The 72,089-nt window shown below is 45.3% G+C and overlaps 2 protein-coding genes across 2 annotated transcripts; both read left to right on the top strand.

Moving 5' to 3' along the window:
* The first annotated feature begins 9,440 nt into the window (after positions 1–9,440).
* On the top strand, positions 9,441–26,973 carry LOC149329084 (15-hydroxyprostaglandin dehydrogenase [NAD(+)]-like). The gene is made up of 7 exons (XM_089562110.1): positions 9,441–9,750; positions 11,991–12,114; positions 14,629–14,735; positions 18,965–19,061; positions 21,530–21,606; positions 25,871–26,022; positions 26,742–26,973. The coding sequence occupies exons 1-7, from the start codon at positions 9,655–9,657 to the stop codon at positions 26,851–26,853; spliced, it is 765 nt and encodes a 254-aa protein (XP_089418236.1). The 5' UTR covers positions 9,441–9,654; the 3' UTR covers positions 26,854–26,973.
* Positions 26,974–32,216: 5,243 nt separating this feature from the next.
* On the top strand, positions 32,217–62,111 carry LOC149329083 (15-hydroxyprostaglandin dehydrogenase [NAD(+)]-like). Its single transcript, XM_089560095.1, has 7 exons — positions 32,217–32,557; positions 37,898–38,021; positions 53,014–53,120; positions 54,954–55,050; positions 56,303–56,379; positions 59,285–59,436; positions 61,893–62,111. The coding sequence occupies exons 1-7, from the start codon at positions 32,462–32,464 to the stop codon at positions 62,014–62,016; spliced, it is 777 nt and encodes a 258-aa protein (XP_089416221.1). The 5' UTR covers positions 32,217–32,461; the 3' UTR covers positions 62,017–62,111.
* Positions 62,112–72,089: the final 9,978 nt, after the last annotated feature.

Below are 72,089 nucleotides of genomic sequence, written 5' to 3'. Positions count from 1 at the left end.
GACCTTCAAACCAGGCGGAGCGGAGGCTTGGCTCTGACGTGATGCCACGTGACTCGCCACGCCTCGCAACTATAGAATCACGTGACTCGCTACGCCTCGCCCCAGCTGCATATGCGGAGCCAACTGCTCTCTCGCAACTGCGGGAAGTCACGTGACGCTCCGTTCGCCACATAAAAGCGTGTGGCGTGTGCTTACCTTCATACTAATCCATGGATGAGCAAAGTGCGGGAACTAGCGCTTCGACGATGTATCATCGCAGTCAAGCGGATTGTGATGATCTTTTACGACATGGAAAGGCGTCAGATTGGATAACCATGCTTAACAAAGCTTTCGCTTGTCTTACTGGCTTCAATCGGGTTGAACTCAGCTAACTTTTTGGGGGGGATTAATCCGTTCGTGCTCGTTAATCGTTGTGGTGACTGGCTCATTATAACTGCAGGGCCCGCATGCATGCACGAAGAATCAATTAGGAAAAAACTTAACTTTTCTTCCTTTCTAGCACGCGGAGCTGCAGTAACTTTGGTTCCTTCGTTTATTAGAGCCCAGTGTAGTCGTTTTCAAGGCACCGGAAGGGGCCTGAATAAATTGCAGACATAGCTGAACCTCCGGTTCAGGTCTTGTTTATTTGCACCCGGCATCTACGACAATCCGCATGAGCTATTCATTAAAGGGCGGCTGAGAACAACCTGAAGTTGGCCTGTGTCGATCGATTACCGCGTTCTGACAACAAAGGCGCTACATTCACTGAAGCATCTATAACCTACAAAAAGGTAAAAAAAATAAAATTTATTACATGTGTGGTCCTCACCGGCAGTTTCCGCTTGCTAACTGCGCTGCGTTTAAAGAGCTTTTGTGCAGATTCGTGAGGATGGGTTACAAGTAATTCTCTTCTAAATGGTGATGACGGAATAACTGCAAGTACTGACGTGATGAGGTCAAATCCAGTGGAAGGATAATTTTTTAATCCGGTTTTCTCATCAAAAGTAGATCTTTTACTGCTGTACAAACATCAACACAGACGGAAAGAGCACAGATTTGATTTTTATTCAGAGTAAACGCTCGATGTAGGTGACCTCCGTGTCACCTTGAAACGAAGAAGGTTTGGTGCTTTTTTTTTTACTGAGAAAAAAATGCTACCACACCTTCCTCCACTACTATACCGGCCACTATCGGGCCACATCACGGTTATAGCTGTGGCGCATCTGAGTAAGATCATAAGTGTCAATCAGAAGTACGAGGCGATTTTCGTTTACAGCATTCCACTGTGAATCCGTCTACCTCAAATCACCTGCACACCACTTTAGTTTAAATAAACAACTCATTTAGTTAAAAGATGTGAAGCGGCAATACAGTAGGAGCTGAGTTTATCGCAGCAAGCAAATTTAACCTTGTGAACGTAAGAGTTTGTCGTAATTTAATTTCAAGTCTAGAGGGTGCATCAGGTAGTGAGTGTGTCATACGCGAAAGTACGGCACTTCCCGCAGTAAAAAAAATTGCAGAAAAATAATGTTTTCATTTCTCAGAAAAATGCCTGAATTGTTTAAAGAAATTTCAGTTTACTGGCACATCCATATTACATGGGGTGCTAACAGCACCACTTAATACAAGACGGAATACTTTTTAGCGCAACGCATCAAGGGGAGAAGGCAGGCGCTAAGAAGTATTCCGCCTTGCAAACATCAACCAACTAGCCCTCAAACAATCACTGCTGAAAAGCACTTAATCCAAGACCGTAAAACGCTGAGGAAGCGCTTACCGGGAGAACGTTTAGGATTTAGAGCGCCGCGACTCCTGTGGCTCACAGAGCATTGTTTCTGCTGTTTTTAAGCCAGTCTTGCGAGAAAAGGGAACAGGTGCCAAGCGCGAGCAACTCTGGACAAAGAAGTGCACTCCTGAGCCCCACAACGCGGAACAACGATTCCCGCCCAGAAAGAGACAGCGTTACGACAATGCCCTCTCCACCTGGAACGATGCCGTGCCGACAAATACCCCAGCGGTGCTCTGCACCACACCAACAAGCTCAAGCGAAGAAGGCAAGGCGCAGTCCGCGCAAACAAACAAAAGCGCTCGCTGAATTCCCGAGGAGCGCAATCACCCGGGCGAACAATGACTTTCTATTCTGGAATCCCTGGCCCCCATTACTAGCCCCACCCCTTAGCCTCGTGTCTCTGCAGAGTACGGCAGCTCGTCGTGATAAAGCGGCCGGCCAATTTAGCTCGCCTCAAAGCACGCTGCTTCACCCGCTGCCTGGATGCCTCCGTGCAAGCGTCCTGTTCTTATTCCGGGATACACTCCTGCAGCGGCACGACACCGCTTGCCCCAGGCGGTAGCCTGAGTTTGTTCCTGCAAACGGCCGCTGACAGGCAGTCGTAGTAGTTCCCTGCGTGAATGCAAATGCGAGGAGATGCTTGGCAGCGACCACGCGTTTATATTTTTATATCGCTCTTTTCTTTCGGGGTCCAGCAGCTCCGGTTATCTAAGTACCTGCGTGCCGCTGTGAATGATTGGGGAAGGATGAGATAGAAAACGAAAGTAGTCAGGTTGTTACGCAACCACGGAGCTTCCTGTATGGCTGCTATGCAGCACACGCCTCGCTCGACAAATATAGAGCCGTCTCTTACACGCATCTCGGATTACACGAGTGCACTGGGGCGATCAATCTGTTCACAGCGTTGAATGGGCTGCCGTAGGTGTCAGCGACTCTGCCCGCTTGAGCGCGCACCCTTAACGCGGTTTCGTAATCAATATAAGGTTGCCAGTTCCAGGCAGACAACAATGAAATGGGTGCCTAGCTATAGGTTCTTATCTTTAAGTCATACAAACTTAAGTGTAGCAAATGCATTCAGTTACATACAGATGCAGTTTCTGATAACGAATGCAATATACACAGGTGTAATTAAAAAGATAAGCATGAGTTCACGCAGGGCGTATTATGAACAGCAGTTATGTTCATCAGCGCATTTTACATGCCCTGACGGAGATAGCGAAACCATGGCTGTAAGTGGTTTTCTTAAGCGACTCTTGCTACGGTTCCCCTTGCAGCAGCTATTTATTGCCAAAGGTGAGATTCACGAGCAATGAACTAGCAGCCCTCTTCTTAAGCCTTGCGCAGCAGGCAATGAGCTTTTACTATAGTGTTTCTTTTGAACTCTTCGACAGTTATCGATCATGAGCAATACAAGTCCACGTTCTACTCCAGTAAATCACTGCAAACTCCAGTAGTCATAGAATGTCTCACGGGGGTTCTAATCCTTCCGAATTGCTCTGGTTGAAATGTTCATTTTCGCGCCATGTCTTTCTATAGTGCCCCCCGACATTGAACAAAAGGGACTTTGACCTAAGAAACACGCATAGACGAATACCTGAATAGTGCCAGCTCTCTTTTCCTAAAAATTGCTTGAAAGTAGAATTATTGCCACCATATTGAACGCATCATTGCCGTGACCAAACGTTTAAATGTGTTTGTAAAAAGTATTTTGCAATGAGGGCAAAGAGCATGAAATAGCATATTTGGGTGAAATTAGCCTTCAAGTTTTATATTGCCAAGGAAAATAAGTCTGTCGACGGCCCGAATCTCCCCAGCTTTAGATTCTCATGATATGGACTGAAATTCGTATTTTGAGAGACGATAAGGAGCCGTGACTGTAAGGCTGGTTATGGGTTTAACGCATCAATAGATCCGTAATCAGAAATTTGAGAGCTTTATTGAAAGGCAAGAAAAGTCTTGCAGTTTTATGTGCTTCGTCTCGTAGATGTCGTTGCACAGATGTCGTTGCACAGATGTCGTTGCATAGATGTCGTTTTGTCGCTCAATATCGCCAGCATTGTTGATGTTCGCACCTCACCTAACCGTGTGCTCGTATTTCTTCCATGCTATTTCTCAAACCGTCTTATTTATTCACTATTAGAAATAACTGATTGATGATTAATAATTGATTAATTAATATTTCCTATATATGAATTTGTTTCTTTTTTTATTATTTTTATCATACAGGTTCCTACAGCCCCGTGTTGGTGATTAGTGTAGGAGGAATATGTAAAACGTGAAGGGCAGTACACATTCGGAGTAGTTTACAAAATAGATCTATAATTCAAACGGGAAACAAACAAAGCAAGACTTCAATGATGTCGACATAATGGACAGTATACAATGCACAAAATACAAACACAGCATACCAAATACAAAACACAAACAAGTCATTTTATTGGCCTTAACACGCGCAATTCTCTGTCAGGCCCAAGCACCGTACCTTGAAGCGGCGATTGTGGACGCTGAAGTCCTAACAGTTTTAGATGTGACATGTTTTAGAGTGCCAGATACGTTAGCCTAGTTCTCTCTCTTTAACGTAGTCCTCACCGTCGGCGGAGTCTCGTGCCTAGCTGCGTCACTTCTTCGCCCGCAATCACGTAACAATACCTTGCACGCAGTCTACGCCTAGCACAACCAGACGCAGCCAAACGCATTGAAACGCTTCCCGAGAAAGCATTAAAATTCCTGAAGCCCTGTCTCGCTGGATTCGATCGCCCCGAGCGATTCGTCCTTGCAGTGGTGGCTTCGACGTCGACGTTATGCCGCGAAAACAATTCGTCCTCGACGTCGAAACAAGAGACTTGACTTTCGAAACACAATCCAACGCAGTCGGCAAAATCACGAAACACGTGCATCGATTTCGATTTCCGCTAGGAAGTGCAGTTTAAAAGCGATTACGGACGCAGGTATGCACGCTTTTCCCTGGCCACAGAGAAGGCACGCACAGCCCGGGACGCAAGAAGCGAAAACGGAACACAGCCAATAAACGTAGTGGTCAAATGCAATTATACGCATTCCCGTCATTTAATACTCAACCATGAACCCACCATCACCATCAGAGAAACAATCGACAAACTCGCAATACATTGCGTCATGGTTCCTTCGATCATTTCGCGATCCGGCTCGGGCCGATATCTCGCCGCCCCATTGGGGTGGGGACCCATCATCTTTGCGCATTCGCTTTATTGTCTTCGTGACATCGTTTGGTAGACCGCGAGTCTGATGACCGCCAGTCGTGTGTTTGTTTATTCACTGCACACTCGTCCTGCGCCCGGAATCGTTATTGCGGGAGGGAAGGCCAGAAACATATCATACACTATTGAGGGCACAAACAAAAACATATAAATCGGTAAAAAATTATCTACATATCTTTCCCACGGTACTCTGGGACCAGAAGTCCCACCGTGTACCCCTCCCATGACGATCAGAGGCTGAACGGGGGGCCTCGATAAGTGGGCGAGACCACCACCTCGGGCGGTTGGCGGTTATATGCGACAGTTTATTTCTGCGCGTAACGTCCCAGTGCGGGTGAGTGTGGTTAACGGAAGTTCCGTGTTCCTAGCTACTCGTAACGGTTAACGAGTTACATCCGTGCAGTGACAGCATTGCGGGTAGTTAACACATTTACAGCGGTTTACTTGGGTCAGATAAGGTGGACTGAGCTCGCAGGAAAGCATTATGCGTGCGTTACGAGATACGTGACACACGGCGGGCTGCATGCGTGAACGCTTTAATAGTTGAATGTTTTCACTTTCATTCTTGCGTAATTTCCGGCTTGCAAAGGGTCACTTAAGGGGAGGGGTAATGTGACGCAAACCAATAGAACCCGGTCTTGTTTGGTATTGTAACAGCAACCCGCAACAGAACAGGAAAACGCGTATTTCTCCTGCGGCGCCCGCTGAAGACTGAACAAAAATGTATTTCACATGTCCCAATGCTTCCAGTATATCCCTTTCCCTTTTAATGCTAACTCGTCGAGCAATAATAAAGCATGTGAGGAAATATAGCGTAAAAGCATAGTCAGTCTTCGCCTAAGGTAATAAGAAGCCATTACCTCTGGCGAAACGTGTCCTACACATAAAAGTTTTAATCAGGTTACTGTTAATAAATAATCTGGACTAGCGGCAGTCCTGCTGGACAGACTCGATCTAACTTCGCACTGTCTCTGCTTTGCATCTCGCTGTGTGCTGCTGCTTTCTAGGGCAAGGCTCCGACGATCTGCAACAAGCATAAATTAGCGCGCATCTACCTACGGATCCTTATCGCGCACGTTTTGCGACTGCCATCGCTAAGCATCACGGACCACCGCAGCTACACAAGGAGACCACGCTTACTAGATACTGCAGTGGGCGTTGTCTTCACACTTAGCGGCCGCAGCGGTTAGAGTGGACTCGTCCTTGAATTCCACTGTATATCTGGTCAGTGTACTGAGATAACTGCCTTTAGATTATTCCGCTCTAAATGATGTTGTATCGGCGCAGTCATCAGCCAGCTTTCCTTTTTCATGGGCTTCTTGCGCTTTTCGTTCGGATATCACCGATATCATAAAGTATATCGTCGTTAGTTATAGGCATGCAGCTCTCGTCGCCTTGCAAGTCGGCTGTTCGATATTAAGCCCCTCAGTTAGTATGCAGCAAGTGACAGTTCCTTTTCAGATTTGCGGTTGGGCTGAAGAAGCCTTCAAGAGCGAGCGAAGGAATGTCAGGGAGGTTAAATATGGGCAGTGAGTAAGCCGCGCCCGGCTGACAGCAGCAGTTTCACCGGAGATGGGCTTGCTACCGACAAGTGCTGGCTTGCTAAGAGGAAAAATTGTTTCGGTTCTAATCTGCTTTCGATTGTTTAGAAAATGCGGTAAAATATGGAAAAATTCGAGGATTTGGTGAAGCAAACAAGTTATCGCTGAATGAGTTTCTGTATTAATAGTCTAGGAACCTGGCTTCATCTTCCTTTCTATCCTGTTTGAAAGTGAATATCCACCTCATAGCACATGAATGGCATTGGCGTGCTCGTCTAAGGCATTTTACTACAGCAGTAAACCAAGTTCCAGGAATAGGTTTTCCTGAGCTACAAAATAACTTCCTTTCCTTCTGCAGCAAGTCTGACACTTTTGATACTTTTCCCAATTGCTGTGTAAATTTTGTCCATTTGTTACCGGAACACGGGATGCCATAATAAGGAGAAGTAAAACTTCTTCGTTTGAGAACTTTCTTTTAAGTTGGTCTTTATGGAGAGGTAGTGTATTTAAGTGTATTCTAAGATTCAAAGCTGATAGTTAACAGCCCTTAGACAAAAACACAGCTTGGGAACTTCTTACTGTGTCTTCCAGGTGTCGGGGCTTGCTATAATTTCGTATGAAGCTTTTACCAACACACCACATGTAATTAAAGCTATATACTACTTAACTAACATTCATTGCTGCTGCTCTTTATGGTATCAATGTGCTATAAACAACATAATAAAAATGCTTAAAAATGGCAGGGAACACTAAACCTCTGCCGTAAGGATATGACGCAAGAGATTTAACAGGTTGAAGCTCATATATGTGCAATTATTCATTCCCTACTTTACATTCGCAGCTCCCTGGGAGTTCTCATACAACTTCTTGCGCAGAGGTGCTGCGGTTAGGCGATGCGCCGCTGCCCTGCAATAGCAGGTGCTGTCACCTGTGTGGCTTGTGCAACCCAGTTCACTCTTCCAGAGCAGCCTCTCGCGACCAAGCGTTAATTCAGCTGCCACGTGAAACAGTGGCAAGTTTGCTCACAATCCGGTTGGCAGGTTGTGATGACGTCATAAGGTCACGTGACATAGGAGGCGCCCCTAGGCTGCTTCTCCGGGGTTTTTTCGAGCACAATGCCGAAGCCGACATTGATGATGCCAGATTTTCTATAGAGCGCGAGACTTAACGCTGTCGCGTTTAAGCAAAAAACGAAAGACACATTTCCAGTAGTTACTAAGCAGCATGTGTAGATTTCCATTACACAAGTTATACGCGTTCATGAGTGTTTTCAACACTTATCATCCTACTGCACGTATAATTTCCCAAATGCAATGCCATCGTATCCAGCAAAGAGAAACTTGTTCGAATGAATCACCGGAATATGGTTTCTTTTCCAAACTTTATGCAACCATTCATTGGCTTAGGTTTTTGTTTTCACTTATCTGAGTAATTTATTGAGACTGAAATCAACATGATGTAAAAAAGCAATATGTTAAATGCAGTCAAAATTATTTCGTTGTTTTATTAAGAGTTAATTAAGAATGAGCCATTCATCCGTATCTTCTGTACCATTTTATTTCTAAATCATTGTTGCATTTCTTTCCTCATCTAGTGTGAATTCAGCATCACTGCAGCCTTTCTGTGCCAGTAACTAAATGTGATTCTTGTTAATCGCTACCTTTCCTTGAATGGTTTCCGAGCCTGAGTCGACATTATCGACTGCAACCCGTGTACAAGCGCCCCAGCCATTTTTATTCTACTTGCCTGTCCTTTATTAATTTTAATTTAAGACGCTGTATTTATTTGACAGGCCTAAACAGTTTGTGCACTGAAGCGGAGGCAGGGGCCATGTTACCACCAGCCGACCTCTCCGCCTTTTCCTCTCATTAAAGTTTCTCTCGCTACAATCAAAATACTTGCGTGGAACGGCAAAGAGTTTCATCCATAATGATTATGCTCATAAGGCATTGTGCATTACCATTCAAACTGACTGCATGTACTGCTGATGAAGAAGCGGGACTGTTCGCATGGAAGAAAATTAACAAATGAATAACGACGAGCTTCTCTCAGGTATCTATGAACCTGTGTTTTTAGTAAGCGCAAACAAAATCAATACCTAAAGCTTCCCGTCTTCCTCTCATCTTTTTTGTTTATGTGCATTTGAAACTGACACTATTGCAGTTACGACCGCAAACGTCCCATATATTACTGAGACTTCATAAATTACTCCTCCCATATATTACTCATCACAAAGCTGTCTTTTCTGAGCGCTGAAACGCGTTGAAATCGTGTTTTCTATGAAGGCTGTTTCCAACGTCCTTGTTTTGGAACAACCTCACAGTGCAGCCTGAGTGCAGTTGCGGTACTGCACTCAGGCTAGGCGTTTATCTACAAGTGACATTTCGCAGGCGAGCTGCGCAGGCTTAAAAGCTTGCTCGAAGCAAAGCAAAAGAAAAGTATCCGCAGGCGGGCTTTGCGAAATTTAGCCCGAGCCGTAAAAACGACACGTGCACGGTGGTTTACGTCTTTTGCGGAGAAACGCAGGGCATTCCCTGACGGCCGTGAAAACACTGTGAGCTTGGAGCAGCCAAGAATAGGAGCAAACATTCTGCCACTGGGGACATTGCTTACAAAAGGCGCGCCCATTGCTGGCTCCTGCTGTCGGTTCAACAAACAGACGAGCAGATGTTTAGACGGACGCATCGTGCCGAAGGATATGGTTGGACTGTACGAACACACGTGCGCAGGTTTATTTTCCTGCTCAAAGCTACCAGAGTGAAAGAGAGGCACGTGGAAATGAACAGGCTCGAAGAAAGCCATCACTGGACTTGTTGCCAAAGTTCTATGTTTTGTTTTGCCAGATGCCCCCGGGGCACCAGGAGAACTGCGAAAGCATGGTAGGCATGCATAACATGGAGGGATGAGGAGGGCTAGCAAGGCCAGCTGGTCAGAGTAAACCTCCTTCAAGATGACTTTCTGGGGCCCGCTCTAGGTCTTCAGTTCGATGACCAGGGCGGTGTTTGGCGTATAAGAAGCAGGCACTCTTGCACCGCGGCGTTCAGAATCTTTGAGACTGACGACGACGGAGTAAGCTCCTGGGAACGAGTGGCGTCTCTAGATCCTGACCATGAAGGACCTCAAGGGGAAGGTAGCTCTTGTGACAGGTGCTGCGACAGGTTTCGGAAAGGCGGTAGTCGATCTTCTCCTTGGGAAAGGATGCAAGGTGATGCGATTTGTTTTTATTGCAAAGTTAATTCTACCCAATTTTTAATGCCTGAACGTCGTACGCAGCAATATGCACTCTATTTTGAGACTCTAGGAAGTCGATTCTGCACCATACTTTGGACCTCTGCGGTGTGTGTCGCTTGCGTATTAGAAATGTTCAATGTTTTTGTACCCCGTCTGCATGTCATTCTTTCCTTCTTTGCTACCCAAATTGAGCCCTGTTTATCGCCCATAGCGACTTGAAGTCTATTTGCTCTCCCGTACTGGTACGTACAGTCTTTGTCGAAAGCACACAGCGCAAGGGGTCTGCTTCTGAGCCCTGCAGTGCGGATCCTGTTGGATACTCAGGGACGCTTATCTCCCGAAGGCGGGTGGAACTTCAGGCCTCGACCCTCCTAAGCTGAGGACTGTCAAATTTGCCGACGAGCCCCGGGCCACACGGCTTAGAAGCAGATTCATTGGGCTGTATGTTTTTCACAAACTGTACTTACATCTTAAGGAACTGTGCATAAAAAAGGGCGATCTAAACAGTTTTGCAATATGTTTTCGTTATCTAAACAAGCGTTTTCTGCTCGGCTGGCCATCGAGTCTAAAAAAATTATCTAAAGACTTGCACTGAGGTTCATACTTTTTTATTTGAATACGCGTTCTACCAGGCATGTATTTCAATACGTGCAGAGCAGAATGCGTCGCTGTCGCATTTTGAGAGCAAGATTCATGACAAACTTGAGGAATGATTGCCCACTTTCTGGAAAGCATGAAGACTTCAACAATATCGTTTCATTCGCGCTTGAAAATAATGTTTCTACACAAGTCTGGTAAGAAGATAGCGAAAATACGGTTGATCTACTATCGCAGCAGCGACCACTTCGTAAGATTTTTTTTAACAGGAGCGAACAACAGCAGGACCCTTTGTGGTCCTTTTAAGACGGCAGAGTCTAGAGTCGTAAATAATTATGTAAAATCCTCGCTTTCTTTATGTCGCCCCTTGGGTGCGGCTGTAGCGCAGCGCTCTGATATATTAAAGAGACGCTGAGAATTCTTTTGTAGTGCTTCTAAGCATGACAGAACAAGAACACAAAAAGCTGACGGCTGCAGTTTATTTTTTTTTTCGTTTTTAGGGTAGATGCCATTGTTTAGACAACTCTTTTTGCTCGCGCCTGAAGTGTATATACATTGTCACTGATTTCACCAAAGATTCGGCTTCGGCCTGTTAGCGGGAGTGGGAACGCAAGTTGCTTATGGCAGCTGCTGTTCATCCTGTAGACGGCTGCTTTAAAAATCAGCGCAAGCTGCGCAAGCGTAGATAGCTATCGCCAGCTTTTTTTGCCATAGGCCTCGGTTGCTGCTGAAAAAGAATTCAGCGCAAGATCTATATGTGTTTGCCTTAGTACGTGCTCCTGATTCTCGAACGTCAACAGTTTATGAACATGGAAATGTTGGTGGGAAAAGGACAGTTTTAGGTGGAATCACTTTAGACGGCTGCAGAGATCTCTTCGAAGACAAAACGTTCTGTCAACTGTAATTTTTCTTGTTTTTGTAACAAGCACATCAAATGTTCCCGGGGAAGCATGTGCGCGGCCAAAGTGGGGTCGAATGTCACTGCTAGCAAAAGGACTGCCTTAATTGACTCGCACAAAATCAAGGGCAGATGCGGGTTTCCTCGCCAGCGTCTTTAACTACAAAAGTATCCAGTGCCGGTACTGCTTGTGCACTGTTGAAAAGCCCGTCTCCCCGCCTGGTAATGGGCACGGTAGCCTAGAAAATTTTGTGCTGGTTTCTATAAAAAAGTGCATTTTCGCCATAACATGGGTAATTGGGTGAGATGGCAATCTGTTCTTTTCAAAACCTGCAGCAGGCACTGATCTTAAGTAAACAAAAAACACAGGACATCGTTGTGCTTCTGCAATAAGAGCCGCAGATTTAAAAAAACATCTGCATACACGCCAAACCCTATACGGGCATGCGCACTTTTCACTGCCGCACAATTCACGCTCGTATACTTCATCTCTGAATGAGCAGTAAGCTGTAATGTGCAATTTTCAACAGACCGCACAATGTGCCTCTGCTGCTCTGTCATTGTAACATTCTTTATTGGTATGTGGTCTGTTTATATGCCGCAACGGTTTTTTTGCAAGATGACCCTATTAGTGCCGTTCTGCAACATGCGAACAACGTTTATGCCTTCCGATATGTACTAATTGTTAAAAACCTGTGGAATAAACTCCTCCTATATAGGTTGCGCTTTTGGACATGGACGGCATCGTGGGCAAGCAGACGACCGCCGAGTTTCAGGCCAAGTACGGAAAAGAAAGCTGTATCTTCCTGAGGTGTGACGTCACGGATGACCAGGAGCTTGACGGTGAGATTCGTTTTCTTCAAAAACAAATTTAAAGAACCGACGCTAGTAGAATGTGTCTCTAATAGTGAGGAAAATGCGAAGACCTGCAGCAGCAATGCTAACAACAATGTTTTCACACTTTGCATACACTCTGAGTCGAAAACTTGTTTAGACCGATAGAAAACAACCCCTATTAAAGCTACTACTGCTGTCTGTAAACTGATGAATTACCAGGTTACAACAGCCCCCCTTCTTCTTACCTACTCTTATATCTCTGGTATTAAAGTACTGGAACTCTGTATCCTTCATACGGCTCATTCCATCTTCATTCATGAGACAGCAACTGACATGTTCAATCACGCTGTCTAGCGTAAGCCTCTTATAGGGCGGTATCACCTTCACCTCGGCGCTCAGAACACCGTACGCTTCTATGGCATGGCGGCAAGGCTGCGTTCGTAAGGAACAAAACAGCGCATAGTCATTTCGCTGATTTTGTGCTGAGAATCGACCCTAACTGAGTTTGCTTAGAAGCGCAGAAATATATTTTTAGCGCCCGTCATAAGGCCGATCCCGAGCCTGTAAGTTAGATTGCTGTACACAGGCTTATAAATTGGTAAATTGTTTTTTTGAGGAAAGGAAATGGCGCAGTATCTGTCTCACATATCTCGGCGGACACCTGAACCGCGCCCTAAGGGAAGGGAGGAAGCTAGGAGTGAAAGAGAGAAAGAGGTGCCATGGTGGAGGTCCCCGGAATATTTTCGACCACCTGGGGATCTTTAACGAGCACTGACATCGCACAGCACACGGGCGCCTCTTGCGTTCCGCCTCCATCGAAACGCGGCCGCCGCGGTCGGGTTCGAATCCGGGTACTCCGGCTCGGTAAACGGGCGCCTTACCACTGAGCCACCGCGGCGGGTGACACAGGCTTATAAGAAACTTATTTCTCACTACAGGAAACGCCCTGCGGCTTCCCCACAACTAAACAAGACAAGACGCTGAAGTTTACTGTGATGTCTCTTTATGAATAAACACCCACTACGCGATTAATGTTAGAGTTCAAGTTTAATTATTATTGTTCTTTATCATATCCATGGCAAGGAAATAAGAAATTTTATCTGAGCCAATTGCGAAGCTGCCTTTAATTGAACCAGACCACTCTGCCTTTTATAAAGCTGGACTGCAGGGAGGAATCCTAGAAAGCGCAGTCCAGTACTAAACCCATAATTCTGAACTCCTTTTCAGTTCTAACCTGCAGCACACCTAGTGCCGTCGAAGAAGATATTCAGACTATAGCAGACTTTAAGAAAGAGATTGGTTACTGTGACAAGAAATCACTCATATATTGCCGTGGGCAAAGTCTACATACGACAGGACTAGTAGACATTCCACTGATTGGCAAAATTAAGCAAGCACGGTTGAAGGCTACTTATCGCTTTCTAGTGGCAATGCATATTATTTAGCTCATGTTTAAATGCTATATTTTTGTTCACTCCCACTCGTAACATCGCGTTTATGGCCCGGTTATATTTACTTGTGATTTTACACCACCTCTTTACATTCCGTTTATTCCTCCCCTTTAGGAGCGTTTCAAACCGTTCCATGCTATTCCCTAGTATACCAGGAGCAACCCGATTTAAATCCATTGTTCATTGTTTTGCGTCAATAAACTCAGAGCTAACTAACCAACCCAGTATTTCATGCATCTTGTTTACGTAATCATTTGCACAGTTGAAGATTTCAGGTGTACCCGCGGTCCCGCTACAGCCTCTAAGCTTGCCTTCTTTACTGCTTCAAATATTCACTCTACGTATTCAGCAGGTATTGAAAGCCCGAAAAAAAGGGGCCACGCAAAGACGCACCAATTCAAATATCGAGCTGAAGGCTCCGAAAGTTCATCCTCCGGAAGGTTGTTTTTGAGCCCCAAACATCCTCACTTGTAGGATTTCTTTGCATACAGAAAAAGTTTTTCCTCATGTCACCTCCGCTACTTCTCCTTGAATCATACCACAAACTATCCTTCCTTTTTCAAGCAACATAAATGTGTCAGTTGCATCATTACATGGCCAATACAAATCTAATTTCTTTTGCTGTCGTCCTGCATTATTATATCTCGGTATCTTAACTTCATATTTTGTCAATGGTCACATCTTGAAAGGAGTCTCTGGATTCATTGAGGCTACTTGGAGTTTTCTATTATAGAGTGATATCTCGCTGTGCAATTGTGTTACACTTCATCGAAATGCTGCTGCCAAGGCCAGGTATGAAATTGGTACCTCATTGTCAGCACAACAACGATGTGGACACAGAACCGACCCAGCTGGTCCGCGCAGGTCCTCTTTGCGAAATCTACGGTTCGGAACTTTTCGCACCTGTCCCAGGCTTTTGGAGGTTTGATACAGAGATGTGCATTCTATATATAGCCAAAAAAGGCACAGATCAAAATGAGCAGCTGTTACGACTTTGTGCCTGTATAAATGCCCGCAGACAGTTGCGCAATTACAACGCCCCTCACATCTTTTATATGGTTTCATACAGATTGCTTCTGCAGAACCCGAGCACATTTCTGTGCTCTCGACATCGTCATCAACAATGCTGGCATAGCGGGAGAACCAAAGTGGAAGAAGATCTTCGCAATCAACACTGTGAGTGTTTTTGTGAACACCTTATTGTTGGCAAAAAAAAAGAAAACGCGAGAAATTATGAGCAAAGGAAAATAGAGAAGAGCGATATGAAAGACAGAGATATGGGCCTGAAGCTTCCCAATTGCCTACAGTGCATTAGACCAAGAAGAGATGAAAATGCGAACAGAGATAGAAGGGAGGAAAAAAGTTGGAGGCTTATCAAGGTTAAGCCCAGTGGATGCGAAGCAGCCTTCGTTTTGCATTCTTATTATTAACGTCCTTAGCGTTTGGAGGCATCTTGACCGCATACACGCCCGGCGCAAAGACGCTGGCGCGGTTGCGGGCGCAGAGACTGATGCGACGGCGGGCGCGCGCCGCTTCATCCCTGGCGTGACGTCACATATCACGTGATGCAGCGATGATGGCGCCGCCGCCGCGTCGCGCGCGACGGCGCGAACCGAAGCGTAGAGGCCTCCGCCGGGCGACGTCCGACGACGCGATATGAGGCCCCATCTGCAGCCGGTGTGACGTCATCACGTGACGTCGCATCATGTGATCTCACTTCAAGGTCAATGGTGGCCACCGCCGGGCGTCGCGTGAAGGCCCGAAACCTACGTTAATAAGCTTCGCATAATAAGGGCTAGTATGATTATGAAGGGAATATGACAGCTCATTCTCTTCTTTCCTTTTCAGTAATTTGAAATTTGAATGAAATTTGGAAACTTCCGCCTCGCCACACTGCGTTAGAAATTCGGGTGTGTTTTTTCTATACGAATAACAGCGCCGCATAAGTTTAAGAATGGCACCACTTTTTACTCGTCGAGATTGAGTTTCAGGGCACAAGAAAGTGTAGAGTTGTGGATATAAGTAAACTGAACATGCTATTTTCTTCTAAATACAGTCACGCTTTCCCTTCCCTTTAAACACTTTCCTCGAGAGAAAGTTCTCTAGCGTCCAAAACACACCTTCCCTATCGAAAATGAAGATACACCGCATCTTAAAAAGAAAGAATCCTATCATCTACAACAAACGTGTCCACAACAAACGTTTACGAACACAGTTCCCACTTCGAGTTATTGATCAATTCGCTCTCGCACTACCATAAGCTTGCCGCCCCGGTTAGCTCAGTTGGTAGAGCGACTGTTCCGAACCCCGGACCAGGACGAATTTTTTTCTTTAACTACGAAGTTTCTGAGAAAGCTGTATAGCTTTCCTTTGTAGCCGTATGGCTGCGCTCGGGTGGATGTCAATGAGTAATTACTCCCTTATAACAAACGCGTACCCACAATAGCTGGCAATTTATAATGCGCAACGCGTGAAAAATGTTAGAAGGCAACAGTGTGCCGTTTAGTTTTATCCGCACCTGTACATGTGAAGAAACCATAGCGCATGCATTTGCCATCACACAGCACTACCAGTAATATAACAGTGCCTCATGCGAATTCAGAAGGTGACCGTGTTTTCTTCCAAAATGCCGGCTTCTTTTGATTTCCACACATATCTTGCCCCTCTCAGCATTTTTTCCCTACATGCAGTCGTTGGGTATTCTCAGCTGTGGTGTAGTGTGCAGGGCTGAGGTTGCCATGAAACCTGTATGGGTAATGCGCGAACAATGGCGAATACACAGGACTGCAACAAAAGCCAGCTTTCCGAAACTGGTTAGGGTTGAGAGCATGTAACAAAAATAAGAGAGGCCAGGACAATGAGGCTGAAATGTCCGTGGGCATTGGCAACACAAAAATTCACGAAAGTTTACAACCACAACAAAGGGGAGTTATAGCAAACTTTTACAACAAAAAAAATAAACCTAATTTTGTACCTTTATTTACTAAGTCATAACTAGCTGTGAAGAAAAACACATACACATGAAGACGCATGGGGCATACCTTGATCTCTATTTTACTCAGCCAAACAAAATACGACGCAAGGAAAAATTACGCATTGAAATTTTCGAAGCGAGCTTCCTTTCTACTTTTTCTGTTCCTGTTCGTTAGAAATGTGCCGTCGGCAAATTATCACTAGCATCAGGTATAAGGAATGAGAACGATCAGATAATACATAGCATATACAAATTTGGGTGGCGGGTTGGAGGGACCACAACGTCCACCGCGCCGCTATCTCTCTCGAAGATTTCGATATTTAAAAGAACACATTCACCTCCCCTCAGTTTTTTACCGAATTAAGTTTGAAAAATGCAAGCTACATCGAACCGCACCCCTCACGGATCCGCCTTCCCAGACTTACCCATAAATCCGCTCTTATCGTACGAGTGCGCGGCAGAGCTATACGCCGTCAGAGGGAGTGCACTGACTCTCAATGCCTGCGAATTCTTTCCCAGGGTGCACATATGTTTCGATCCCGTACGGCGTAGCGTATCAGGAACGGACTTCCGGTATTGTGCTGTGGCGTGCACCACTAGCCGTACAGCGCGCGAAGAGAAGGCGGGGTCAGTGCGACGCAAAATCAAGCGACGCGGCTGCACCCGTTGGGAGTGTTTATCCCGACCGTGTTTATCGCCACGTGCCCTGAACCGACTGCTGTTTCTGTCGTGGGGGGAGGAGCGGGGAGGGAGTGCCGACGGCTTCGAGAAGAGCATCGCCGCACCCGACGCATCATCGCGCGCCTCAGACAGAGCCGTAACGCTCCGCGCCTCTCCCTCATTCGGTATCGCTGTGAGAAGCGTTCGGAGAAGCCCGCAGTGGGCCGGGAATAGCAAGCCGGATTGGGCTTGTGCGTCAGCCGCGTAGGGTGAAGTAGTAACGTTGCGTCTGCGCCTGGGATAATCGCTGGTGCCTAGTGTACACGAGCACATATGGAGGATTTCAACCTTCTGTTTATAGGCATGGCGGTTGCTATGGGAAGCGTAGACTCTGAAGCAGTAGCAGGTACGGTGAAGGTGTTAATTTTAGGAGTGGGCCGATTAGGTGTGCTGTGAGAAAGAACAACTATGACCCGGAAACAATTAAACTTCGGGCCAGGACGAATTTTTCTTCAACTACGAGGTTTCTGTGGGACCTGCATAGCTTTTGTCTGTCGATATATGGCTCCGCTTTCTGGATGTTAATGGATAATTACTCCCTCATTACATTTGTACTCCACCTTAGGGGACTTCCCTTAACATTGCACTAATAATTAAAAAAAAGACGTGAAGAAGAGAAGGAGTCGGAGGGGGAAGAATAAATGAAATAAAATATGAACAGGGTATGTGCTCTGCCTGCTTATGTTCAATTGATTAAGTCCTGACGGTTTTTGAACGAATCACTTCGTCTAAATTTCTCACTCCATTTCTGAACGACAGATAAAGTAAGTGGCATAGCCGTTGTGCGACAATTCTCTCTCATTTGTTTGTACTGTATGCCTGTAATTCTTTATCTAGAGCTTACGGTCATCGTCGGTGCGCCTGCAGGTAAATGACGATTAGGAAGTGACAAGTGAAGACCCGCTTATAATTAGGAAGATACTCGTTTCGTTTCGTTTTCGTTTTATTACTTTAAAGACCCCAGTCGGGGTATAACATAAGGGATTGGTTACATATCATGGGTGAGATTGCAGTTCTTGAATGTGAGGAGGAACACTCGTATTAGCTCGTAACACCCATATTAGCTCATCTTTTCCGCTTCATATGAAACTGTTCAAATGCATCAGTGCACCTCTTACAAACCACTCTAGCGGCCCTAACCTCACACTGTCTGACCACTGGTTGGTTCACCGAAAAAATTCGCGTGGCCCATTTGGACGGTGGAAATGTAATACGGGATGCAGGTCCTCTAAAGAATATGTTCAGTGTGGTAATGGAGTTGAAGTGAGCATGAACACTTTGTGTGTTGAAATTTTATGGCAAGTTGGGAGGAACGAGGTCGAAATGGTTTATAAGCTTTACAAGAATTTCAGACTGTCGGCAGGCTTCCCGATGGTTTACCTTGTGTGAAAGCGAAGGAGCCACATAGTTTTTTGCGAAAATACATAAAATATTAAGCGCCACAAATGATTCTAGCGGGGCTATCAAGCGGCCAGGATGATCTTGGCTTGTTTTAGTCAGCATAGCAAGCAATGTCTTTTATGCACAGGACAGGATTACTTATACCGTATGCCTGAAAGCTTGAAATATTATTACCGTTCAGTTAAAGTATCAAAGTAAAAGATTTGGCGCATGATCAATCCAACAGTTTTGCAATATCTGCTGATGTTCCCAGGTCCATTGAAAGTTATGCGTGTCAAAATGAAGCCATTGCGCATTCTGCCCCTCGCAGGAAGCTGTCTTCTGTGGTATACTGCTCGGCTTGAAGTACATGGGAAAAGACAACGGCCAGAAAGGTGGACACATCATCAACGTTGCCTCCAACGCAGGTAAGCGTGTATAGATGCCTTAAAACAGTGACTCTAATTGCAGCCGTGTTCGCAAGTACAAGAATGGAAGTTTTTGCCGTTGAGGGCCATATACGTAGCGATTAACTCTACTCTGCATCGAAAATTTGCTCAGCGTCATTATGTGCAGAACTGCAGCAAAAATTGAAAAAAAATATGGCAGGTGACCTGGGGACTTCACCTGGCGAGTCTGCAGGCACTCCGGTGAATGAAGTTGATGATTCGACAAGTATGCTACAAGTCAATCAGGAGCCTTCCCAAAAGCAAAATTCTGCACAAGTTCGGCATAGCTGCCAGCTTTAGCCGCACCAACCCCTACAATTTTTTTCCGAAATGCTTCCGTCCTGCAAATTTCATTGGGGTATTTGCAGGGAAATGGAAATACCTTCAATCTAGCTCTATTAGAGCGTTCGGCAATCAGGCGCTAATATGACAGAATTTGTTACGATTAATTCTCGTTCCAAAGCTTTGTACTCATTAACGAACCCAAGACATTCTACTTTCGAAGACTTTTTCTGAAACTATTTTTTTGTATTTTTTCTGCTTTCTCATTTCTTCTCTTTTTTTAAGAGCTATTTAATTTTGAGTCACTTATTTTCCACAACAAGTAAGGAGACGGCAGGCAGAATGCTCCGTCTGCCAACAATGAGGCCCAGATGCCGCCAATATTACAATTTTTTTGTTGTACTTTTTTCTATTTCTTTGTGATTTTCATTCTTCCTACATTGCTACCTCTTTCACGTGGTCGCTTTTCTGTTTTTTTTTATACTCGGCGTGCAAAGGCAAAGATTAAGCTTCTTTGCAGAAACTTCCACCACGACCGCAAGGTTGCTGACAACATAACAGACGAGGATGCCATTGGATAGTTCCGAGAATAGTGATTTCAAATTTCAAGGGCCTGCTGTGACCTTACACACTACACGGACAACCTTCTTGTTCCATTCCCGCTTGAACGGGCCTCTGGTTACGCTTCGTAAACATATTAACTACTTATACGTGCACCATACAAGGACGTCGAATGTAAATTCGTTCTGTAAGTTCACCGAACGTACACCCGCTCCACTGCTCGGCTTTTTGACGTTTCCTGCTACCTGAAGTGGCAGGCTGTAGCTCGAGGTATGCAGCACGAAAGGCGGGAGTGCCAGTTGCGAGGACACTCAAGGAATTTGCTTGTTCGCCACGCCCCATGTTGTTCTGGTTTCAGTTCGCAGCGGCATTCGTCAGTTCGCATACGCCTTCATGAGACCGATTTGCGCCCCTGGTTTTTCGACTTAATATGGACTCCACCTCACGAAACTTGATGTATCAGGTTCATGAGCAGCGCCACCTAACAGGACATTTATAAAACAGCAGTACTTTTCGATATTTAAAATTAGATTGTTGCAGTGCAATAACTACGAGTATCGAAAAGCGAAACACTGTGTATGCTTTACGAATACAGTTCAAAATATTCTAACCTAGTGATGACGGCAGTCCGCCCGTTAGGAAAAGAGCTAAGAGAGCTTCATAAAGAAATTGTTTATTGAGCAAACCTGCGCCCGCAAACAACTGAATGACTCAGTGGCGTCGGTAGCGACACGCACGGTCACCGGTCGTCGAATAGAAACTCCGCCGCTCTCGGCAGCGCTCAATTTAAAGCTAATTAATAAACTTGGAGCTAGAACGCCATAAGCAGCTACAAAAACAGAACTATGTAGAAGCAAACGAGTGGGGCTGCGATCACTCCAAATTAACATGGTTGCATCTCGCGTCGGAAACGAAGTAATATAGGCGCGTGCCGGCGGCTTTCGGCGTGAACAAACAAAAGAAAAAGTTTCGCGGCAATAATTACCTTTCAGGAAAACATCGGTCCGATGCTTTACAACGTAAACAGAGGTTTACTAATTTAAACACTCAAGAGAAAAATAAGCACTTAGAATGTAAACAGAAAGCGTCTATTATAGCTTTCGTAATAAAGCTTGAGGCGAACAACATGCGCAAACTCTGGACACAAACGGAGCCACTGAGATCCTGTGACTCTATCAGGGACGACCTCATAGTAAATTCTCCGATTTATTTATATACTTTTTTATTTTTTCGAGTACCTACATACCTCTATGTTTGGCGTTACAGTAGGGGGGACATGGTGCAAAAAAAGAAAAATCTTGACAGCACTAAAGTTGTCAACTGAATAAAACACGTATCAAATAAATTGTCCTAAATATGAATTACAATAAGGTGAGTGGTAAAATAGACGAATACATCATTGCACCAAAGTTCCAATATTTAGTAAGAAAAACACAATCAACAAACACAGGCATTCGATCATTGGACACACGGAAAAAAATCGACAAATAATCTTGTACGGGCCGACGTAGCGGCGCAAAAGCTTTTCACTTAGACCGCGGCTGCGAACGGCGGCGTATAATTTTACCCCCTTTTCCATTTCCCGAACCCCGACCCCTGTCCAGGTTTGCAGGTAATGGAAACCATCCCCGCGTACAATGCTTCGAAGACGGCTGTGGTGGCCATGACTAGGGCTTTTGGGGTGAGTACGTACAATGACGGGTTTGTTACGCATTGAACAAATTCAAGTTCATCAATCCGGTGTAAACGGGACTCAGCAAGTTCGATCGTTGTTTAATGCTTTCAGTTTCCGTAATTGTTGTCGTGTCGTTTTAAATTTCATTATTCTTTGTGCGAACAACCCATTTCTCTCCGCGAAAGTTAGGCTACAAATACGAGGTCTGTTAGAAAAGTATCCGACTTTATTTTTTTTTCCGAACACCTGATGGATATGAAACAAGCGCGCTTACAGCAGCCGACCTTGAACCCTCGTGCGCATGCACGAATTTTTTCCCGCCTGCCGATAGCGTCAGTCGCTGGGAAGCAGCGTTTGAGTGAAGCAGTGCGCAGTGCTCTCGTCGGTTTTTGTTGCAAGGAAAATGGCGGAGCGAGAGGAGCAGCGCTACTACCTCAAATTTTGCCATAAACTTGGCGATAGCCAAGTGGAAACCATTCGAAATGTTCAGACGGCTTTCGGTAGTGATGCTATGAGCAGCACACAGATTAAGCAGTGGTGCAACTGGTTTAAAGACGGCCGCACATCTGTGGAGAGAGAGCTACGCTCCGGTCGGCCATCAACATGCCTAAATTACCAGGTAATTGCCGAAGTGAACGCTGTGGTGATGCGGGACTGTTGTGTGACTATCCGAGAAATTGCGGAAGAAGTGGACATCAGCAATTTTTCTGCACATTCCATTATCACCGAAGATTTGGCCATGGAGAGAGTTGCGGCGAAATTCGTGCCGAAGCTGCTGACGGTGGAGAAAAAGGAGCTTCGTGTTGAAGTCTCACAGGAGATGCTGGATTCCACAAACAGTTACCCTGACTTCACCGATGCCGTAATCACTAGTGACGAGTCTTGGGTGTACAGGTACGACCCGGAAACCAAATCGCAGTCGTCACAGAGGACGCATTCCACGTCACCAAGACCAAAGATGGCCCGACAAGTGCGCAGCAATGTCAAAGTGATGCTGACTGCTTTTTTGACTCCCTCTGTGTGGCACACCACGAGTACGCACCCCACAGGACCAAAGAATGACTAAAGAGTATTACAGGTATGTCCTCCATCGCCTAGTTGGTGCTGTGCGGCGCAAGAGACCGGAATTGAGGTCTACAAGAAATTGGCGCGTCCCTCGCGGCATTGCTCCTGCACATTCCTCGCATTTGATTCAGACTTTTCTGGCGAAAAACCAGACTCCTGTAGTTCAACAGCATTCTTAATCTCCTGATATGTCCCCCTACTACTTCTGGCTGTTTCCTAAAATCAAGAGGCCATTGAAAGGAGCGCGATTTGAGAAAAGAAAGGACATTATGGCTGCAACGACAGCAGAGCTAAATTCCATTCCGAAAAGGGCCTTTTCGGAATACTTCCAACAATAGCAGCACCACTGGGAGATGTATATGGAGCCCCAAGGAGACTACTTTGAAGGTTATTAGGTTTCCAACGCTCCAGTTATGCCAGCCTTTTTTCTTCGGCCAAAGGTCGGATACTTTTCTAACAGACCTCGTATAGGAACAATTTTTAACTTCGTCAGTACAAAGCAATCAATTGGAATATTCCAGCGTCGTTTTCTATTTGAGTTTGTGGTCTCTAGCAGCTAGACGTCATCATCTATCTTATATCAGATGTAGTGTTTGCGGGCACCGCTTCTACATTTATCCAAAACTGAACACCCGAACATGTAATTCAATTTTTTTTTGCTATTTATACTCCACTTTATGTCGTTACCAAATGGGCGCGGATAACAACAAAACAGCATTGTGATATATGTATGCTAACATATCCCTGTGTATACCACGTGTAGAGCCTTTAAGAAGCGCCTCATTTATAGTTTATTTCAACGCTTCAGGAATACTCTGAAGGCCCTCTTCTCAACGCCAAGTAGAAGTGAATTCACAGGCGTTCCGTGCCTTAGACATTATAGTTGTAGAACTGCAACAAGATGTGCATAGAACCAACCAAGGCACTTATACATAGGAACTGTTTTGCTTGTTCAGAAATATATCAGATGCGGCAAACTGCAAAAGCAAAGTGAGAATATTTTGTGCTAAGGTACTCAACAGCATAAATTATATGAGAACAACGTCAGTCCGCGGCAAACAACCGCAGGTGACTGAAATTAACCTGCAGACCTCCACTACGTCGCCTCTTTAAGGCATGTTGCACCTTAGATGATCAACCCCTTTCCACCCTGTCATCGTAATTACTATTAAAACCAGCATCACTTAATAAGTTTACTTGATGTTCTATGTGAAAACTGCGAAGAACGTGATGCTTTATTTAAACAAACCTAACCGTCACATGCAGAATTTTTCCGAGCGAAACAGGGAAAGGGAATGAAAATAACTTGGTTTCCCACCAGAACCTAAAAATGCCTGCCTAGAAACTTTGTATAGCCGCTCGCTTTTCCGAAAAGTGGTTAAAATAAGCTAAGCGACAAAGTAGCTGAATCGGCTGGCGCGCTACAAGTTGCAACGGGGTCAAGATGAATCCAAACCTCCACTAATGCTTCGGCGGTGTCTTTTTTAAGAGCGTCGCCACGGAAACGTACTATAAATACAAGCCCTGCATGAGCGCGCTCGCTCCGGTCTTCACGGTGGGCGGCGCATGGGCGGCTTTGCTTCTCATTAACCTGCTTGGCGCCCTTCTTCTTTCCCATATTTCATCCGCTTTTATTCTTGGTATTTTATTTCGTTTCCCCTCCGCTATTCCTTCCCCGCGGACCCCCCGGACGTGGCGAAGGCCTTTCGATTGAGATCTAAGCTGACGCTCGCGCTAGGCTGGGATGCGGCATCAGCGTGTGCCGCTTTTTGACTCACTGTGCTCGCACAGACAGGCAAGGCGCCAGATATGCATATATACTCGGGCCGTGAGTTGCGCCTCAGAGCCTGCAGCCGATGACAACCGTATTTGATCCTGACTGAACGAGTAAGAAAGGATAGTCGGCAGGCTAGCTTGAGTAAGGGAGAATGTAGCCCGTCTGAAGGAAGGATTATGCGAAAGACCAAGTGGACCAGGCCCACAACCGGCCCCGGAAATATTTGCATATGCATAAAATGGGCACGTCGATCTGCGCATTGCAGTGAATTTTTGCAGGCTTATGTCAAGGTGCATAAAAACGTTCATATATATTGCAGCCCGGAGGTCGATCGACAACCGGCTATGTAAGAAGAAACCCACTTAGCAAACGGATGGAGTGAAACCCTTGGGCTCTTTGCAGTACGGCATAACATACCCTGAAATGCACTCGCTCTGAGTAATACCCTGATCCTCGAAGCCGATTGTGAGACCGCGAGGACGTTCAACACAGCGGGCGCTACAGTCCATTTCTGATTACGGCACACAACACCAATACTGGAATCGGTTGCCCAGACAAGTAACAAGTGAAGGCGGGCTAGTTGGTGGTTGCCAATGGAGTGCATATTGCAACCGTGCAAAACGACGCAGGACGAAGAGAGGAAAGCACAGGACAAGACGCGTCTTGTCCTGTGCTTTCCTCTCTTCGTCCATCGTCGTTTTGCGCGGTTGCAATATGCATTCCATTGCCCAGACAAGCCTTGTGATGTAGCTATAATCATAAACAACGAAAGAAAAAAAAGATATGACATGTAGCGACCTGCAGTGATGTTAGTCTTCAAAACAAAGCAATCGAAGTGAGAGCCAAGCACTGCTTAGAACTCTAGCGCTCACCTGTTGGTTCATAAGAATGTTCATTTGGGTAGGCGAGCGAGCACCCTGGAGCGTGTCTTACGAGCACATGTGTTTCGGGGGTTTGGAATCTGTGCTCTGTAGGTACGCGCTCTCAGAGGCTAGGCGCAGTTGCCCAGTTGCCAGGCTGCGTTGTCCTCTGTGTTTATTTTTTTTTTCGCCCGGGAGGAATAAGTCCGGGAGCTTTTCTTTCGACACGCTGCTGTCTTCTACGCCATGGTCATGGAAGACGGCAAAGGACGGCCTCCATGCACCTGTTCCTTTAAACAAACTGCTGCCCGAATAGATGGCTCAGAATTCGGCATGCAAGATTCATTCCCACGTTAAAATTATAACCCCATTGGCGATAAAGCACATCGGTTTGGGGAAATTAGAAATACTGGAATGAAAGTAAAGTTACTCACAGTTCTAACAACCTGTTATTGAGATTGAAATACGGCGGTATTAATTTGTACAAGTAGAAGAGAACAAATAATGCGGTGAGAATAAAACAACTGAAAGCTATAATGGTGCTCTGTTTTTGTTTCATGTGACGCAGACTGACCTTTACTTCAACCGCCACGGCGTCAGAGTGAACTGCATCTGCCCCGAGCCAATGAACACGCCCATGTGGTGGGGCATATCTGCATTCTGCAAGACGAGGGAGGAGTGCACGCCCATGGCCTTGGACTTCGACAAGCGCGTCATGCCGTCTGTATCATGTCATTTTCAACTTTTTGCTACGTCATTTCCTTCGAAACGGAAAGGATACCGCAAAGAAACCATTGTAGTCAAGTGTTGTCGGTTATACTCCCTGTCTTAAGCGTTCTGGGCCTGCAAAGCGGAGAAAGATTTCTTGTTATTAATTTCTGATGGCCTTTGGACTAAGCGTTTGACTTCCGAAAGGGTAGTCGCGCATTAAGTGCAGGCTGTGAATTTAAGTTATTCTCTTCATTCCTTGGTATTCAATACCGTAAGCTTAGCCATGCTGGCATCACAGAGCACAATATGCATAGACCAAGGCTGAATACCTTGCCATTGTTTTTGACTTAGTACTCTGCCTGAAGGAAAAAAAATAACCCTGTGAACACTGCAGGATATACATTCCGTGTTTCTGAAACTGCATATATCTGGACACTTACTCCGTGCAGAGAATAGTCTCTCAAGTGTCACCCGTCCAGAAAAGTGCGTAAAGCTGTTTTTTTAGCTCGTGAATAAAAAAAGAATCCGAGGCGCGCAAAAATTTTGTTAATTTACCTCAAGAGAAGCAAACAAACAAGAAATACGGCTATTAAAGGTCACTGTATGCTGTTGTCTCTACCATCTTGTTTAATATCAGCTAAAAACTTAGAACGGCCTCTAAAAACCGAAATTCAATTCAGAGCATATGCGAGGTTATCCTTCAGTTGTTTTTCTACTCTTTCTTTCAGTGTCGAGCATGTCGCCAAAGGGATAGTGAAGATTCTGGAAGACGACAGAAATGGCGCCGCCCTGACGGCCTACCACAACGAGGAACAGAAGTACTACGAGTTTCCGAACTGATTTAGCGTGCGGCAGCGATTAGCGTAGTCTCAATCGATCGATATTTATGCTGTGGTAACGGCACAACAGTTTATTGAACAGTAACATGCGACATGATTTGACAGCTGAATAAAATTGAGGAAAATATTTTTTGGACGTCTCTACAACCTAGCGCATGCCATGACACGACAGCACATACTAGGGCACGGTGTCTGTGCCTGATCCGGTCGACATTCGCCTTTGCTGAAAGCTCGGGAATGGACACTCCTTGGCTTGACTTGACTTGATGTTGACGAGTGGACTTGACGTGATATAAAACGTAAGTAAGGGCGAACAGAAACCGCAATCATAGAGTAGTGCCGAAAGGTCAGAATGTGGCAGGCAGTCGACACTGTGCCCTATTCTCAGAGAGCCATTCTGGAAACTTTGTTCGGAAGAATACAGCATCAATCCCTTGTTAGCGATTTATTTTGAATGCTGCATCAAAGCCAGCCTGTCCTGAACGTTATCGTCTCTGGAAATTTCGGCGTTAAGGGATGATGCGAAGTAGAATAAAAAAAGGAGAGTACAAATGCGTTCCCTAAATGTTATCTGCATTGTATCTTCTCACCCCAAAATCAGTGGGAGAAAGAAGTTTCCTTCCATTTTAGAGATACGTAGGAAACGCGTTGTCTACTGATGGTTTGCAGCTCTGTCTTGTCCAGCGTCTGGCACGGTAACTCACGAACTAAGACTTTGCAGGCTCTCTCAGAGATGCATTTTTGCAAACAAGCTGGGATGAAATATAAAGCTTCTGCTCTTTCGTATCGTTAGCCCCTATGTACTATTTTGATTTGTGTGTCTCTTTGTACTTGGATGCATGGTGTTGTACGGTGGCGAAACCGGTTGAGAGATCAAAATCTTGGGCAGCGAAGACAGCCCCGTAGAAATGCGGACAACAGAGTCATAGGAAGTCCGTAGCATAAGTGCGAATGAATTTTCCAAGATATGACATGGGCATCCCAGGTGCTATTCATAGGTATCTTAATCCGTATAAATGTCCTCATAATCCCAGGCAGCGAATTCATTGCCTTTAGACACAGGCCATTACCGCAGCATAGATCGCGCACTTTGCGCCCGACTTCAAGTACGTAGACACGCCTGCCAAGTTCCCGCATGTCACACCACCTCTCTGGCACGGGCGCACTGGGTTCCTTGTGACCGGCAGAGGCTGCCAACGGATCGCGTCGCTGACATATCTGATCATCCCAGACGGGTCGCGTTGGTCAATAGCATCCGCTGTGGTGGTCAGGTGCCTCACTCCCCCTGCCCCTCACAGCCTCCCCCCCCCCTTCTACTTGCGCCATCACATCTTCGATATGGGTTCAAAATTCTACCTGATTAATGTTGCCGCTTACTTTCTGTGAAGCGACGAGATACATCTGAGGGAAAGTATCTTTTTTTCGAACTATAGGGCGAATGATTTATTGATTGATTGGTTGATTCATTGTACCTTTAGGGCCACAGGCATTACAGAGGGAAGAGGATTACACAGGATACAGCAAAACAATGAATGAAATACAATGAATGTTATTGGAACACAAATTCCACTTTCTCCCGAATACACAAAGTTAGCTAGTGCATCGCGAAAACGTAGATTATCTTCAATGAATGCAATATCGGGGGGAAGGAGGTTCCGCCTGACGGAAGACTGTGGTCCCCTGTTGCCAGCTTGAATTTGCCTTCAGTATTCATTCAGTTTATTGAAAGGTGCCTTTCATTAACCTGCGAATGACAGATACAATAATCCAATCCCAAAAATGCAAAGAGAAAAGCTGCGCATAATGCGTATTATTTATCGTCTCTTACTGATGTACCGAAAAGCGCTTGGCAGCTGAAACAAGAAAGTGTTTTCGAGGTAGATTAAAGCAGCTGGGCACAAAGAAGTGTCATCTCAGTGCGAATATGTTGGAGGAGCTCAATCTGACACGCGTCCAAAAATAAGGGCCAGAACGTGAGCCTTGGAGCTTCAAATTGGTGGCACAGCTCGACGCACGGGGGGTCCGCGTCAAGGTGTTGACACAGACTCAAACATGCCGTGACGTCTAGTTGGCAGCACTCGCTAAAGCTGTATGACGGGTCGCGAATGTGCTGATTTTTCGTGCCTATGTTTGCTTGTTTCTCATTAGTTCTGACAGCTGTCATAGGGTTATTGGAGGACAGCCTGGTAGTCAGGAACAACAAACAGGGGCGAAGGGTCAGAGAAAAGAAAAAGATTGCAATCATAAGCACGAACAGCAATATTTGTTTCGTGTCCGCGCCAACATCATCTGAGAATAAAAAGTTGGTTGGTTGGTTGGTTTATGGGGTTTAACGTCCCAAAGCGACTAAGGCTATGAGAGACGCCGTAGTGGAGGGCTCCGGAAATTTCGACCACCTGAGGTTCTTTAACGTGCACTGACATCGCAGTGCACGTTAAAGAACCCCAGGTGGTCGAAATTTCCGGAAATCACATCAAAATAAAAAGTGATGTGATGACGTTACCTTAGTAAGGCAAGCAATATTTAAATTATTGCAACATGAAGCGTGCCCTCCCAAAATTTTTTACACAGTTTATAGACTGTCTAAAAATTTTGGTAGGGGCAGGCTTCAAGTTGGAATAATTTAACTATTGCTTGCCTCTATAGAGTGTCTATAGACCTCTGTCTTTAAAGTCTCTGCCCATAGATTTTTTAAGAGACTCTCTACAGACCAATCATAGAGAACAGTCTATAGGCAACACAAATGCTATAGACAGTTTACAAACAATCTATAGATTTATGGCCATACACTTTTAGTAGACTTTTATCTGTAGACAAACTATAGGCTATGAATAGACAAAAAGAAATACGCATATGAAGGCAATAGGGTGTATCAGAAGTTTATAGACTGTTTATAGACCGTTTTTATAAGGGTGATCCCATCATCGCACTATCGCCTTGGAACACCTAGTTCCAATGCTAGATCCCCAGCTGAGCGAGTCGTGCCGGGTAGTTTTCGCCTTATCAGTTAGGACGAGAGACTTCTTCGATATCAGATCCCATCGATAGTGCCTATTACCTCTTATAGCTTACTTAGCCATGGATCAATGGCAGAGCTGCTAAACAAGATATGTCATCGTTCCATATTATGCATTTTATGTCAAGCTATTGTGGCCGCGTCGACGTCTGCAAACTTAAAATCAGTTCTACTTCTTCGTGATACATAACATCCAAAATGTGCGTGTCAATAAAAAATATAATCTCAACAAAGCATAACCATTCCTACTGCTATGAATGGAACTCTTAGATCGGCGGGCACAGAAAAAAAAATCGACCTGCCGCCATTATTTAAGGGAGACCAGGAAATACGTATGACATACGAGACAGGTTTGGCACGGATTTCACAAATCGGTTTTCAGCTTATCTATGCAATATTTTGCGTCTACTTGATCTGCGTTCCCATCAATGAAGAAAATGTACTTTCCAAGAAAGAGTAAAATACTCTGAGCAACGATATTTGCGACTACATTTCAAGCGTGAAATTTTTACACAGTTAAATGAACCTAAATACTCAATGTCACACCAACCAGTGAGAATATCAAAAAACGGTATTCGACGCTATTATACTCCTTGGCAGGTAAAAGAATTTACAATAAAAAGCAAGCGGGAAATAGCAAACCTGAACAAGATCGCAGGCTTCTTTTGGCCTTCGCTCCATTTGCCTCTATTAAGAGTGATAATTACCTCTCTCAAGGCTCCCCTCCCCCTCTCCCCGCCTAAGCCACATGACAGCAGCAACTTCTAACAGCAAGTGAAAACTGCGATTTTTAAGCAGTGCAGTTCGCCGTCCAATTATATCGCCAATGTCTTTCCCCGCAAAAGGCGACATATATGTCTAAGGAAAAGAAATGCTGATGTTTCTTTATTTTTCGTTTGAAGCACTTTGATATTAGGCTGACTTAGATATTAGAAAAGTATTGAACACGAGAAACACAGGCAACCCACGTACAGAAGCAATCTAAAGAGGAAGGGGATCTAAGAAAAAACGCGAACACGCAAACGTTTCTATACTTGATGAAATGTTAGCAAACAGTAAGGCCCCCTCCCCTCTTTTAATGTACATACTCCTAAAGGTCCCTTGTTCTTAAACTGCTTTCCTCAGAATGATTTACTCAGTTCAAGCACAGCTGTCTTTAATCCGCTTGGCTTTCTAATAGGCGGAGGCATCTGCTGGCATCATTTTGTATGCTTGTACATATTGAATAAAATACAAGGAATAAAGCAGTTCTGTAAATAATGAAGCGCACATATCCGTTTTAAAAACTCCTATTCTCGCTGAACAAAATTAAAATCCATACGCAGGGCTGGGAAGAAACGAAGCACAGTTATTCAGGTGGTTTAAGGCAGGACGTTTCATCCCGAAATCGGAATAGACTAGAGGAAAAAGTAAAGAATGAGCAAGTCTGTAGAGTAGAACAGATTGAAGACAAATAGAAGTCATGCCATTTTCTCTTCCCTGCCAGAAATGGTTAGGTCAGTATCCACAACCATTTCCAGTTCGCTATTCAACGGTGTTTTCTGGCTCAGAAGTTATCGCAATATTGGGCTTCATACTTTATTTATTAAACATCGCCGACGCTTTCATGAACAGGGTATCTTAAACGTAAGACACAGGAAGTACACCCTAACTGAGCACTTAGTGTGAAACGAGAAATACGAAGAAAAAATTACTAGAAAAGTGAAGAACATGCAAAGTAACTACGATAACAAGGTCACAATTGAAACAAAGTTTGAATCAAATCTGAAATCCCAAATATCGACCAAAATTCAAAGCAGGAGCAAGAACTCTTGGCGGCCCTAAAAATTCTGCCCTTTTTCCAACTGCCGAGGCTCAAGTACAGACACAGCATGGCGCCTCACTACTTTCGTCAGCGGTGGACCTCGGGAACGACCTCGATGCGGGATTCTCCCGCACAAGAGTCCCGTGGTGCTTTACACCGGCGCTAGTCCGCACCTCGTAGCCCCGCGCCACACCACCTTTTCCCCTCTGGCATTCTCCCCCCTTTCTCCGTTGTGTCTCCGGCCTCCAGATAAGATTAGACTCGTGCAGGCACACTAAAATACTCGGCCGCCCGCTGGTCGTGGCGGTGGGCCACAGGAAAGGCATCCCACAGAAGTGCAGCATCTCAGAAACGACACACGTCGTCTTGCGAGAGAGAGAGAGAAACAACTAGGAGGGGGAGAGCGATGGTCAGAGCCATCTTCATTCGGCGTGCAGTGTCCTCCTCCCTTGCCGAGGGGCAGAAGGGAGGAGAGGCGGGATGGATGGAGCGAAGTAAAAGAGAATAAAGATAAAAAAACAGCGAACGTACGGCTCCGCAGTCTGCGGGGACGCGGCATTAAGAAGACGGTATAGACTAAGCTGGGCGGCGGGGGCGAGCTTGAAATAACACCGACGTCGACGACGAGCCTGACTAGGTAGCCGTCTCTTTCCGGCGACTCCTTCTGCGTCGCAGAAGAGGACAGGACAGGCGGCGTCGGTGGTGGCTTTGGCCGGTGGACACCACTACCGTTGATTTTCGCGACAAGTCGCGGTGTTCTTGTTAGATAGAGAGTTTTAGCTACCCGCCATGAAGGACTTCAACGGCAAGGTGGCCCTCGTCACGGGAGGCGCCATGGGCCTTGGACGAGGGATCGCCGAAATGCTGCTCCAGAAGGGTTGCAAGGTGCGTGTCCAGCTGAATGCCGTCTCCTGTCCTCGACCCTCCCTGGATTAGTAGAACAGTGTCCCGCCCATTGTTTCGGTTTTGTTGTGTTGCTGAAGACCTCTGTGGTGATGTACGTGTACTTAGCTCAACAGCGGCCGTTCAGCACCGCCCGTTTGTCCCTGCAAAAGGCACAGTGCAAGATGAAAAAAGAAACCGAGACATACCGAGCATGAACTAAACAGCCTGAACCCACAGAAGCACGGCAACCCGCATACGATGTCCTACAATGCAATTAGGCGGTAGAAGGCTGTGGGTACCGACTTACAACCTACGTAGTGTATATAAGGCCAAGGCACACTCGCGTCCTGGTTGCGAAGCAACCTGTGGTATAATACTAATTAAACGGTGTTACAGCGGAGGCTTTAGAGGATATTACGTTCCGCTTCTCAAGTTCACGGCCGGACTTGTATGGAGACAAAAGCAAAAAGCCCCTGTGCCCTTAGGTTTCACTAACAAAGTTCACGTGGTAGAGATACTAAACAGGCTAGTTCAAGAAATATTATGTTCACACGAACTCCTTTCACTCAGACGCACACGGATACAAACCGGAACGAATGCAACCAGAGAGGCAAGGATAGTTTGCGTGAGAGCATAGTAATATCAAGCGCCAAAGCATAAGACAAGGATATTTAACTGCGGCTTGACTCGCAGCCTTGGTTCAGGTCTTAAGGCAAAAAAGTGTAATTTTTTAAAGGTTGTCATAGTAATCTTGACCAAGTTCATCATCATCCATATCATAGAGCATCTAATGTTGACTGGTGTTGTGCTGTATAGATTTTATTTCAGAGCAAAAGCCTCTCGCAGCAACTTTCGATGCTGCGAGACATGCGTTTTTTTCTGATAGTGTTTTAATAGGAAGCGACCTGGGAGGTTACCTGCAACGAATCAAAACTGAATTCTTGAGCAGCCAGAGCTGTTGAGAAATAAACGAGCACGGATGCTTGAGCACGTAACAAAACATTAAGCGTTTCTGCGTTGGTGTAGAGCCAATTTTTGCAACTGTCTTTGAGCTTGGCTCTTCACTAAAGCCGAGCTCTGCAGCCGGCATTGCTTAGGAACCATTAATATAACCAGGCGTGAATCATCCCTCGGGGCAACCCTGGATATACGCTTTCTCGTTTGCTCCAGGAGATAAATACTCATGCGGAGCAGGCAGGCGCAGAAAACATACGCACATATGCTTCAGAAACACCCGAAGAGCATAGCCCAGAAGATATTGTGAAAGCTAACCAGCGTGTCTAACGGCACATCACACCAGCCAAAACCACACTTGCCGCCTCCTGACCTTTTCTTGAGCCAGGGTGCGATGCTACAGAAATCTGACCTTGCAGTTTTACCCAGCCGTTATTCTTCCTCATCAACATCGTCATCAGTATCGTCAACCACCGGAAGGACCTAAGAGTCTCTCAATGATTAACGTCTAGCCCTATCCTGTGTCAGAATTCGCAATCAAATCTCTATCGCTTTTACTAAATTTACTCCCAAACCTGTGGCTATATTTCCTATCCCTAAGCCGGTTCTTTGCTTCTATTGACAGGCTAACGGTTTTCTTATCAGCATTAGCTCCTTCGGGGTTAATTTCCTTCTATTGATTACCGTGCGGATAGTACTTGCCAGAACTTTTGATTGCTGCTTTGTACGTCTTAAACATACGCTTATAATTTTTTTCCACAGCTTTCTGCGAAGTTGTTAGCCTACTCCTTAGCCACTCTTAATCTCCTGAAGCGACATGTGCAGTCGTATCTCCTTCTGCATTTTACGTAAGAGAGAAATTTGTCAGCCAAGAGCCTGGGTACTGCTGTCAACTTAGAAAACCAACCTTGCAGAGCGCTTTCAAATGTGGTTTTGATTTCTGAGCTTTGCTGATGCACGATTATTCGATTTGATTTCTTAGGCGTAAGAACGTAAATAGAATTTGCACTAAGGTGTGCAAATACTCGCAATAGTGCTTAAACGGGAGTCTTCCTTAGAAAATAACCGATTGTTGGGAGAGTTGGCGCATGATGCCAGGGAACGGCGGCATAACTACGACTTCCTTAGAAACCCTGTCTCGGAGAGAAACCCTGGCTCCTGAAAGAAACAATTTCATTAGTATGGTCATTATGAATACTTTTCTTAATGATCGCTCTGAGAGATTTCATTTTTGACATATCACCACTTCGCTTCAATCGAGAATGGACTTACATCAGTAGTGGATGGTGTTCTTTGGCAATTTTTCAGTGATGAAAAATGACTTTCTTGAAAAGTAGGTCGCGCTTAAACCTGTGGAAGAACCAGCAGGTCCTGTAGCGGTGAATGGCTTCAGAAAACAATTGGCCTTCAGTGGGTTAGTGTACGGACGACTCGGTGTATTACGCCCTTGGTATGTCGGAAAATCATCAGTTCAATCGCATTTTTGACCACAATGGTTGGCCTTCTAGTTTAAGACTTCGCTTGAGCGCTTGGGTGCTCCTTAGAGGCCCGATAGCTTGTAGGGAGCATCAAGATATTAAGTTTCAAAACCATTGTCCACTACCCGCAACTACAAGGACCGCGCCCCACCCAGCCATGACTCTTTTCGCCGCACTGAGTTCTCCTATCTTAATCGTTTCCGGCGTGGTCCGTCCTCGTGCTGTCGCCGTGAAAGATCGATGTGCCCCCATTGGCAGTGATGAAGTAGGCCTAGTTTCGAACGAGGAGCGCGTTAGCGAGTTGTTAGCGAGAACACAAAGGGCGCAGCGCGGGCATTCTTGTCTCTGTGATCTTAATTGTCTTTCTCTGCTCGCTCTCCCGTTGTTCCCCTCGTTAAGAGTGAAAGGAGCGCGCTTCGTTTGGTTCAGATCGACCGCAAGATTGAAAGCCTCTTGAGGACGCCTTCATGCGAGAGCTGCTTCGGTCAGTGTCATTAACAATGCACGAACAGAGAGAACACGGTGTGCAGGGTGTGAGGAATAAAGCGCGACAAGGAACCGCTCATGATGGGAAAAAGAAAAAAAAAAGGCAACGCAAAGTCCCGCACTGCCTTTGGTGAACCGCTAAGCATACCGCTGGAAGAACGACCGAGCTTGTTGCCTGGTTGCGTTGAAGGTCTAACGCAGCAGTCTTCGGGTCTCGGAGCTCGCGACAGAGAGTAGTTACTAGCATTTCAACATCAAGAGCTCGGAGCCGTCGATTAGAGCGAGACAACTAGACGGCATCGTCAGCAACTGTTTCATCTGCCGTGGGCTTTTAAAACAAAGGGGTGTCTATTTGAATTCGCTTAATTCAAAATTCTGGCTAATTAGAACTGATGCTTTGGTGCTATTAAAACTCACGCCTAATAAATAGGGGAGCCCGATTGGGTTCCTATTAATTTGAAGATTTCGAAGATAAGGCGAAGAAATTTTTGGTCCCGATCGTAGTTGAAACTACGGAGATTTGGCTGAGTTTTTACACTTGGTTCTTCCCATGAATGAATGCCTCTATATATTTGATCGTACAAACTGCTCGAAGGTTTTAAGCGTCCCATACTGAACTATTGCGTGCCTTACTCTCACTGAATAGAGTGAAATTTTCGAAATATATATTAGCTATAATTTTTCTGATGTGTGTCCTACGTATATTTTTAAGGATATCTGGCTTGCAGACATTTTGTAATCTCTTAATCTCTCATAGCTAGAACTATTCTTTGAGCTCATATGAAAATGCACTCAGACGAAGCCGTCGGAGTAACTGTGCTTCAACAACTCAACGTGCATACGCTTTGTTCTTAAACATTTAACTGGGAGCTGTACCCATCCCTCTAGGCTAAAATTTGTATGTGATAGTTTGTATTTCGTTTTTTTTTTTTAATCGGTGTTATGTCTTGTTATTTTAATTTTTTGGGCGTTGGTAACTTGTACTACCACAGGGAAGCTCACGTGACCTGCGAGGAGCAAACCGAATTGCATGCAAATGCCATGAACGCTTTTCTATACGCACACATGTCCAGGCAAATCTTGCTCACGTAAAATAAAAAAAAAACAGATATGGACCTAGCATCGTCATCTTGATGCGTCAACTAGCGAAGAAAGCTGAAAGCTGTTTTAGCGGTGATGTTAACTTGCCAACTGCAAACGGGTCTCAGCTGTAGACGCAGCATTGGCGAGGGCCAGTGATGGAGGCATTAGGTGTACTCGTTAACGTTGTATAATTGTTGCCGTGAACTTCCATATTATATTTTGCTTTATCTCCTGCATATTTCAGCGTGTCGCAGAGAAATAGGCGCAACTTGATACTTTTTCTACGCGCGCTGACTTCCATAGAATTCATCTTAGGTCTGGGTGGGCTGCCTCCTCTCACAGGAGCGGAGTGCTCGCCGCCCATAGATTTTAACTATGAGAATAGCATTGCATTAGAGCAAAGTTAAAGCACTCTGGGTTGGGGGTCCATCGAACTGCTGAAGACTGTGTTTTTACCGCATCCCTTATGTCTGCGCTGTTGGTACTGTCGAGGGCAAAAGTAGCAGTGCCAAGAGACGTTCGATATGATGGCATTGCTGCTGCCCTTTCTGGACTCCCTGCTACCAATATAGACGAAAACAGAGGCCTTTTTTTTTTTCTAGGACGCATGTCAGTTGGCTCATATCGATGAGCGGTACTCCTGTTTTAACAAAACATCGAAAGGAGTTGCGAGAGTGACGAGCCATGCAACAGAACTCGTTATGCACCACCTATGCATTAGGATGCGCAGCACGGGTCCAAAGTTCATAGCCAACAGGGTCCTCCTTGGAGCCTCTTATTGGGACATTTACCATGCCACCCAAGTTCGAAACCACTGAAGTGTGATGGCGCGCTCCATTTCCACCCCTAAGTGCCTTGGTAGCTTCCAAGGCGTCTTAAGTGAACGGTGCACTGCTTAAAAGCAGACCCTGTGGTCTGGGATATTTGTAAATGGCAGAAATTCGTGGTAATTAGAAAAATTCAACGTAATTGATAACTTAGAAACAAACCGCGGCAGTTGTGCTCCGACAAATGCTAAATTCAGCCCTGACATTCGCACATGGCTGTTTACAACACAAACGAAATGGATCTTAAACTTTTTTTTTCACATTAAACACAGCCATCAGTCGTGTAGGTGATTTCTCTAGCCTGAATCCTGATCACTGATGAAGCCCTAGTGACGGATTCGGTCTTTCTTTGAGTGAATCTTAGAAACAGTATGTTTTAAAAACCATCTTTGGCGAGTGTATGTTTTATTTTATCACTATGTTTCTCCCTCGCCAGACAGGATTCTGTCGAACCCTTGACTTATCAGTTGCATAGGTCGCACTCCCATTATTATAATTCGTTTTCTCCACAGGTGTCCATACTAGACATCGACGAAGCCGCAGGCAAGGAGACGACCGCCGACCTCGTCAAAAGGTTTCCGAACACGAACTGCACGTTCTACAAGTGCGATGTGAGCAACGGCACCCAACTGGAAGGTGAGTTAAGATGGGACAACTCGTTTGCAGAGATATTCGAAAAATTATGCATTGCTTAAGAGGTTCTAGGATAAACTTGTTCATTTAATTAGCCATTCCTTCTTTCTAATCAAAGCTAAGATTGTTGTACTTAAATTGCATATGAAGGCCTCAGGTACAGCCTTTGTCAAAAGTTTGGAATCCAGGGGGTTTGCTTCTGAGCCTCACTGTGTGGTTCGCGATGCATCTCCAGCGCTCCAAATTTTCTCCGGGTAAGAAGCTTTCTGGTTCTGCCTCCTTCAATGGGTAGGACTTCCAAGAACGCTTCAGGAGTCGCACTGCAAGGCTAAGAAGTAAACCCCCTGGGCTCTAAACTATTGACAAAGACTGTACATCAATTCTTTAGTTTTTGAGCGTAAAACGCCACTATGTAATTTCTTCACAATCGTGCACAATATTCTGTACAAAGAGCCACAATGGTGAAAAATTCTAGCGTTGAACTGCCAGAATTCCTCAAATGAACACCTCACAGATCGCGCAATGACTTCCTGTTTCGAAGCTTTACGTGACGCTCAAAATTCAGAAAAAAAAAGTGGCACTATTACTGGCGGCTAAATCTGCAACCATTCTTCCTGTTTTGTGAAATATCTCTGTCTTCCTTTGCTTGACGGGATACAGAACCACTCCGTTGGCTTCATTAAGAGCATTAAATTAATAAAAAACAAAGAAACCACTGCCAGAGGAAGTGTAAGTTTGCTTTGTATGCAAATGTGCACAAAACCCCGAAAGGGTTAACAGAGGGTATGTATGTATAGATGGCAAGGGAACTCGCCCTGTTCCTTGTTATCTGCTTCCGCGTTATCCTGTGCCACTGAGGCATTTATGCTGTTAGTACTCCAGCTATATCTGAACGATTGCAAGACCATGACGATGGAAAAGTTGTCTATATTCCTTCCTTTCCTTCATGGATACCGTTCGGACAAACACTATGTCCGCAAAAAGCGCGGTTTGTAAGTTGGCTTAGCTGCACTAGTTCGTGCCTACGCATCACTCCTTAATCTCCCATTGCTTTCAGCAAAGGTGCCCGATAATCATTAAATGTAATAACGAAAAAGATATTGAATAATCAGAGGACACCAAACATTTCCACATCTTTTAACTTCAGTTTTATTGTTTTCTGTCTTGTCTTGCTTGAGAGGAACAAGGTCAGGCGTTGGTACGAGGAGTCGCACACACGTCTAAGACGTCATGAAAGCTGAAGCTCGTTCAGGACTGAACGACAAACGTTGCGGGAAATAGGGCAAGGGTAATTGAGACACTGTGTGTCATTGTCGTGTATGCATTGTCTCTATCCTATTGTGCATACCCATGTTTCTTCACATCATATATGGTCGCTTCCTCGCCGACCTCTCACGAAGGTGATTCCGCGAAACAATGAGCCTCGATTGTCTCTTCGGTTCCGCTGGTACTAATGTTTCTCCTACATGTCCTTACTTTGACTCCTGTTTTACTTTCTCTTTTATATCGCGCAGTTACAAGTTAAAGACGCAGAACCAAATTCATTTGCCTTTATTATCTGCCAGGACACGAGCAGCTGCTGTATTTCTACTAGCGAAATTCACAGACACAACCACACTGCGTAATCAGATGCTTAGCGGGGCACGATTTTAGTCCAGGGGCAGTCGTACCTTCAGTCCGTTGACAGAAAGACATCCTGGTACGAACCCACTTAACGCTACCAGACAAATTGTGTCGCGTAGCCTGTGTCGAGTTAAATGGAAATCTGCAGGGCAGAAGCCAAATGGGAATGTATAAGCAAACGGCTGCAGGATTGATCTGACGTGCCCAACCCTTTCTTGACGAGTCACCAAACGGCCTTACCAGAGGTAGTAAACAGCAAGGCGACGGCTCTTGAAGAAACACGAATAACAGCGAAGCTACACAGGTATGACAAAACGCGAGGAGAGGGGACCCAGGCGGCCACCACGCAATACATATTCAGGAGCAGCGGCTTTGCAACGACTCCTGACTTGTTGAGGCAGAAGTGGACCAACTCGAGGCCTCACGCAAACGCGTCCGGCGGTCAATCCCTAAGTGCCGGCGAAATTGCTCGCTCGGCGTGCAGACCAACTCTTTGCAAGTCGCCGGTGCGCTCGGATCAGGTTGACTGAGTGCCACTAGGATTAGCGAACCGTGAAATGCATTGAGCAACAGCAGAATGCCTAGAGAGGCTAAGCATAAAAAGAAGAGAGCAGGGGACGAAAGTGGGGGGGGGGGGGGGCGTAAGTGTCCAGAGCATTGAAATGGAACGCTCAAGGAAGACGGGCAGGGCAGGCAGAGTCGGCTTAACTAAGTTCCGTGCGTGCCACGAGCTGAAATGCACGCTTGTGCCGCTCGCGATATAGAAGCCGGTCTCCGGTCGCTAAAGCGACCGCTCCTAAGCTGGCTCCGGCGAAGGAGGGGACGGTTCATGACGTCAGGCCGCGAACTCGCTGGGGCCACGCGCGTCTGGCATGGAGCCACGTAGGTATGTATATACACATGCGCGGCTTCCTTGGCTTTCTAGCGGCGACGGCGCGCTCTCCGAGAGCCGGGCGCACGCCAGCGAACAAACAATAAGGTAAGCGAGGGAGCAAACCCGGTCGCTCCCCGTTAATCGTCCGACGGCGGGGGCTGTGATGGACGCGTTTCTAACGTGGAACGCTGTTCCGTTTTTGTCTTTTTTTTTAGTCGGAGATGGCGGTCGGGAGAGGGCGGTGAATGGAAGGCGAGGTTGCTTGGCGGGGCGCTTTGTCGGTTCCCAGGATGAAACAACGGACTCGGCGGAAGTGTGTAGCGCGCTGGAGTGGCTCCTACTGTGCCGCCGCCACCGATGCCGCTGGGACCTTGTAGTACGGAATGAGAGATGCGGCACACTTTCAGCCAGCGTCTCTCCTATTTTGCTTGTGGATAACTTTCCGGTTGATCGTCTATGGTCAGGGAAGTACGAGACGCACGGATTAATGCAATTTTCTTGGTTGAAATGGTATCTAAGCTGCAGGAAGTAGCGAAACAAATAAACTCCTGCCCTCTTCAGACACCCCGCCTACGAGCGTTGGCGTCTAGCCTAGTGAAAATATACTGGGCCGATGAAACGGAGGATCTCTTGTCACTACGCAGAAATGAGAGCAGGACTGATTTGGAAACATCTTCCTTAAGATGCGATATTCAAGAATTATCGCAAAAGAAAAAAATGCTTGTGGAAGATGCGCAGCAGGGGTGTAACGAAAAACACTAAGTGATGCCGGACTTTGAACTGAAGATACCACAGGTAAACGCACAAAAAAAGCCGGGGGGGAGGGGGGGAGGGAGGGGTGGACTTCGTCAAGATGCGTTCATGCCGCTTGTACCCGTCACCCGCGTTCTGTACAAAGACGAAATGTTTCTTTCACTGATTGCTAATGGGAAAGTACAGCCGGAAGGAGCAGCCGACTGTGCTTACCGCGCATGCGCATTTAGCATCGATTCTCGCATGCTTTCCGCGGCAGCACTTTCGCGATTCGCGGCGGCCACGCGTTGCCATGTTCCCTCTAAGTATGACGGAAACTGTACAAAGCGAAGATTTAAGTCACCAAATTAAGACTAGTATACAGAAAATCTAATGAAGGAAAGGCCCAGAAGTGTTAAAAGCAACAATTTCAGGTACTACAAATACGAGGGATGACACTATAAGACATGAAGGAGCGTTGATATCGATCAAGGGCATACGACGGAAAGAGGAAGGTGCGCCTAAGAATTGAAAACATTCTTCATAAAGTTAACTAGGTATAAGCCTATAATTGACAGGTTACAGGATAATAGGGAGAAGCTGATAACATCAAGACCCTTAAATGTGGGTGGCATCAAGCTAGGATTCCTAAAAGGTTGAAAATGCTAACAACAACAGTATAGCGCATACGATGAAGTAAACGGGCCTCTGAAGACCAAGGCAAAACCAATCAAAACCAAAGAGAAATTACACCGCTTTATCCCAGAGCGAAAAACAGGGTGCGCGTACGCATCCACTTTTGACCTTCGACACCTTGGTGCCTGCCACAGTTGTCCGTGCCAGATTATTGTAATATTTTTTTTAGAACTGCTGTGGTTTGGGACATCGTTAATCTTTATCTTTCACTGCACCAATTTCAACAGTGAAGACCCAAGCTCTTGAAAAACGGTCCTGTTTTTATTTTCCTGAGTCTACACTTGCCTTTTGCTAATAAATCGGCTACTTCGTCCGATGTATACATTTTCATACGATAGAGCGATAAAATAGACCTCGCCTTCCGAGTAAATCACAAAGGTACCATTATGCTGCGCGGTCGAATGTTGATTTTTTCTTCTTGTCGTTAACAATTCTGGAAAGTCTAGACAAGTGATGGCCGGCCGAAAAAAACGTTAGAGATCACTCCGGCGACCCGCATGCGAAAGCATTGACACCTCCTCGGCACTCGTCGCATCTCTTTGCCTGTCTTTACCATTTTCTTTCTGTTTACTGATTTAACTAATGAATTAGCGTAATTATCTTATGCTTTACTTTAATTAAGATCAATTTATTTACTCTGATTATACCTTCTTTTATCTCAATCAACTGTTTTGGATTTTCAAACTTGGCGCCGTCGCTGCTTTCGCGTCCAATTACTACATCCTCGTGCATCCTAATCAACCATCCAATGGTTTCTGCTGATAATTAATTCACTAATTAGTCTATGTTGATGAAACATTTTGCTCGATTAGTTATCACTCACCAAATACATTTCAATTCATTTCAAACTTTATTTTCACTCCTTTTCCTTTATTTCCACTATTTTTCCGTCCGCGGCTGTTTCCCGTCCACTCACTGTATCGATGCCCGCGGTATTTCGGTAGTCTTTCGACGTTTTTGGCTCTAATTAATGAACTAATTATACCCTTGACAATCATGCTTCATCCTCACACCATCCTCTATCGATCGCAACCACTCGTTTGATGCTATCTCTTCTAAGAACGACACAACTACTGTGGACACGTGTTGGTGATACGACCCCGCCGACTATAGCCTAGAAATGCTTTCGCATTAATAATCCCTTCTATTAATGCTGCTAACTAGCACGGCTCCTTCATAGCCTTTGAGTTGCTTCGATACGATAAAATTAACAATTTACTATTATTAGCGCTTTCATTTTTTTATACTAAGGGAAGCTTTGTGCTTGTAAGGAGCAACGACCACTTTGTCGTTTCGCTTGTTTCAACTGATTTCGCATAATTGCGTATGCTAGGCGATGACAGCCGACGTGAAACCATTTCCTAGTGTGATGCAACTATTGCGTCATGCGTTTCTTAATTTTGATAGAGGGTAGTGAAAAACGAGAAGTCATCAGGTTCACCATGTCGCAGGCAGACCAAACGCGGCGTCAGGCCAACAGGTGTTTCACGCCGACCGGCATCGCCTTGCAGGCGCAACTACGCGCAAGGAACTTAAACTTTGGGCGCAAATATCTCGGTATGCACACGAGCTTGAAGAAATCTACCAAATGAAATTGTGTAGAAACTACCTCCTCCAAGTTTCCAATATAAACATGCACGATTACTCCACTCTTGCAAAAGTTTATTACCGATCTTAGTTAATTATGTGCTGGACATGGACACTTATCATTTCACTTTGTGCCGCCTGGCTTCACAACAATTTAGCATAGATTATCTTAACGTACCTCGCTGTACCTAATTTTAAGAAACATCTATAGCCTAATTCTGATCACCCAATATAATGTTATACAATAATAGAAACGTGGGCTATCCAAGAATCACCCATAAAAGAACGGAAGAATAAGAAGAAGAAGTAAGAGAAAGACGAAGTGCTAAGAAGACATGTGGAGAAGAAGAAGAAGTAAGAGAAATAACTTCTTCTTCTTTTTGTATGGTGAAGAAGAAGAAGAAGAAGAACTGAAGCCTCCACGATGATGAGAATGAATGAATGTACGAGCAGGCCGTCCGACACACTCTCTAGAAAAGAATACGTCTCTCTGGTACTAAAATAAAATCATGACTGCGTGCTACAACCTATCACCATTTCCTTTTAAAGCCTATCCCGTCTGAATAATAAATCAGCTGAAAGTTTAGCGCTCATTCTGTTCGTCGTCTCTCTGTCCCTGTCCCAAGTCGTGTCTTCAAATTCAGCGCCACCCATTGCAAAAAAAAAAAATATGCTAAGCTTACTATCCCCAGTAGTGAGTTTATTGCTTCCAGGCTTATTCCTGACGAATAAGCCTTTCTAACGGACGCAAAACACATAAAAACTCCAGAAATCTGGACAAAGCACTTCTAGTTTGCGCGGATGCCACTGCATCCTGCATGGCGCTAATAGTGAACATCCCATTGATTTTCTAAGCAGTCAGAATTAGTCCCTGCGCGTGCAGGAAGCAAGCGAAAAGTCAACGCACAGACCGTAGGGAGAGTTGGCCATCAGTGAGATCTTCTTTGAGCAACATCTCACCTTAATATTTCATTTCTTGTGAGTTGCAAATCAAAATATTTCCATTTAGCTAAGCAGTGCTATTCACTGGCGACTGACAGGTGGCGGCAGTTAGTGATGTCCAGAAAATCTGGGCCCGAAAAGCCTTGGAAACACTTGTGTTCTCCCATTTTATTGAAGATTTCTTTTTTATTCCCAATAGAAGCAAGACTTTTCTTGAATTATAATGGATTGGAATCCACGAAGTCGATGATATGAAACGCACGCCGTGATTACCTCGTGAACTTAATGGATGTGTCTCAGATATCCGCTACATGAAAAACAACAGGACTCACATCCTCGCATTCAATTCGGAAAAAGGACCGGAAGCCGACCGATTTCCTCTCTCTATCGAAAGTCTTCGTTTCCAGTCAAACCAACTTCTTTATGGCTTGAACGTGGGAATCTATTGATACAGGGCGGCTACAATTTGTACTCCCTCCTGGACTTTGTTCTGGTTCGCTGGCCCGATTACTACGCAAAGAACCTGCCGGGCATGTCGGGTTAGCAGGACAATGTACTGGGCGGCGTCCCAAAGCAAGTCAAATCACGAAAGCGGGGATGCGGGGGAATCGCTGAGAACTCGCACGGTGGGCCCGCGTCTCAACAATGAGCGGCAAGCAGAGTCCCCGCGGCGCCCACTGCGTCCGTAAGATGAGGCGCGGAAACGTGCGGCGCATAAACCGAGCGCCGGAATTCTACGTCCACCACAATGCATGATAGGGTCGAGCTCTAGATTGCCAAGTGGATCGTGGCACAGCTGGCTTCCGTGTGTTGCTTAATTGCTAGTGGAGGACGTTTCTCACTGACTAGTAAAATGTAGAGCGCCGAGGAGCTGTGTGAAAGTGCAGATCCCACCGACTGACACGCAATGGCATTTAATGACTACTGTCTCTGACAAGAATGCGAAGCGGACAATAAATTGAAGAACATGGAGGTGTACTAAACGACTGCTTGTCTTTTAAGTTCAGTGTTGTGGTAACCCTCGTTAATCGTTGGGTTTGATTTGCGTGTATGAAATTATATGAATGTGGTGTCCGCGCAGTCTAAAAATTTTACGGAAATCCGTAAGCTCTTCAGAACATGTTTTCCGCGAGGATTCCATATCGTTTCTTCGTGGTTTCTACAAGATTTCCATATATTTTGCATCAAGTTTTACTAAGGCGGCATGCTTTTTCACTTCTGTGCATGGGGTTTCTGTATAGACCCGTTACACTTCGTTCGGTTCATGCGGTTTTCACATGAGCAACACGAAAGAAATAAAAGCAACTTTTTAGTAAGTATTTAGTGTTAAGAGCACAGCCAGGAGGCGCTATATGTGTTCGTTTCTCTCATCACAGTGGAAATGCTGTGATGTATCGTCAAACCGTGAGAAAACTGAACATCGAATCCAACTCGCACGTTGAAATCAAACTGTCTATTTGCGTCTGCCACGCTGTCAAGGTAGAGGAGAAAAAAAGGAGGAAACAGAGCTACTATTGATAGCTTCGCTCGAGCGCAGCGCTCACTTCTCGGGAATTGCAAAAAGTGGGCTGTTTTACCGAAGATGCTCGCACGTACGTTAACATAAGGCCGTGACAATAAGCTGGGCTCTTGGTATTACAATAATGAGTAGTACAATTACTAACTGGAACTAAACAGCGCGAAAACACGGTACTACAGAAAGGAAGAGCACAGACACAGTGCTGACTTACAACTGGGTGTATTTCGTGCGAGAAAGCATTAAATCCACAAAGCAAGCACAAGAAAAAGAAACACAACACACTACTGAAATAATTTGCTAGTATCTAAGAAAGCTGCTTCTTTCATTTATAAGTGAATAGACGGTTCCCTCAAGCATCGATCTCTTGTGCGTTGTTGTTTAGTAGCGTGTTGTGTTTTTTCTTGTGCATGCTTTCTGTATTTAATGCGTTCTCGCACAAAATACACCCAGTTGTAAGTCAGCGCTGTGTCTGTGGTCTTCCTTTCTGTAGTCCCTTGCTTTCGCGCCTTTTCGTTCCAGTATCACGAGCCAACTAGCCCAATAATCGTCCCTTTTGCAGTTCATTACTAACGCCAAGGATCGATGACTAAGAAACAAGAACGACTGTGGAAGCGATTCCCTGACCAGTTTCACTAAGAGGATGGCTTCGAGTGTCGAGCAAAGCCAGCAGCACTAACACATCCGAGTGAGTCTGTAGGTCTCCAAAACGACTACCGCCCACGGTGTACTTGGCTGCAGATTGCAAGTTATGCGGCTGAGCAGCAGTCTTACAGGTAGCATGCATAGTCACGTTGTCAGATAGTCAAATTAATTGAGAACTGTAAGAAGCATTAGTGACTAAATCTGGAACAAAGTTTAAGGTGAACACTCTGTCGTTATTTCTTTCTTGGAACGAAGTGGAAATTTCGCGGCGGATTGTTCTTTTCTCCATTCATTTTAGACGCAGTTTTTTTTAATTTTATTCCGTTAGTGTTTGGTCCTGAGCCTCGTTCTCTTAAGCATGCGTGTTTTGGTGACAGTAAAACAAATGATGCCTGCCTGTATATTGGTTGACCCGTAGTCTATGTACCTTTTAGCTCGTAATTATGACTCGCAGTTCACACCACGGGAAAAAAGTATGCGCAGCATGCATTACACATTGCTCACTACAATAACTACGCTTCCGTTTTTTGAGGTTTAAGGTCCCAAAGCGACTCAGGTTATTGGGACGCTCTGGTGGAGGGCTTCGGATAATTTAGACCACCTGGGGCTCTTTAACGTGCGCTGGCATCCACAGTATACGGCTCTCTAGCATTTCGCCTCCATCGAAATGGGACCGCCGCGGCTGGAATCGAACCCGCGTCTTTCGGGCCAGTGCCAGTAGCAAGTCATATTAACTATTCGTAATTAAGTATAGATTAATGAGGTATTATTTCAGTATTAATGATCCGGTCCATGTAGTGGGCTCTTTTGCAAGTACAAGTTTGCATTCCCTGACCGTGGTGGGATTACTGGCCATTTGACTCGACGTGTCAAATGTGCATTTTCTTGATGTAACGAATTTCCACGTACAACATCTTTTCCTGTAACAGTCATCCAGAAGAGTTCGCAGTTGGGTATGTGAGGAGTGCTACGGAATGCCTCAGGATAGATATCGATTACGTGAACTTTCCTTGCCAAAACAATTGCCTCAATTATTGAAGCACAAATGACCAGCAAGCGCAGCATGCCTACCTTGAAATAAATATAGGTTTACTTGCAAAGAAAAGCGGTCAAGACTGACAAGAACAACACAATACACAGGAGCGTCGTCCATGCCACCTCTGAACCACTATAGGTTTCTTTAATGAAATTTCAAAGTTATAAATTTCCAACCTTCCTTAAGGTGTGAACGAACTTTTAAAATACAATATGCATTATAAAATTCAATTTTTCAAATTTTGTTTCATCAAAAGTCTGATTCATTCCTGATAGAGCGGCAGCAAAAATTATGTTTCTAATTAACGTTAAAAAGATGGAAACAGAATTGTAACCTGCTACGCATCTCGCGAAACCCAAATAGTTTTGCAGTAAAAAAAGTAATTTTCATTATTATTTGCTTTTTTTTCTTTTTCGTTCTTCAGTTTAGATTTATAATTGTTTCTTACCACTTATGTTTGTTTCGGTCCGCATTTGTGTTCGGTTACAGAAAGCAAACAAAAACAACGCAAGACGTTTGGAACACATTATATGGTTATGGCAGGATTCGAGCACTGAAGTTTCGTCTGTAGTTTCGACACTGCTAACCGTAGTACGATAGATGTTTTAAAGCAGATCAAACTTGGCCCACATATACAGAAAGCTTGGCTGACAGGCGACCAGCAGCCTATCTGGAAGTCTTCCTTGCGATCTACTGTTGCAGCAAAAACACAAGAAAAAAAAACTCAAAGGGGGAGATAAGCTATACACATGGTGCCGTTTAACCTTCCAGGACATTGGTTTATGGCACGTGTAGTTATTTCTATTCTTACTTTTCGTTTTTCTCGAAACTCATTTTTTGCCATTCCTGTCTACTGAGCAATCATAACTTTATCCCTTTAGTTTTTTTAACTTTATGCAGTTAATATTTGTATATCTATCTCTAGAATGTATCACCGCTGGTAATATCGTGCAATTTGTTTCCTTAGTTCCCTATTTTTTTCCTCAACGATGCATATGCGAAAACCATAGCTTTTGGTAATTCCACTAAACACAATGACAATTGATGGTATAAAAATTTGTTTCATTCCATAGCTGCCATACATAAGCGAGTAAAATAAACGCAGTTTACTTGCGCGAAACTAAATTAAAGTTGTGAATGCCAAGTACGGATGGCTATATAGAAAATTCCTTTAAAAATAAAATCAAATCTAGGAGTTTTAACATTTTGTTAAGGATAAAAGACGCATATGTTAATAAAGATAACTAATTTTTAGTTTTTCTCAATTCAAATTTTGTTCTCAGCAATGGCCTCATACCGTAATCTTGCATTCAAATAGAATCGCAGCACGAGAGTTTTTCGGCGCTTTGCAGCAGTCGAAATGATTGCGGAAAGATCGCCCACCCACACGAGGCCTTGAGCCGTGGACCGATAATGCGTTTTGCATAGGTTTCTAGAAACTTAGGACATGTCCGCGAAGACGCAGAACAAGTCCGTTTTGTAACGGTGACCTGAAAGCGGCGAACAACCTAGAATTCCGGTACATGCCCCATACAGGAGTTTCTATGGTAACTTAAAAATTATCTATAATTCCTTTATACCTGCCTGTATGCCAGCAACCTTAACGCGGGACGGAGCAGCCGAACAAGAGAATATCGGCTGAGGCGGAGACAGCTGACGTATCTAGAGTATACTCTCCTCTATTTTTCGCGCAAGCCCCTACAACGGCGGTGACTTGGCCATTACCTACCTAACTTAGATATAAAACCACGGGCGCCTAGTTCGCACATCATTCTTTAGCATCATCGTCGCCGCCACATAAGGTTTTCGCTTACAGCGTTACCGTTCTCTACATCAAAAAGTGCTTTCCTGTGCACATTGTTGCGCGCGGAGAGATTAAAACACGCGTGCTCTAAATCTATGCACATTACATTATCACCTCTGCTTCGTTACGTATTCCTCCTCAGCTTCCTCCATTAAGAGCGGCACAAATATGCATGAGTTAAGCGATGACAGTTTGCAAGGCTCCCGTCGCTTCCTCTACGGCGTGCTTCCGGTCCACCGCGCTACTTTGCGGCGGAAGCACAACTCGGCGTCGCCATAACGCTGTTCTTTACAAACAGGTCAAAGTCGTTATTGGGGACAGTTGACGCTGTTCACAGTAAAAGCCTCCTGGGCAAAACGATAAAAGGACGCCGAGATATCCCAACGCCGAAGCTCATGTCAGCTGCTGCAGCTACCCGTCGCCGGTGCCATCTCTAACGAGTCTGAGCGACGCCGCTTTATGTCCGACGGCTTAGCGTCGAATGTGCCGGCCGCATCACCTTTCGTACCTTTTTGTTTTTTTCGTGTCCGCGGCACGGGGTGTCCTGGCTTACTTCTCTTGCTACAAACCGGCAGTAGAAGCGTCCCTCTGGCTGATTTCGAGGTCACGGATTAGGTTCTCGCTCCAGTTTCGGCTTGTTCGCGAACTTAAAGAAAAAAATAGGCCCCTACTGACCACCTCGATGCGCCCTTACTTCTACTCCGTCTCACTTGTTGCTTGCCGTAGAGTGCGTGAGAACAGCTTTGTAGAAGCCATCGCCTAACGCCAGCCGCTTCAACTGCACTACTAACAAGTAGCCAGACCGATTACATTTTGAAGGATGATATAGGAAGTTGTTGTTTGCCCCCTTGCGTCCCTGTCGTTTTCAGCCGTAAACTATGGCGGACTCTGGCGCCTATCTCAGAGATGTGAGCTCTTTTCTTTGTTCATACGCGGAGAAATCACGCAGATCTGGTCTCTGCCAACGCTTCCGGCCGCTCAACGTACGCTACATGTCGAGGAAACGTCCAGCGAAAAGTTATATAGCTAACGGGAAACTGAACCGGCTGGCCGCTCTGATCAGCTGGATGAAATCAAAAGGCAAGAACATAGAGGGTGGGAACTCCCTACGATCGCGTGGAGTACATAAAGGTATATTTGCAAGTAGTTCGAACCACAGCCTGCGTATTGTTGATATATGAGAAAAAGAAAACTACGATAACTGGGGTAATGTAACATGGCCGCGCACTCCACGCTCTATAGCCAAGATTACGCTTCATTTCTATTGTGCATTGTACGCGTCGAATGCATCGACTACTGAAGCTCTGGGTGTATCGCCGGAACAAATACTGGCAAGAGTAAAAGCGTCGTTCTGCAAGGAGAAACAATCCGATACATCGAAGATCACCTGCTTCTCTCTCAAACTAGAACGCAGTTTCCTTTCTGTACAGCATCTTCGTGTCGTCTATTGCGTAAATTTTGAGTTTTACGCATTCTTTGTTTTCGACAAGTTTCTTCAGTGACCTTATCACAGCCATAGCGATTGTAAAAACTCAAATACGTTTGATTTCTTCACAATGCACTCATAAATGAAATATCTTTTTTTTTGTTGTAAGAATTTTAAACATAAAACCTGAAAATGTAATCCGCGTCATCACTGAATAGGTACCGTTTCGGCTGTGCTTATGCTAATCGAAAAAGAAAGCGCACTTTTCAGACTAATAATTTGAAATGCGAAGAAGATTTTGAAATTATTTCCAAGGAGACCAACTTTTCAATCTTGAAAAGTTGGTCTCCTTGAATGACGTGGTTCTCCAGGTTTGGTGGCCTTGTATTTGAAGCAAAGACAGTTATAATTGTCTTATATACCTGCTATTCTAATAACACAGTCACTTAAATCTGGAAGTTTTAGCGCATTCTTCCTATCTTAATAATTTTGTATAGACATTTATATCTCATGTTTCGTGCCTCAATATTTCATCCATGTTGCCCTATTTGCATCTGGAGCGACACCTGTCTTTTGTTGCATATCTTGATATAATACTATTAGTGTGGTTGTTGCTATCTAGGAATTTCGCGCTGTGCTTACATTACATCATAGCAGACTCTTGCGCCCCGTCAAACTACCATAGGAGGCTCTTTGTCCTGATAGGCATATTCGCTTGAAACTAGATAAAGCAAAATGAATTCATTGTAATTTGATACGGCTCTTATCTGTCGCGAGGTCACCATCGACTGTCTGCTCAGTCATTAGGTATGTCTGTTATTCGCAATGCATAAAGATGACTTTAAGTAATGACCTTTGGCTGCCGATCACAAAGTGTGCGCGAGTTTGAACTGGCCTCACCATTTTTCATTTCGATCAAAGAGAAATGCGAAAACGCTCGCGTATGAGGCCCACAAGAATCTGGGAGATCTTTAGGTACATCCAATGGGGGACCATCGTATTATGAGTTAGCACCATTCTCAAAACTAGGTGCTTGCATGCTTCTAAACTGAGTTCTGCTCGCGTCTATGTAGCAAGAGAGCTTCTCAAATGCTGTAAAACCTGTGTCTCACTAAGTTATCAGTTGGCATTAATCAGCAATATAGATATAGTAGTAGAAGAGCATTTCTATTCCAAAGTCAGTAAAATTATATGTATTCAGGTAGAGTTCTATCTCTTCCTAACCGTCCTTAATCTTGTCGTTGAATCACAGCAGAATTTTGTGAGGATTACTTTGAGGAAAGCATAGTAGTAGTAGTAAAAGACTTTTATTTGACCATAATTTATAGGCCGAGCATGTCGACCACCTGGGCGACCAGAAGCCGCTGTTCTTCTTACCCTTCAGCGCCAAGCCAGTCGAGCCAGGTGGTGATGGATAGAGAAGGTGGGGGTAAGGAACCCGACTGCTGAGCAGCCGGGCAATAGAAGAGGCAATGGGCCAGGTCCGCATAGATACAGGGGCAGTTGGGACAGGAAGGGTCCGATCGATAGCGATAGAGGAAGAGGCGGGACGGTGTGATAACTGCATTCATCTGAATGTGCCGAAGAATGCGAGACTCCGGCACCGTGAGTGATGGATGAGGGGGAGGGTAAAGGCCTTTGTCCAGGCGGAGCTCAAGGTAGACCTCTTTTATGGTGCGGCGATTTTCTCTCCATTATGCGTAAATGCCTTCCATGTGAGCTTCTTCCAGTCTCCTTTAGTGTATTTGAGCGAGTGGTGAAAGTATTAGTGGCGTTAAACTTCCTGTGATAACGTTCTTCCCTTAACGGGACCAATATTGCAGGCTGGTGTAGTCAGTGAAATGGATTGATCTGCTTAATACTTCATCCACTGCCATGCTTCAATAGCAGCGGGCACTGTACGTGACACAAGTACGAGGTAAAAAACAAAGACAATCCTCATTTAAAGGAGGTCATAAAGGATAAGTTTAGATTTTTCACTGTGTCAGACAGCTATAGTTGAATAATTTCTCTTTAGGTTTAGCTAATGTGTAGCTGCAGTCTTTAACTTGTAGGTTCAAATATATTTCTAGGGACCTGACGTATCTTTGAACTTTCTGTTGACTTTTTTGCAGATGGCTTCAAGAAAACCAAAAACCATTTTGGTTGCATCGACATCGTCATAAACAACGCTGGCATTGCTGGGGAGGAAAACTGGCGAAAACTTTTTGCCACAAACCTGGTGAGTTCACGTATGACAACAAAATTTATTTTGTGGCATGCACATTAGAAATAGACTTCCTACAAAAGCGTATATGCGCACAAAGTTTTTAGAAAATTTTGTTAAGCGCAATAACAACAAATCTTCTGTGCGAAGCACCCGAAGAAGACGGTGCAAGGAATGGTCGACAGTTCTCTTCTTCTCACCAAGCTGTCATCCCTCAAATCAACTCACTGCATTAAGTTACTCGTCGCGTTGAAAGAAAATTAAATGTTGCTGTGTGTATTTAGGTTTTTATTTTTTAGTACTATTTCACCATCCTTTTATTTTGACCAATCACCAATACCAACCAAAAGAAAGCCACATTACTTCTTAAGGAAATAACAAGAGCACAAGCGCTAAGCACATTAGCACGGTTTTCTTTCGATGCGCTGGCGAATAGCTGCGCTGACGAGCTTAACTCACTGACCTATTTGTTGTTACTCGGCGCTGTGTGTTTCGGCTGACCGCTTGCTTTTCACATACAGGGTGTTTCACCTAAGACTTCACTCTATTTTGAAAAATAGGTCTTTCAAGTTAGCAGAATACTTTTTTTGGCATAGCATTGTCAGCGGTGGAGTACATCAGAATAGAGCTAAGACGGGCTAACTAGCAGGCTGGCTAACAAATACTGAACAGTTAACATTTAAGTATTAATGTTACGCTTCTCAATTAGCAAAAGGTGTGTAGCCCACTGCAATTAACATTCATGCCAGTTTCCAGAATTTCGAAAACGTGATTACCCTCGGCGCTATGGCCCAACAAATTTTGGCTATTTCGATTATAGTTACGTGTTCTGGAGAGGTTGTTTTGCCAGCAAGCTTCTCGAAAGCGCATGGATTTTGGCGCGATGTAGCCAGAATTTGTTGGACACAGCACCGAGGATACCAGCGTTTTCGAAATGATAAAAGCTGATATAGATATTACTTTCTGGGTTGGTACATATAGTTAACATGTTAACTATTCAAAATTAGTTAGCCAGCCTGCTAGTTAGCTTTCTTAGCGTATTCTGATGTATTACACCGCCGAAAATGCTATGCCAAAAAAGGGCTCTTTAAAAAAATCGTGTTAAAAAATAAAAAGATAAAAATTTATTTTCCATTTATATCCAGCGTTACTAAAGAGCTAGAATGCAGAAAAATCCTCATTGACTTTGCGATGGCTAATTTTATATCTGACTGGTTCAGTTCAGCCTAATAAGGTTTTAATTTCTCAGGTTCCCTGTAGATTGTAACTTAGATCTTTTGCTCCTGCTTTGATTCCTGTAAGGAAAAGTTTTTGAGGTGTTTTGCAACAATTCTTTACTTTTACATTGGCACCAAAAGCCAACCTCTTTTTCGCTCCTTCGTCTAAGTTTGGTACATTTATGATGCAGCTCGTATGCTCAATATGTACTCAGAGGTAGATAAGTGAGGAAGCTGTTCAGGACGGTCTTTGTCAATGAGAGGACATTTAAGTGGCGACAGCTTAGAATCAGTACAAACTGTGGTAATAAATATCTAATGCGAAAGTAAACAAAAGGCATTTACATTATATATCATGCAGGTTCATATTTAACACATCGGGCCTGCGCGTGTGATATTAAGATATGGAACAGTGTGAAACTGCTGTAAAGTTCGGTGGTTTTCGCAAAATAGAACGCGCTAGGAAAAATTCAGCTGGTCAGTAGCCAGGAAGCATTGCAGCGAATGCAAGGTGCTAAAAAGTCTACGCAAAGCTTTCTGTACGTAATTTGCATGCATAGCGCAAAACTTAGGGAATTAATTTGTTCTCATTAAATAACCCTTCATTGTTTTTGCACGCGGTACACCACAGGAAGCCGTCTACTCGGGCATCCTCCTCGGCATGAAGTACATGGACAAGCGCAATGGCAACAAAGGAGGGCACATCGTGAACGTGTCATCAGTAACAGGTATATTCGGTGGCTTCTTATACCCGTGCTAAACGTATGGGATTTCTAAATCCCATATTTCTCCCAAATAATTAACAAATTTTTATGGGATTGCTAAACGTACCGGTGCTAAACGTATTCAGGGATTTTAATTTTAAGGATAACGGAAGCACTGAATATCTTTTTTTAACCGATAACCAAGCCGAATACCACAACCCACCAAGTTTCGCTCGGCGAGAGCCGCATGCTGTTTCGAACATTGTTACTGCTCTTTTAGAGCGCAGCTCTTTGGCGTCCGTTCCTGGGCTTCGCGTCGGCGTCGGCGTTGTCGTCGGCCTCGTAACCAGCTCCGCCCCCCTTTCATCCCCCCAGCGCTATCGGCGTCAGCGGCATCAGTCAGTCGCTGCTATCTCTTCTCTCCTCCCTTTATCGTGTTGTCCGCTTGCTGCGCGCGCTTCTGCCCCCATCGTTTGCCGCTGGGTCTACACGCCGCCCCCCTCCCCCCTCTTCCTGCGAGTCTCCGGTTGTCAAAGCGCCGGCTCGAACTTAATTCCTTTCTTCGCTCCTCCTCCAATGCAACCCCTGTGCGGTGGCAATCAGAGAGCCAGATCGGTGGCGGCGGATCTGTATATGTGCACCGCTCGAGCCGAAATTGCGAATACGTGTGAAAAATAAAAAAAAAATTCTGTGATAGCGCATACATGTGTTGCTCGATTTCTTTGCCTCAATCTATCGAAAAGGTGAAACAGCTTATTTGCTGCGCTCAAATTTCGCATTAGGAAGTAACGTAATCGTCGGTAATTTTTTTTAGTTGATGGCAATGTTTTTTTTTCGGTTTACATTGTGAGAAAGATATCTGAATGGTTATTTTTTCAATAAAACACAAATTCACATAAAATTTTTCTCGCTAATCTACTAAAACAGACATCATTTTTGGTCTCATCACATGCCATTACTGTGTCTATTATTTTGGCAAATATATTTTCATACTTCTTTTAACTTATTGATTTCTAGAAAAAGACTGCGATTCTTGTAAGTAGAATTAGACATAGCGCTCATTTGCTGTGATATTTAACTTACGAAATGCGCATTCTATTTCTAGCTGCCCAAATTGCGAAATCAGATCTGTAATATTGAAACTTATCGCTTCTTATATATGCCCACTTCAGCTGCAGTCTTCTTGAATACCGACAGGGTTTAGGAGGCAAAGCATATGTTTTTAATTGTATTTCATTATCTCTACAGCTTTCGTCCTCTGCTTTTGCTTTCGTAGGCATCTACGTCTTTCCGCAGTTGCCGGCGTACAACACGTCCCAGGCTGCCATTGTCACCATGACGAGATGCTTTGGGGTGAGTTATCAGAGCCTTGCATCAAACGAGACTGAACAACAAATTAGTGCTATAAGACCTGCAGGCAGCATGTAGCATGCTCTTCGTGGGAATAAATCACTGAAATGCGCCACAACGCGAACTTCAGTGCACTGAAAACCGCGCGACACATTTCACTGTGGTTCTCAGGACATACAGAACAGCTAATTCCTTACCAAGTTAAATAGACGCATTTGAAAAGTTCCGCTAACAATGACAATCATATTGGCACTTTCGCCGTGCGCTTTGCAGCAATTTAGTGCGTTTAATTTCTCGTTTGCTAACTGCGGAGCACGGCTTCACCGATGAAGTTTAGCGTCTATTTGCACCAACGTACGATCTGTCACATTATGAAATTTCATGTGTGGCTCACAACTTTTTAGTTTTTGTGAACTCGTTTTCTGTATAGGTCTTGTCCACATTCTAGGTGGCATGTTCTTGCTATATATTGTAGTTTGTGTATGTATCGGTGTCCTTTTCCCGTTTATCATCGACCCACCAGTCAGTCACTTTCAAACGAATTTTGTTTTAGTTCCAATGTTTTTGCCAGTTTCAAAACTATTTCTCTGTATAACAATTCCTTCAACCGTAAATATTACATTTTTAATAAGGGAGTAATTACTCATTGACATCCACCCAAGCGCAGCCGTACGGCTACAAAGGAAAGCTATACAGCTTTCTCAGAAACTTCGCAGTTAAAGAAAAATTCGTCCTGGTCCGGGGTTCGAACCCGGGACCACCGCTACACCGGAGCAGTCGCTCTACCAATTGAGCTAACCGGGACGGCAAGCTTATGGTAGGGCGAGAGCGAATTGATCAATAACTCGAAGTGGGAACAGTGTTGGTCAAATGTTTAGGGGAATCCCCCAAGGTGGAGTAGATTTGTAATAAGGGAGTAATTACTCATTGACATCCACCCAAGCGCAGCCGTACGGCTACAAAGGAAAGCTATACAGCTTTCTCAGAAACTTCGCAGTTAAAGAAAAATTCGTCCTGGTCCGGGGTTCGAACCCGGGACCACCGCTACACCGGAGCAGTCGCTCTACCAATTGAGCTAACCGGGACGGCAAGCTTATGGTAGGGCGAGAGCGAATTGATCAATAACTCGAAGTGGGAACAGTGTTGGTCAAATGTTTAGGGGAATCCCCCAAGGTGGAGTAGATTTGTAATAAGGGAGTAATTACTCATTGACATCCACCCAAGCGCAGCCGTACGGCTACAAAGGAAAGCTATACAGCTTTCTCAGAAACTTCGCATATTACATTTTGTTTGCTATAGTGTGCTCGTATGCGACCTGCCACCGTGGTATGTATGCGTTTATTTTATGTATTTTTGTAATAGTTTTTAGATGAACCACAAGCCTCTTCAACCTATTTTCTTTAGCTTTTGGCCTGTGGCTTATTCTAAAGAGAATTTGCACTTTCCGAAATCAAGTGAAAAACTCAAATGTTTACAGACTGATAAAATCTCTGCTATTGAGTTGACAGCGTCCTCTCTGGTTCTTTAGTGGGCAAACAAAAAAATCAATGATAGCAAAGTAGAAAACACTGCATCTATTATTAAAGCCGCAATACTTCCTTGAAGAGGTGAAAGATTTTTAAAGCCGTCACCTTAGGCCACTTCGACGATCTCTGTGAGCTGAGCCGTGCATAGGAAAAGCTGTAAATATCTGTCTGCGCCAGCCACAGTCCAGCTGACGCTGAAGCAGTCAGCGCACAACTGGTGTAGGACACTGCAGCAGTGAGTAGCAAACAATAAAAACAGGAGTCGAGAGCGTGACATCATTTCTGGGTATAGCGCTCGTACCTACCGGGCTTGTGGGCCTATGTGGGTCCAGCTTAGCGGAAAAGCTGGCTTAGAGACTAGCAGTTGCCGAAAGATATCGGTTCGTTTCCAGTGCAGTGCTCCACTCGAGTTTTCAGCTCAAGCGGCGACTGAGCATAAAAGCCAAAGCTTGTAAATCAGGCTTGTTCAGGGTTGGATATAGCAAAATTATACATGGTTCCCAGAAACATTTAGTACTCTTGCATGCTCCGCTGCTTCTCGAACTGAAGGGACAAAATTTTTGGCGAAAGAATACGAAGTTTTGACGTGTAATCGAATAGTCGTAGTAAAGAATGGAAGAATTTGTGAATATTTATCTTGTGAGATTAAACATGTATAACTCAATTTTGTTATTTTTCGAAAAGATCCCTGGATCGCTTATTTTCATGTGATCATTTTTAGTGCCCCTAGAGGCAGTTATCGTAATATCCGTGGAATCCAAGGGAACATGCAGTTAAGGAGAGTTCGAAGAAACGAGCTAAAAGCCCCAATAATTAAGTCTTATCTAAATATAGTTAGCAAAATGAGAGAAAGGCACTCGTAATATTACACGTTTCTAACAAAAGCTTAGACCCCACCAGTAGAACTTTTGGCATGCATGCAACAAACTTAAGTGAACAGCAAGATATATTTCGTTTGCCGAGATTACGCAGCCATTTTATTGTGAGTGTGAAGATTTATATTGTGCAACGCACAGAAAAATGCCTTACTTGATACGTAGGGATAAAATAAAACCATGCAATGGAACACCAAACCGATACAATGGATCAAGTTGCAGTTTTAGTCTGGAAACCGTACGTGAGGACGCCCCACGATAAGCACTTGCATTTCCTGTGGACTTGCATACATGTCGCTGCAGTAAGCTTTTCTGTAACGTGAAGTTGATTCCGTGCTCTTAGAATGCGATCTATTTGGCTTTGTAAATAACCCGTAATGAAATTTGGTGCAAATTTTACAAGGGCTATTACTGCAAGCCACTGCACTCATTGAAAGCTTTACACATTTATTCAAGTGGAGGGCAGCTCCGGTCCCTTAGTGACCCCTTCCCGTGTCCCACTTGCAGTCCGACCTGTACTACAGCCGCACCGGTGTCAAGGTGTATTGCATCTGCCCCGACCCCATCGACACGAGACTCTGGGCCCAGCTCTCCGACTATTGCAGGGGGTGCGAGGACACCACAGAGTTCGCTCATGTGTACGACACAAGAATCCAGCAGTGAGTGTCCTTACTTTGGAGTGAAATACAGGGCTATACTTTTTAACTTATGTATAAATGACATCACTAATATAAACAACGAGATAAAATTTACTATTTATGTTGATGACACCAGTTTGCCTTGCTCCTCCACTGATATTAACCAACTAACTGATTCAGCGAACATAGTATTGACTGCTCTGATGGAATGGTCATCATCAAACTCCTTGACAGTAAACAAGGAAAAAACAAAGGCGACAATATTTCATGCTAAGGGCAAGTTTGTAGGGAATGCACCACCTATATTTTTCAGTGGCACACAAATTGAATATGTTCAATCATTCACATCACATGGAGTAGACTTTACGCCTTCAATGTCATCGGATGCTCACATAAACAAGATCTGCATCAAGCTTTCTAAATTCATATGCATCGTCCCTCGCAAAAATATATCTTACCTACAAAAACAAAACTTGACCTTTACTATGCATTCTTTTTCTTATACTCAGGGTATTGTTATTTGGTACGGGGAAATACCACAGTGTCCAATTTGCAAAAGCTTTTTCTTCAGCAGAAGAAAATGCTACGAGTAATTACTAATGCCTGCTATGATGCCCCAACTCGTCCCATACGAATAAAATACAAAATAATTCCAGTTCATGGGTTGTTTGAGTACAGGTTTGCCTATTTTTAGAAAAAGCAGACGGCAAGAAATGACCCCTTTTTCTCTCGTATTGTGCAGCTGGTGCCACACAACACGCCATATACCACTATAAATACTGAAATGTTTTCGGTACCCAGATGTAGAACAAACTACGGTTTTGCTATGCTTAAATATATACTACCAAGATGTTTGAACTCTTCTCTTTATAACAATAAAACCAAGATGCTTTTCGTGCACGTCGTGAAGATTTAATTGATTAGGTTGTATTAGTACTGAAATACATAAGTTGGCCGTTATTTTTTCTTCTCTTGTCATTGTTTAATATATCTACCCCCTATCTGCATTACAGCACAATCTTTTCTCTTTGAGATGTGAATTGTTACTTGTATGCCGCAAGAACTGCCGCTGCTGTCATCGTCGACTTTTTCGGGTGACAAAACCCGTAAAGCGGTTATTGCGAACCGCTTTTATTTCGTCACCCACGCTTTCTGTAAGGCAAAGCGAAATAAACATTCATTCATTCATTCACTCCTCATATGCAATCACAAAAGGTTTAAATATTAAGGCTTAAAGACAGGTGTCCGATAATAAGAAGTTAAAAGGATGTGGTTTATGGGGTTTAACGTCCCAAAGCGGCTAAGGCTATGAGAGACGGATGTGAAGAAAAGGATGTGAAGAAGAGAGTACACGACTTTATTTTAAAATTCATCACAGTTTCGTCTGAGCGCGATCGGTGTGACTCGGTCCTGTTTATGGAGCTCGAGATGATTAATTCTATGAATTCAGGCAAGCGTGAAAATTCACAACCTGCCTTGTAGGGCTGGAGGGGCGTTGGTACACCGCAACAGTACGTTTGGAATGGGGTAGCAGCGAGATAGATATTAAAAAGAAAATGATGGGGATGGGCACCCTTAGGGCACTTGCAGTATTTTTTCTGATAGCTGAGAATTGGGAAAGATGACTGTTCAGTTTGCATTCATTTCACCGATCGCTTACTCTTAGTGTTGATTCTGGGTGCTTAGGCGAACAAAATGAGCTAACCTAGCTGTGTTCCCATGAATTGATTAGAAATCGCAGCAAGTGAAATTCTGTATCCACCAGTAACCGCACGCTGGTACCATCAGTGATGAATTTGAAATATATTTTCTCGAGTAGCGATAACATGTGCTGTATATTGTAGGAACTGTAAGGGGACCTATACGCATTAAAACTGTATGTAGGTAACATGCTGTGGTTCTCTCGACCATTTTTCTTAACATGATTGATGTGTTTGTTTCAATACATTGTCGTATAGCCGTTGAAATATTCACCTCGTTCCTTGAATTTACTGAAATCTGAAACCACGAAAATTATTTGAGGAAGAAGTGATTCAATAAGCTCCACAATTGCAGTGGACAGTCTGGTTAATAACCTATAGGTTTGCTGGTCCCTGATATAAACCCGATTTTAATGTTACTAGCGTGAAATGAACACACTTCAACCGCAAATGGAATGTGTGGGAGTCAAAAAGAGTTTCAGCAGCATAAACACGGAGAAAAATGTACGAGCCTGCGCTTTAATGGCGATGTAAAAAACCTAATCACTTTGAAAGGTATGTATGCGCCCATCAACTGAAGAATGTGGTCGGCACTTTTTTGCGCGACCTCCTATATGCAGCCTTTAGTGCCAAGTAACACCTTAAGGCAGCGAGATAATTGTAGTTTTTCATAGCTTGTGCGCTCCACAAACTTTCTGTATGCTTTTATCTCCGCTATAATTGTAAATTTACTAATGCTGTCAATTTATGCACTCGACGCTTCATTTTTTTTCCCAGGCCCGTGGTGGTGGCGCTCAGCATTATGCAACTCCTCGAGGACGAGAAGAATGGCGGAACTATGCTGTGTCTGCACAAGATCGGCAACAAGTACCACGAGTTTCCGGTTCTGCCAAATCCCTGAAGGATCTGCTCATAATACATTCACGAGGCCACACGGTTGCCGACCTTGTTCCCTTTAGCCGCCTTTCAGCAATAAAACTGCCACTTCTCCGTCAACTGTGCACCTCTTTTTCGAGCCAAACTGTACACGAAATGAAACTGAATCATCATCATCATCATCATCATCACCCCGACTACGCCCACTACAGGGGCCTCTCCCATGTCTCTCCGATTAACACATTGATTTGCCAGTTTCGGCAACCGTATCTCCGCAAACTTAATCTCATCCGCCCACCGAGCTTTCTCTCGATCCCTGCTACGTTTTCCTTCCCTTGGAATCCACTCCGTTACCCTTAAAGACCAGCGGTTATCGTGTCTTCGCATTGGATGCGTTGCCCAAGCCCATTTCTTCCTCTTGACCTAGGCTAGGACGTCATTAATCCGCGTTTGTTCCCTCATCCACTCTGCCCGCTTCCTGTCTCTTAACGTTACACCTATCGTATAGCTGGCTGCGTTGTCCTTAACTTAAGCTGAACCCTTTTCGTTAGCCCCCACGTTTCTGCCTTGTATGTGAGTGCCGGTAAGATACAGCTGTTGTATATGTTTACGTTACTAAGTTTCTCTCGCGCCGCCGCGGTGGCTCAGCGGTTATGGTGCTCGGCTGCTGTCCCGAAAGACGCGGGTTCGATCCCGGCCGCGGCGGCTAGAATTTCTTTGCAGGAGAAATTCTAGAGGCCCGTGTACTTTGCGATGTCAGTGCACGTTAAAGAACCCCAGGTGGTCGAAATTTCCGGAGCCCTCCACTACGGCGTCTCTCATAGCCTTAGTCGCTTTGGGACGTCAAACCCCATAAACCAAACCAAACCTAAGTTTCTCTCGTAAAACACACGAACAGAGCTATGTGAGACTCTTACTGTAGTGCTTCAGAACAATGCAGAGAATCAGTCATTTCTCTGCGCGCTGTTAGATATTAATCGTCAGAGGTTTCCACGTTCCAACATCATCGTAAGGTGGTCACCACAGTCGAAACAGCACCATAAAATTTTTAATTAGTAACCGAAATTTATTACCCCCTGAGCCGTCTCAGCAAGTCCACCATTTAGTTCCTTATTGGGACATATGTTATCATCATGATAAGGCTGGCCATGACGAAAAGCTTATTTTACGTATGTTCCTGTTCTTCTCTGTCATGTCTTTCAGTGAAGGCAAGCAAAAAAAAATTGGCGGGGGCTTAGGTTTGGTTAAGCCTGGTAGGCTGCGAAAGCAAAAGCGCCGCGCCTCGAACAGAAGGAACCCAGTGCGCCGCGTCTACAGGTCACACGTGGCTACCGGCCGCCGCTGCGCGACGACTCGACTTGGTGGCCCATCTCTCAGCCTGGTATGACGTCACAGGTCATTCTAAAGGTCAAACGTGGCTACCGGCCGCCGCTACGCGAAAGACCGTTCATGAGCGTAGTATTGCTTTCGCAATAAAAAAAGAAAAGCTTTCAAGGCTATAGAAATGGTTTCTGCTGTACCGTAATATCAGTTTTCGCGGACGTCAGGAAACAGGCAGTCATGTTTACTAGTAAGCTGGCAACAGATTTCTAATAATAAAATTCGCAAATATTACAGTGAGGTGCCGCGCCGCGGTGGCTCAGTGGTTACGGCGCTCGGCTCCTCACCCGAAAGATGCGGGAGAGAGAGAAAAAAAAAACTTTATTGGAAGTGGAATTCGGGGCACGGCCCAGGGTCCCCGCACGACCCCACTGCACTCAAGTTTTTATGTTCCTAAGGTCCATAACACTGGCAGGCCGGCCGGTGGCGATGGTCTGCACGGCCGGGTCCTCCGAGCGCAGCAGGGTCTCCCAGTCCTCCAAAGTCTTGAGGTTCTCTAGGTCCCACGGAGGAGGGTCCGCCGGGCAGAGGGAAAGGACTTGGAGGGAAGAAGCGAAGGGTTCTGGGTATAAGGCGTGAGCAGGAGTGGGGAAGGAACGATGATAGCGGGCTAGGGTAAGGGGTGAGGGGAGAGAGTGTGTCTGTAGTCTGTGCCACAGTGTTGCTTGTTTGTTATCTAGGGAGGGGTGGGGCGGGAGGTAGAGCTGGCATGAGGCTCTATATGCCTGCGTCAGCTCGATGAATGGGTGCATGCGCTCATTCGTGAGTCCCCGATCCGAGGCCACCTAAGCCCGGTTTAAAGAACCTCAGGCTAAAAGGTTGGCGGCCTCGTTTCAGGGATTCCCGGGGTGCGCAGGCACCCATATCAGCTCCACTTGGCGAGGTGTGGGTGCATCGGGCGAGTCCAGTACGCCAAAAGCAGGGACATGGACTCGGCCCCGAGCAAAATTTAGCATCGCAGTTTTAGAGTCACTTAAAATATACCGAGCTTCCGTGCGAGTGATAGCAAGTGCGATGGCGGCTTCCTCTGCAGCCTCTGGGGAGGTGTAGGGAGAGAGCGCTAGTGTGAGGAGGGTGGATAAAGAGGAGTCCACCAAAGCTGATGTCGCTTCAACACCCGTGCAGGCAGCGTCCACCCATACGGCGTGCCTTCGCACGGGCTCTGCGGCGCTGCTCATGGTGGGACGGGTGCATATTCCTCGGGAGCGGCCTGATGAGGAGCTCCCGATGAAGCGGATGGCGAGAAGGGTTGGGTCGTTGACCGGTATTCTAGCGCTGGATTTAAAATGATACATATGGTGCAGCTAGACATCCGATGCAGACTGCATCATGCATCGCGCACAGCTGAAGTACATAAATGAACAGATGTGAACAAAAAAATAAATTAGTGCCCCTTCCAAACGCCAGAGTGACGATACGACGTGTGCCACACATCAGTAGTAACGCTGCATTTCAAGCCACCTCATCAACCGCAATGAATATTAACCCATCTTGTTAGGCGCGCGGAGTTGTGGTGGTTTTTTTAGAAACGAAGCGGCAAAAAAAAATATTTTCAGCAGCCAAATACATTCTCTCCAAAGCTTTCGCTACTGCGAGAAGTAAAACAGCTTATTTTAAAATAAGGGAAAAACTCGAAATTGACGTAGTATTTTATTTAGCTGATTAAGAACATATCTCAGTTCCCGTGAAATTGAAAAAAAAAACTGGCAGTCGCTTAGCTCTGCTATGCCAGGATGCGTATTCGCCAACTGCAGCCTGTACAGCCACATGGCTTGAAACCACGGTGAATTGATCACGGTGACTGAAGATTGTCACAAAGGCTTACCTAAAAGGGCTAATAAATCCTCTTAAACGGCGTTATATGCCACTAAGCATCACGATGTGCGACCTAAAAGGGAAAAAATTAAAAAAAAAATGGAATTTAAAAACAATAAAATTACAGTACAGAGAGCGGAGTCGAACGGCCGACCTTCCATACGCAACACGTGCCTCTAATCCACTGCGCCATAGCGGCGATGTCAACATCACGTTCTTAATGAATATTTATAACCAGCCTTAATGTGGCTGCTACCTGCCGGTGGGCGGCGCTGTCATCGCTGGCTGTACCGGCTGCATTTGGCGAACACGCTGCCAGGATATACGTAGCGAGAGGTGAGGGCGAGGTGTCCACGTCTCGGTGGACACCTGAACCAGAGGGAAGGTGCATCACTGCTCTCTTGGAACAGTGGACACCTCAACCGTGCTTTAAGCTAAGTGGCGGTAGTGACAGATGTGCGCTGCATGCTGTGGCGCTGGCCTTAGGCCGTGGGCGTTCATTGTGTTCATTAGCCTTGGCGTTGTCAGCGTTTTATACTCCGAACATTTTCAGGAAAGGAAAGCGAGCGAGCGCGGCGAGGCACGCCAGCTGTGCGTAGTGGCGTCACTTGCTCCTCGCGCATGCTCAGCACGGCTCTCCGGCAGCCATGCGAAACTGCTCAACCTCGGGCCAGTGTAGCTTTATGTACTCCCAAAGACCCGAATGTGGGGCTTTTTCCCGACATGATTCGTACTAAAATTGGGAAGCAACCATCTGTCGTACAGTGTTCCGAGTGGTGTCATGCAGTTTTGCGTAAGCGGACTTCGGTGTCTGCGCCGAATTTTTTTTATTTACGCCTCACTTCGGTTGCCACAAGCCTGTTTTGAGAGAGCATAAGGAGCTCGTCAAACAATTTGGCGGTGTCGCCTCTCGTGTAGTCAGATGAAATGATTACTCACATGTGATGCCTGGTCATTAGAAGCATTTAATGGCACGACTACTCATGACTGAGCGTGCGTGACCCCAGATACCACGTGACGTGACCACACCGCAAGTGTTCCGACAATGCCTGGACGTGTTCCTTGGGCTATTGCGATTAAGGCTGGGCAGTGTATAGGCGTCCACTAATAGTTTTTATTGCTAAAGCAATACTACGCTCACTAACGCCCTTTTGTGTAGCGGCGGCCGGTAGCCACGTTTAACCTTTAGGATGACCTCTGACGTAGCAACCGTCGCGGTGGCCACCTGAACCGCACCGTACAAGAAGGGAGGCAGTGGGAGTGATAGAAGAAAGATGAAGAGGAGCTGTAGTGAAGACAATGAAAATTCTATTTGAGGAAAGGAAATTAGACAGTAACTGTCTCGCATCTCTCGGTGAACACATCCGTTTGCAGAGGAAGGGAGGAAGTGGGAGTGAAAGAAGGAACAAAAAGAGGGCCCGTAGTGAAGAAAATGAATTAGTGGAAAGGAAATTACGCAGGAGGTTGCGCCGCTGCGCGGAGGAGAGGCCACAGTTTGCACGATTCAAGCGCGAGGACGGACATCGCGAGCATGGATCGACGCCGCGAGCATGGACGGACACGGCGAGCAGGAGCTAATAAAGGCTTTCGCCCTAATACCACACCTCTCTAGTTCGTTTGCCGCAGAGTCCCGGCGAATGGCAGGCCGTGAATGACCCCACGGGGCTACTCTGCGGCCTCTTTATTCATACAGGTGCCGTACACGGCCCTTGAAGTTAGGGCAGTAAGTGAGGGGTGGTGGACAGAAGAAGAAATCAGCAAAATTCTGTCAGCAAAAATAGTGAACCGGTAAAACTGATGCAGTAATGGTCACTGTAAAAATAAAACGAAGAAAAGTTTGCTATTCCTAATCATCAGCGTGCAATATATAACTGGAAATGCAGAAAAAATTTAAAACCATCGATGAAAAAGTTAGCTTTCGTATAGGGTAAATTAACACGTTATATCAAAACAAAATATATCAATTATTTTTTCCCAAAGCGGCAGAGTCCCGAATATTCGCAACCTGATCAGGATGGCCATTTCAAAATTTTATAGCACGTGGCCAAGCTCAAAACAGGAAGAATTCGTGCATCCAAACAAACATGTAATGCTTGGGTGCTTATTTAGGTGGCGATAGGTATAATATGGCTGTGAAGATGGCAAGGTTGTCGGTGTTTATTACGTTACAGGCACAGGACCGCCACTGTTTTTCGTTAACCTAACGATAAAAGCAATAGTAGCAACTGCAGGTTAGTGACACGGCAGGGCTGGTATTAGTAACTGAGTATGAAGCGCACAGAAAAGTTCTGAATTGATGAGTGGTTCTGGGACGACACGATTTTACGTATTCATTGTATATGCGATGAAAATCAAAAGAAAACGAATGAAAATTGAGCATAGAGTCTGTGATTGGCTACTTTCTTTCCTTCTTCCTCTTGGTTTGGTGTGGATTGACGTCACAACCAAACAAAGGCGAAAAACGAAACAAAATATCACACGCTTTCAAAGGTGTTCCCACCAACGACCGTTCTGTCAAGAACACATCGTGTGTATCCCTGAAACTAGCCAACAATACCAATCACTTCAAGCGGCAATCACGGTGTACTTGTAGGTTTCCAGATCGGAAGTTCGAAACCAGAGGGAAGAAAAAAAGCATCTGTGGAGGGTGATGAGGGGGTGGGGGGCTATACTCACATCTTTTAGGAAGGGTACGATCGCGACCTGCACGAGCATTTCAGACCAATTCCTATCCAAATACAATTTCGCACACCTCTGCATACCCGGCATTATGCAAGCCTAATTGTCAACTATGCCAACAGAAGGCCAACCTGCCCCACTTACTGTGGGCGTGCCCACGATATACCCCTTCACTGGATCTGTAGATCTCTATCTCCTAGCTGGGGATGGCCGTGATGCTCTGCTCGGACCCGGTAGCCCGACTCCGGGCCACCAAGCACTCCGCAATGGTCGCCAGAGCCGAAGGACTCGTGTCCACCAAAATGTCGAAACCCCTGCCTAAGGTTTGCATTTTGAGTGATAAAATATTTCCTCCTCTTTCGACTACCTGGGGACTTATACTTACAATGTACAGCAGACGGGCGCCTCTTGCTCTTCAGGGGGAGTAAACGAGGGGCGGGGGAGAGGGGGAGGACTCCAACTCTATTTATGGCGATTGTAGCATTTATCTATCCACATATATTAGCAACCTTTCGCCTGACAGAGAGATGCTGCTGCAAAGGAACCGAGTAGAATAGAATAAGTGCTCACGCTCGGCTGCTGCTAGAACGATACTGCGGCCTCCCTTTGATCGTGTCCAGCAATAGAAGCTGAGTTTATTTCTCACTGGTCATGAGGAGGCATACGAGGGGGTACCCAAAAGAAACCGTACTAAATTTTTTGGTCAGCAAAGCTTCTGCGGTACCGCGTGTTGCCACTAGGAGCGGATAGAACGAAGATTCCAGAGTCAGTAAGCCGAGTGCCGTCGTTGAAGGAGGTCAGACTAGTTTAGGCAGAGTTTTAGAGTGACGACTGTTTTGTGTGAACGTCGTTTTTGCAATGGCTGATTTTCGTGAACAGCGTGCGCCGGTGAAATTCTGATTTTTGCTCGGAAAAAGTTGAATGGAAACTCTTGCAATATTAAGAAAGACGTACAAGGACGATGCTATGGGGACAACTCAAGTGTTCCTGAATCGAATCCTGAATCAAAGCAACAATCATGCCAATGGAAAACTTCAAATTCACCTCTCCTCAAGAAAGCTCGTCAGGTGAAACCAAACCTCAAAACAATGCTGATTTGTTTTTCGACGTGAGAGGAGTCGTCCATTGAGAATTGGTTCCGCAGGGTCAGACAGTTAGCCAGGCTTTCTACTTGGATGTTTTGAAAAGATTGGGCAACAGTGTGCAGTGGAAGCGGCCAGATTTGTGGCGGTCGGGTGACTGGTTTTTCCATCATGGCAATGCCCCTGCTCACACAGCCCTGTTTCTACGACAATTTTGGACCAAAAATGGCATGACCCCTATTCCTCAACCCTCATACTCTCCCGACCTTGCCCCGTGCTACTTTCTTTGTTTCCCAGAACGAAAAAATAAGTGAACGGAAAGCGCTTCGCTGATGTTGCTGAGATGAAGAAAAAAACAACGGAGGCACTGTCAAGCATCACAAAAGATGAATTTAAACAATGTTTTGAAAAATGGAATGAAAGATTCGACAAGCGTATCATTACAAGTGGGGAATACTTTGAAGGACATTGAAGGTCTGTGCTTAAAATGTGAACAAATAAGTTCAAACAAAAATAAATCCGGTTTCTTTTGGGTACTCCCTCGTATTAGTAGCCGTCACGTTATTCATCCATAATAATCTATTTTGTAAAGCTCACTTACAAGGGTTGCAAGAGTTAGCAAATATCAATATTTCCAAATGGAATCAAATAGGGTCCAAACGATCCAAATGGTTTATAATTCAAATGGATTCAAAATGACATTATTGGTAACTTTAGGCCCTAAAGCAGAAGGTGCCGCGCGGCCGTGTTTGAGGCCAGCGATCGCTTGTGTTGTTTAAATGTCGCTTTTCCTGACTTTACGGGGCTCTAGGAATAAGAAGAAACGTTGTTTTCTCTAAAGCAGATGACTACATTCGCAGCACTCGAGTTTTAGAGCGTAAAGGAAACATTCTCAAGAGTCACTCCGATAACTTACTTAGGAGTCAGCAATCGATGCCGGTGTATGAGCTTGAGAAGTGGTCAAGGAAGCATCCGAGAAACACTTAAATCCAAAAGCGATTAACCTCAGGGACCCACCGTTGCATATACTCAACGTGTACTGCTCTCCCAAACTAAAGCGAGTGACTTTTGCGGACCTCTTTAGTCACGCGCTAAGAGTAGCGGGCCGCGATCCCCTGCTGACTGTGGGCGACTTTAACGCTCCCAGTCAGCAGTGGGGGTATCGCAAGGAGGAGTCGCGCGGGCGTAAGCTGGCGGAGCTTGCGTCCACGTTGGGCCTCACCCTCCACACGGACCCTGTCCACCCAACCCGGCTAGGAAATTCCGTGACACGGGATACGTGTCCGGACTTAACCTTCACTCGCAACATACGACACGCAGACTGGCTCAACACCGAGGAGACCCTCGGTAGCGACCACTGCATCATTAACACTACACTACGCACACGCCCCCTCAAGCGTCCCAGAACACAAGCCCATATCCCAGATTGGACGAAATTGAGGCAAAATTTTAACTCACTTGATAATACAGCCATTTCCGCGCAAGGCTACACAGCATGGGCCCAACAGCTGCTGGCACACCTTTCCTCGCATGAAACACACATCCAGCTCTCAGAGACGGTCACGGACGTGGATAACCACCTTCTACACCTCTGGGAAGCCCGTCGCAGCCTCGTCCGCCGTTGGCGACGCCAGAAACACAATAGAAAGCTTAAAGCTCGAATTGCCGAGCTTACCCAGAAAGCGGCAGAGTACGCGGCCGAACTCGCCGACTCCAACTGGGTAGATAGATGCAACACGGCCGCGCTACAAATGTCCAGCCGAAACACGTGGCGTCTCTTTCGAGCCCTAATCGACCCAACACAAACACGAACCGAAACACAAAAACATTTGCACCGAGCCCTGCACGCTTTTTCTGGCAACACGACTCAACTGGCACAGAAACTTCGGGACCAGTATCTGTGTACAGCCCATGACCCCCGTGGATCTGCGTACTCTTATGCAGGCAGAGAGAACACGGAGCTGGATCAACCTTTCCAGCTACATGATCTGCGGGCGGCTCTCGCCAAAATGAAACGGGGCACTGCGCCAGGACGGGATAAGGTCACCGTCAAGCTTTTGACGAATCTGCCCGATTTGGCATACCAGTCCCTCCTGGAATACGTCAATGCGATTTGGCGCGGGGACACCCCCCTGCCAATCGAATGGAAAACGCCTTTGGTCAATTTTATTCCTAAAGCTGGCAAACCAATTGACACAGATAACCTCCGCCCCATCTCTCTCACCTCATGTGTGGGCAAACTAATGGAGACGATGGTGCGGGATCGGTTATCTACATATCTTGAAAACAAACAAGTCTTTGCGAGCACCATGTTCGAATTCCGCCCACACAGATCCGCACAGGATGTCCTCCTGCAACTCAATCGAGAAGTCCTTGACCCCCTCGAATGCCCCCATAATGACCGGGTAGTACTCGCCTTGGATCTTAAAGGGGCATTTGACAATGTAACACTTGAGATCATACTCACTAGCCTAAGTCACACCGACTGTGGCCTCAATACATTCCAATACATAAGCCAATTTTTAATACATCGTCAATCCTACTTTCGAATTCAAGATAGAGACCATGGTCCTTACCTACTCGGCACGCGGGGAACCCCTCAAGGCGCGGTACTTTCCCCGCTGCTCTTCAATCTGGCCATGATGCGCCTGCCGGCCCAGCTGAGTGGTGTCGCCGGCGTGCAGCACGCCCTGTACGCCGATGACATCACCCTGTGGGCCACGCAGGGCAGCACAGGAGACATTAAAACCAGCCTGCAAACAGCGGCGACGATAGTAGACCGCTACGCCCGCCGCTGTGGTCTTCAATGTTCTTCTCAAAAATCGGAATTTGTGCACCTCCGCCCCTCACAGAAGTGCACAACTAAAATATCTCTCTCTCTTGAGAGTGGTCCCATACGCGAAAGTGATGAGATGCTAAAGCATGCAGAAACTTGGGATTTCTTCGCCGAAATGCAAGCACTTTTCCACTGTCATGTCGTGACATTTTATTCAAGACTTATGTCAGGTCGGTTCTGGACTACGCGTGCACTGTCTGGGACCCGCCTACTGCTAGAGATAAAGATAAGTTGGAGAGGGTGCAGAACATTGCCTCTCGTTTCGTGTCTGGCACACGCGGGGCTCGTTACAGTGCATCGCGTACG

Source organism: Amblyomma mixtum, chromosome 9 (genome assembly GCF_055824585.1).
Source record: "Amblyomma mixtum isolate Tamu chromosome 9, ASM5582458v1, whole genome shotgun sequence".
NCBI lineage: Eukaryota > Metazoa > Arthropoda > Arachnida > Ixodida > Ixodidae > Amblyomma > Amblyomma mixtum.
The sequence above is the reverse complement of the archived record's forward strand: the minus strand, read 5'-3'. Positions and strand labels throughout refer to the sequence as shown.

What these genes read in the sequence shown, in the direction of transcription:
- LOC149329084 (XM_089562110.1), top strand. Translation starts at nt 9,655, where the DNA reads ATGAAGGACCTCAAGGGGAAGGTAGCTCTTGTGACAGGTGCTGCGACA. An exon ending in AGATCTTCGCAATCAACACT is followed by an intron (nt 14,736 to 18,964) that starts GTGAGTGTTTTT and finishes TGCCCCTCGCAG; the next exon opens with GAAGCTGTCTTCTGTGGTAT. An exon ending in CCATGACTAGGGCTTTTGGG is followed by an intron (nt 21,607 to 25,870) that starts GTGAGTACGTAC and finishes CATGTGACGCAG; the next exon opens with ACTGACCTTTACTTCAACCG.
- LOC149329083 (XM_089560095.1), top strand. Translation starts at nt 32,462, where the DNA reads ATGAAGGACTTCAACGGCAAGGTGGCCCTCGTCACGGGAGGCGCCATG. An exon ending in CCATGACGAGATGCTTTGGG is followed by an intron (nt 56,380 to 59,284) that starts GTGAGTTATCAG and finishes TCCCACTTGCAG; the next exon opens with TCCGACCTGTACTACAGCCG. An exon ending in TACGACACAAGAATCCAGCA is followed by an intron (nt 59,437 to 61,892) that starts GTGAGTGTCCTT and finishes TTTTTTTCCCAG; the next exon opens with GCCCGTGGTGGTGGCGCTCA.